Source organism: Amblyomma americanum, chromosome 8, assembly GCF_052857255.1.
Source record: "Amblyomma americanum isolate KBUSLIRL-KWMA chromosome 8, ASM5285725v1, whole genome shotgun sequence".
NCBI classification, from domain to species: domain Eukaryota; kingdom Metazoa; phylum Arthropoda; class Arachnida; order Ixodida; family Ixodidae; genus Amblyomma; species Amblyomma americanum.
The window spans coordinates 28,505,986-28,566,933 of NC_135504.1; the positions used below are offsets into that span (position 1 = coordinate 28,505,986).

Genomic DNA, 60,948 nt, shown 5'->3' on the forward strand with positions numbered 1-60,948 from the left:
GAGCGCCATAACCAGTGAGCAACTGCGTTGGGTCTATACGAGGAAACCAGCCACAAGAGATCATCATCATTCGGATGAACGTTGAATGCATCATGGCAATAAAGGGGCGGAACAACCATCATTGCAGACCTCGAACGTCGGGACCTAAGCTGCACAGTAAGGATTGGTAATACTCACACTTCATTTCAACAAGCTACGCAAGTGAGACCATTCTAACTTGGAAACGAAATGCCTCATAAATGTATGTATGCCCAGCTCAGAGACTGCTTCAAGAGGAGTACCTTAAAAAAACATCAAACTTTATCGTTTGCTGACCGAATTGCTTTGTCGCCCAACAGCAGTGCCTTGAACTTACGTTGCTATTCGAGACAGGGAGAAGTAATTATTGCATAAAAGAATGCTTACGGGCTTATTCCTATAGGTATTTGGCCTATAATACCTTTTTGCTGCTGATCACACCAGATGGTTGCAAGTGTCACTGCTGTCGCCACATTCGGAAGTACATCTCTGATGATGAAACAGCTCATACCGTAGAACGGGTAATGGAAAGAAGGCTTGTTTTATTGTAGCACTTGCTGGCGAGCCTGCCGTCGAAATATGAATGCAACCTTACTAGGGAGCTTTACTTCACATTTCACGTAAATTGGGTGTCCACGCAATCGGCGTAATTAGTAACATCACTTCTAAAGCCTTTAAGGCGGCAATGAGAACAACTCCATCCAATTATTGTCCTCAATAAACATTTATTTACCGGCTCTCTCGGGTTATGCTGGCATTTTTACTGCAGCCAAATACGCATTTGCAGGCGAGAAAATTGTAATTAAATATCCTCGCGCCAACCGAATCACATTTCCGACATCCTTACGGGTAAAGATGTCCTGGTAAGCTGACGACCATTGTGCTGCATTTCCCCAGGCCCAGGAAATATAGACAAGCGCTTCAAGTTTATATGGATGCCACCACGTGCAGCATGGCGCTGAGCTTAAAAAATTACATAATTTGGCATGTTTGGTGCACGCCATTGGTTTTCAACGGCCGTCAAAATTTTTCACTGAGAGGAAAGGACGCATTTTACGTCAGATTCAGCAGCGCTTAGGAAGCGTAGGCAATCAATATCAACATCTCTATACACCATTTCACGGTATGTATTAGTTGTTTTTTTTCAATGACATATGAAAATCTTCCCATTCACTTAAGCGATGTTCGCTATCAGCGGCCGTCAGGTGGCGCCAGTTGGCAATGTCCTGGCACGTCCTTGCAGTACGCGGCAGTTTCTAGAAGCGACGACTCGCGTACGGGTTATTCATTGCAAGCTTGGCTTGCCTTCATAACCGCAGTATGGCTATGACGGGGAAGTGTGCTAAGAATAACATTGGCGAAATCGGATCAACTTTTGTCCCATCAGCCGAGCGCAACACAGTAAGAGTGCACACGAATACATGCACTCGCACCTACAAAAAGCACAAGGGCACCTATGCATGTGCTCTTGTGCGTGTGTCCTCGGGTATGGGAACCTCGCTATGTGCGCACACCTGGTTTCATACCTTTCCTCCCTTCCCTCCCTCTGCTATTACTGTGCTCCACTTCTGATAAAAATGTAAACTGCCATTTTTTTTGCTATTTATTGCAGTCCGTCGAAATGAGTCTAAAACTTTCGAAACAGTATTGTCCTACCGACTCGCTGGTACCAGCGTAAACCACTAAAAATAAAACGGGAGACCTTAGAGCCGTTACTTCACATTGAGTTTGTGTTAAATAATCTCTCAACAAATCTACCAGCTGCCAGCTTCAGGAAACTATAGCGCAAATTCCGCTGAATTCTTTTGTTTCTCCCTAAGCACATGTACTCTCTAGAACTGAATACACCAACGTGTACAAACTAGACAAAAAGAAAAACAAATGTGGTCACACCTGTGATCAATGTTTGCCTTCAATCACGCGCCTTGACTAAAACGAAACTGATACACCAGAGAGACATGTGCGATCAAAACGCAGGGGTTGGCTTCTAATGGAAATAACACGACTCACCTACGGTTCCCAACAGTCTCCTGAGGCTGGTAGCGCACGTCAGCATACTTCTTTCGTGAGGCGTTTCTGGTCATCCTAGGTTCCATCAATTTTCAGGCAATGTGAACTCGAGCCACTCAGGGTTGCCAGGAACGACACGAGCGGCAGCAAACGCTGCGGCAAGCTTGGCGCTGAAACTCACGGCGGGCTCGGTGTCCTCGGCATGGCAAACAGCTGCTGCAAGCAAAAAGTAAAAGAAACGGGATGCGTCATTTCGCATGGAATGCGATAGGGCGCTCGATGATTTCGCGCATGAAAAAGCGCCATACAAAACACACCCTATAAGGAGAAGTAAAAGCGGCGAATGAAGTTTCAGCGGGGAAGCCATAGATGAATAATTCCATTGGGTTTAACGGGGGCGAGAAACGGGCTAAAAAATTATAAATTCAATCTATCGCCTGCAGCTATTCCACTCATTATGCAGCGTTTCGAATTTCTTACTAATGAGTTTTAAATAAGCCGCCTAATGACTTTTAAATAATTGTAGGCATCAATGTGCAAACAATGTAAAAGATATTTATCTCTTTGTGAGAGAACGAGAAATAAACAACTGCAGTGACGGCATAGCCGCGAAAGGAGAAACTATAAAACAAAGACAATGAAGGAGTAGACGAAACGCGCAACTCCGCTAAACAAGAAAAGCTTAATATTAGTAGGTAGGCTTCTTGAAACTTGAGACGAGGGAACCCTCCATTTTAGAAAGAAAATGCTCCTACAATACATACGGTGTTCCGATAAACCAAACCGGCTGAATACAACCATCCGAACCAATGCGATAGCGGCCCATGTAATTAGCAAACTGCTTTGTTCCGAAGTTCCTTCTTCCGTAAACCAACACTATACATAGTCAAGAGCAAACAATGCAAACTTTTGAAGAGATTATGCTTTGCGGAAAATTACTAGCAATAAATGTCGAACATGCTCATTCGATTTCAAGCAGGTAAAATAAGGCTACTAACTTGCTGAAATGTCAGTGCCCCTTTATACGTACAGTAAAGATACCTAGACGCACCGAAGTTCGTGCTACTTGCTGCGATACAAATGACACTTTGCAAGTTATCACTGAAAAGTTTTTTTAATCTTTTACTTTCTAACACGATTCCGCAGCATGTCTAAGGCCCAAACAGTAAAACTGAGAGAAACTTCAATGAACGCAGAGGCCTATCTTTCAGCATATATAGAGCCCTGATGGAAGGAAAAGAAAGGTTTGCAGCTGTATGCAACATACGTTTGAAGGATTTCAGTGAGCACTGTCATAAAGTCAGCACCAGTTCGCATGTAAATGCAACCGCATTTACTACGAGACCACTGAAGAAAGAAGCACGTGTACTGCAAAGGTTTTCCTACCTTGTGTCCCTTTTGTCCGCCCCGTGTTAATTTTCCAGCTTACAATGGCCCGTGTCTCAGGCACTCCACCAGATATCGTCTTTATCAGCTGTTGGCTTATCTAAAAGAGACGAAGCGAAGGAAAACGCATGCGTGTGGAGATAACCTCGTTGGAAGCGCTTTCTATGAATTCAGTGTAAGAAAGGCCGTAGCTGAAGCCCTACTCTAAGGTTGCACTTATTTGTTGCATGCACTTACGCCTCCATACACAGGGACCGCCATTTCGTTAATATCATCGAACAGCAGACCTGAATAATTAGTGCTATCTTCCATCTGTCTGACCTTCAAACTTCAAGTGCAATGTCATTCACAACAACAACAATAATAATAATAATAATAATAATAATAATAATAATAATAATAATAATAATAATAATAATAATAATAATAATAATAATAATAATAATAATAATAATAATAATAATAATAATAGTAATAATAATAATAATTGGTTTTGGGGGAAAGGAAATGGCTCAGTATTTGTCTCATATATCGCTGGACACCTGAACCGCGTAGTAAGGGAAGGGATAAAGGAGGAAGTGAAAGACGAAAGGAAGAAGAGGTGCCGTAGTGGAGGGCTCCGGAATAATTTAGACCACCTGGGGATCTTTAACGTGCACTGACATCGCACAGTACACGGGCGCCTTAGCGTTACCCGTGTGCTGTGCGATGTCAGTGCACGTTAAAGATCCCCAGGTGGTCGAAATTATTCCGGAGCCCTCCACTACGGCACCTCTTCTTCCTTTCGTCTTTCACTCCCTCCTTTATCCCTTCCCTTACGGCATGTTTTCTACTTCACGCATGTTTTAACATAAAACTTGGCATGCTCTTTAAATTTTGATGTTTTTCTTTTACTGGCCTGCACATGAGCAGTGTAAAATGAGGGTATGTGCAGCGGAACGGCAGTTTGCGACGCTCGGTTTATAATTTTTTCTGGCTTCTCAATGAAACTGTTTGTCACAGTGATATCCGTCTTCCCTAACTGAAAATGAATCGAACCTCATTACACATCGCATTGTTGCGCAAAAGTTCGAACAAAAAAAGATTATTGTCATAATTCCAAACATTCCCGAGTTTACTGCTTGCTTGCGGGGAGGAAAACGCAGTGAGGTGTCGTGTTTTATTTCAGATAAGCAGCTTGCTATGAGAAGGTCAGAGATAAAATACGAATAGTCCATGTAGCTGAATATACCTCTTATTCAGGTTCCATCTGATGAAGACCCACGGGCCTCCAAGTGTCTGAAAGGTGAAGACACGTTGCGTTGTGCATTGGTCTTCACGAGAGGGGTATCGATTTTGAGTTGTAAGTTCAACGCTGAGTGAGCGGGTCTTCCTCCCTTGTAGCCATTAAGTACAGATTCCTGCAATCGTCTTTTTACTGAAGCTTTTTTTATCGGATACGTCCACAGCAGGTGGCTAAAGTCCCCATCAGCAGCCGCCGCTCAATATTTTAAGCTTATTCTGGGTACTGCATTTTCTTCAGAGCTCTTTCGGCACTAGAGCGTTTTGGCGGGCTAGTTGGTCAAGCGTCCTGTATCGAACAGTGCGTACACACAACACAAGAGACGAGGAAACAGACGAACACAGCTCTGCGCTCGTCTGCTTCTTTGTTTCTTGTGCTTGTCTGTGTTCGCGCTGGTCGATACAGGACCTGTCGGCACGTCACCGACGTAGTAAGGGTTGCCTCAGCCCTAATACTTATAAGATCTCCAATTTCGTTAAGTTATGAGGGAGGAGAAAGAACACGACGGCTACGTTACGTTACGTAATCTGGTTACGTTTACTTCTTAAAGGGGACGACAGAGATGAAAAGGGAGCATGGCAGGGGAGGCATTCGTGTTTTTGGGGCGTGATGTAATACGTCGTCTGTTCCCCTGTGGTCAACGTTCTGCGCATAGTTTTGCGTATCTGAGTGCAGCACAATGTATAATGTCCACATTCTCTTAATGACACAGGCACACTGGGACCTTGGTGGATGGGCAATGAAAGAACGCGGAGCATTTCGGTCATAGTTTACTGTTACGCAATCGATATCGATATAAGGCAGTAGGGCCGTTTATCTTCAATGCTATTTTTTATTAAAAACTCTCACTGTACTTGGTGTTACCCTGAGGCGATAACAGAGCGCTCTTCGCTCTTTTAACAATTCTTTCAGATTCTCTAGACGTACGGAGCCACTCTGAAACCAATTCATTATTTTATCGCGCAAGTGAGCTAAGCCTTTGTTTTCTAGAAGCAGAAGTATAAAGTAGAGTGCAGTTCCATCCTGAGTCATAAGAGAACGCATTTACAGAGGTTTGCACTCAGTTACATGATGGTGGTGGTGGTCTATTTAAAATAGAAAAAAAAGCGAAGAAAAAGAATGGTGCCGGCCGCAGAAACTGCTGTCTAATATCTTAAGCACCCGAGCTGCAGTCGGCGGAGGTGAAAGGGAAAGGGAGACAAGCGGCTTTTTCTCACGCAGTAAAGGTTGTTCTAGAAGATAGAAGCGCATACAGGAGAAAAACCCTGCCGACACCATAACTTTCGCTAACCATACGTACAAGATAAGAACGTCTTGCTGGACAAGTTGGTAACAGTACATCTTTGGTCACAGCCGCGAAAACAGACACAGCGCAAAGTAGAAAGATGGGACGGATGACCAAAGATGTACAAGATAACATTCGGACTGTTGTCCAAGAAATGGACTTCAAGAGGTGGAGGCCACAGGGCCCGAATGGCAGATACCTCATATTCTTAGCTAGCCAAGGCGGTGGTGCCCCGTTCAGGGGACCCTGACCAAATACCCGCAAGGGCAGTTCCAACCTACAGAGATGTCGCACTGCTGGGACTGGACGTCAACAAAGCCGTAACCGCAGTCACCAGGAAGGCTTCAGAGGCGACTTACCCATAGAAGGGGGTCCTTGCATACCGGTAACGACGTGAACATAAAGACACCGTGCTCCAGGAGGCGATGTAAACGGTTTCATAGACTCGGAATAGTGCTAGCGTCTTCCGAGCCAAGCGGGTGTATCTTTCAGATTTTGCACGCTCGCCCCAGCGATGTCCAAAGCGTTTGTTCTTCAGTTCGTGAAACTAGGGCTGTCGATGAAATATAGTAGAATCGTGGTAGCTACCGAGACAAATTGTTCTAACAATAACAAACGCGTAGTAAATAGTGCTTCCGCTAGGACCCAATTCAACGTCAGCTGCATTGAGACGTTCCAGATGCTCGTTAGATATGTGACCAACATCTTTCAAGGTCGAATTGACGATGTCCGTCGCTAAACTTTCATTGTCTCCACCATGGGTACAAAGAACGGCCTCGCAATGCAGGGCGCCCAGACTCAGATGGCCCCGCCTGCCCCACTTACTGGAGTTTTCACGCCACATCTTCGAAATTCAAGCGTTCATGCCTGCAGGCAAAGGAGGACAAAAGAGACAATGCCAATTTCTCTAGCGAAAAGAACATAATTCGACAGGGTAGGAAGCCTCAGCTTCCTTCCCTGCTTCGATAAAAAGAACGATTAAGCTTTAATATACAATCAGATCAGGTGTGCACCTTGCAGGCAGCTCCAAGAAAATAAAATCCTGAGCCCGCGTTTGATTCTAAATCAGTTTGTGCGGTAGCTGTAAAGTACTGCTGCATGCGCTTGATATTTTATTTCAAATCCAAAATTAAAATCAGAAAGTACAAATGTTTGCATGCACGTAAAGTTTCCCACGTCCGTGAACAGTGTTGTTTATTAAAACTCTTCTGTTTCTGCCGGTCTTCTTTTTTTCTGGCCCCACACCTACGCCGTATCACATCAAAAAATCTTAGTAGATTTACAGCGGTGTGCATATGGGCCGGACTTGCGCACAGAATTGTACAACAGGGATCTTGTTTATGGTAGACAGCGTCGTTTTAGTTCATAACAGAAAAAAAAATCTCAAGTGCAGCTCCGTTTGAAGAAAATTTTGCCCCGGTGACCTTTAGTTATAAGAAACACACCCTCTGGACGGGGCGAATCTAGAATTAACCACTTACACACATATAGTCCGGGCGGACTTTTGCGGTTGTATAGGATTCGTGGGAGCGCTTTGTAGGACGCGGCAAATTCGTTGACATTGGCAGGGGCAAAAGGTGACACGCTGTAGCGTTTGGTGCTTGTTTCCAGTAACATGAAGCTACGGTTCTCATCAAAAAGTTGCAGTAAGTCTTCACCTCGCTTGTGCATAAAACCACAGTTGACTGTCTGCGTTTTACGTCCTGTTATAAAGTTGTCGCTTACAAACCCGTTCTGCCACCTGCCGTCGCGAACTCTAGCTATCGCGACCCCTCACTGCAAAATGAAATATTAAGAATCAGTTCGAGTCGCCGCGGTGGCTCAGTGGTTAGGGCGCTCGGCTACTGATCCGGAGTTCCCGGGTTCGAACCCGACCGCGGCGGCTGCGTTTTTATGGAGGAAAAACGCTAAGGCGCCCGTTTGCTGTGCGATGTCAGTGCACGTTAAAGATCCCCAGGTCGTCGTAATTATTCCGGAGCCCTACACTACGGCACCCCTTTCTTCCTTTCTTCTTTCAGTCCCTCCCTTATCCCTTCCCTTACGGCGCTGTTCAGGTGTCCAACGATATATGAGACAGATACTGCGCCATTTCCTTTCCCCCAAAACCAATTATTATTATTATTATTATTATTATTATTAATCAGTTCGTGTATGTCTCCTATTTCAGTAACAACAAAACCACATTGCATATAACTGATAGAATTAACGTCCTGAGGCACTTTATTGCGAAAGCACTCAAAAACACTAAACAAAGCACTAAAAGTTCGCAGCAGCGTCGCCTCAGCTATAGCCAATGGGACGAGGGTGTCGCGCCCTCTACGTCACGTAACCTTGTGACGTCATAAACTGCCCTGGCAGGTGGCAGTTAAATTAATGAGTGGTCGTGAGAGAAGGTTGCTCGGGAAGGACAACATGGGTCGCACAATCCAAACCGGTGGCCGTGATAGAAACAGCCACCTGCCAGTGCAGTGGCGCATCGCTTGAGCGCTGTGCTGGTAGTGGTATGAGGACTCTAAGCGATCAATCAATGCAAACATATTGATCAACTTATTGATTGCTTATTTCTCTCCTGAATTCCTGTAAGAACCGTTTTTATTTACCTATATATTGCCTTGTTAATTTCAATGCGTTTACTGTGTTTATTTGTGCTTGCATTTACATTTGTGTTCTACCTTTGTGACCCATTATTACCATTTGTCCCCCCCCCCTTATGTATGCCCCATTAGGGCCTTTAAGAGAAAATAAATGATAATGATGATGAAGTAGATAATGATCAATTCTGCATATACGGGCATTGATTCACTAAAGCAATCACGTCATACCATTAAGGCGGAGCTTGCGTTTCCGCCAATTGACGAATAACCCCTGCTTTCGCACGTCTACTAAACTGCGTCTACTACTGAGCTCAGCTCAAACGCAACCCCTGGAAGAGTGGCTGAAAAGACCTCACTTCATCTAGTGGTCTAAGTGCTGTCTCGCGCCAGCTTTTCGTTACGTGCATAACTGGCGAAAAGATAGTTTTAACCATCTGAGACACTTTATAAACAATTTAGTTCATCCCAACTTTTTATCATGAGCATTCACAGCAAGTGTGAATCATTCATGATGAATAATTACTGACGTGGAAGAGAAAGTGTATATCGGAATTTTTAACCCCTATTCATATCTGGTAACGTTAGCATTTACATAAGCTGTCATAGCTGATAACATAAGGTACGCAATGGAGCTTTGCCGCAGTCTCATTTACTCATTGTTTTACTTAGAGCCTGGAAGTTTTATTCAATGGGCGATGATAACGGAAATGCCTAAGGTTCTATACAAGACAATATGGCTGGTTCATTACACACCATAAACTGTGCAAGCTGGGAAGTACTGGAAACGGAAAAGCAAGATTCTTGCAAATCCTGGTTAACACAATGCCGAAAGCGCCAGTGGAAAATCTAGCACCTTGAAGGAGGATGGACATCTTTTATGTTATAAACCCTTGGTACTTAAAGCAAAAACTGTCACTAGTGGCCGCATGCAGAGAATCTGGTAAATTTAATTCTCCTATGCGCCATGCGAAACCAACGACAGCGATCTGTCTCTTGAAAGTAGTGCTTCCCAGGCTTTTTCTTCCTCAATTACTTACCTCTACTTTTACCTACGATCTGTACCCTTCATAAATATGATGTCCTGGGACAGGTGCCGACCACTCATTAAGCGGAAATTGTGAACAAACATTTTTAGGAGAATATCTTCACCCAAGAACAAAAGGTAAAATGCGGCTTCCTTTCCTAGTCCTGTGAACGCTCAAAGACCTGTGCGTTTTATACCGGCGCCCTTTACAACTACACAATGCACGCGATCTCAACATCACTCCGAAAATAATGTGCTTGAGCATAATTTCAAAGCATAGAGCAGCTACAGCAACACAGCAGCACAATAAATAAATATGTAACAATGCTGTATCCAATAGCGGCTGTGCGTGAGGTTGCACGGGAGCGGAACAGTTCCATTCAACCGACCTCTGAACGCGAACGTCCCAACCAGTCTCGAAAATCCGCTTGATGAGCAAAGCAAGCTCTACGAGCTTCGGGAAGTCCTTCCTGATCGGGAAACCTCCGACAAGGCTCCGTATGGGCTTGCTGCCTTCGACAATCAAGCGAGAAAACGGTGAGAACCTACAAGGCTCAATGTCCATGGACAGCATTACGTGTGTTCCCCGCGTGGTACGTTGGAGGCAGCGGTGGAAGCTTCCGATGTAATCACGTCTTCCGCGCGCCCATTGCTTCACAGCCAAAGCCATTGCAGCTACAATGTCGCTCCCGTTCCTGGTATCACGTGTGCTGGCAGAAGATAGCATGACATCAAAGAAGGAGTTCTTCACGGCGCAAGGGAGTAGACGACCGGCTTGAAGCTTGGGAAGCATCTGTTCAACATGGACGTCGGCTTCCCATGTCGGCTGGTCCATCAGACTGGCGGTGAGCAGACTTCGAGTGTACGCTGCCAAGGAAAAGCAAGCCAGCATCCAGGATGCCATGACGATTCGACCGCTGTTTTCGCTGGAGTGCACAGCTCGCAGTGGAGAGACGAAGGAGAGGGTGGCTGCTGTCAGCGCCAGTGCAACACTGCCCAGGCCATTCATCGCGTCGTTGTACCGACGTAAGTTGAGGAGGATAAAGGTGCTTGCGGAAACCAGCATCGAGACAACCAGCAGAAAGGTCCAGGGAAGCATGGTGAACACAAAGTGCGCGTGGTGACGCCACTTCTTCTGCACGTAAAAAGCAGCTCGTCCAAATTTGTTGACCACGAAGTCGAAGCGCTGGTAGCGATCTGCGGTGAGACCAACCGCTATCACGACTATGTCAACTTCTCTCGAGGAGAGGGCGTCGGCGAACTTTCCGCGTTTCACCGGGGAAATCTGAAAGCTGGCGTTTACTGCCAGAAGTGCGTGCGCTACTGTGTTCCGCTCTAAACAAAAGCAGTATTCGTGGTTTACCGCAAAATCCAGTACAACGCAGCCGACGGACAGTTTTTGGCCGGAAAGGCCCTTCCAAGTTCCTGACTTTGTAGTCACTCGCTGAAGTGATAGCGAAGTCGAGCTGTGTATTTGGTCGAGGTTTGCTGTGGAAAGGCCAGAAGTCGATGTGCAGTCAAATATTTTGTAAGTTTCTTGCTTATACGACATCTCATCAGTTGGTTCCTGTAGAATCACCCACGTGACCTGAGAACAAGCACCTTTCTTTCTATTTACTCTCTCAAGCAGAGTATTGTTCCATACCTTGAATGTAGTTACAGCCACAACATGTATGCTGTTACTGGATGTATTGTCCAGTATGGCAAAGTAGTTGTTCCAGTTTTCGCACCAGGAAATCACATGAGGAGAGTGACCCAAGTTCCACCGATGAATAACGTTTGCGGCAGCCTTTCCGGAACACAGGAAATGAACTTCTACGCGTTTATAAACGCTTGCCTCTATAACGTTCCCGGCAAACGCTATATTGCGCAGTTGAAACAAAAATAGCCCATATACTATTTCTACCAGAAACATACTCGCAGAAGAGACAGCTGCTGGTACATCAAAATACGTTCTCTGAATGCTTCTCCTTGTCGATAAATCTGTGCCGTCGAGCACGTCACATTTTCATGCGACGGCTCCATGGCGACGTTTCCAAAACCACCACTTCGAAAGTTCACTGTTAAAACGGGTCAAATAATATCCAGCATTCTACTGCAGCCTTCGTAAGTATTCCTTCTCAACTCGAACGCAATGCGTACGCCGTGCCTTTTACCAGATGATTCGATAAACGACAGATGCATGCAAAGCGAATGCATCTACCCCCACGCATTCTTAAATTCAGCTTTCAGTGTTGCCAACAAAAGGCTCAATCTGCTATGCAGTGCAACCATGAACACCTCATTGTACAGTTTCAGGGCTGGATCAATATTCTTGCCTGACACGTATAATTCACTCGGTTTTGGCCTCATTTTCTACTTTCGTTCCGTAATCTTTTTGTTTTTAATGAAAATGTATGACCAATTTTTTTTTTGTTACTCGCTGCGAAACAACTTTTTAAAAAAGTTTCCCGGTCGATGTCTGTTTCTTGCATTACTGAGAGCCTAGCCGTCAATGCGACTCAAATACGAGTTGCTATGCTACTAAAACGAGTAGGCGTGTCCCATTTTTTCCCAAGACTTCGACGAATCTGCGACGACGGCTGCTTTTGCAGAATATACCCCTGTTTCATTTCTACCTTTAAAGATCCATTGTTTGGTACATTGGTGAACGCACGAAGGTGCTCTTTTTCACTTCCCATTAGGTGCAACAATGCTCACCGCGTTATAAAAAGCACATACGTGTACAGATCCCCCGATATAATAGACAACCAAGTTTAATCAGTTTATTCATTTTTTTGATGATAATATGTGACAAGCACGATTCAATAAGTTAGCTAACTATTTTTTATCTTTTACGTGTAATATTCGAAAGCCAATTTCATCTTTATTGTGAACTGCTCTAAAAAATAAACCTATTTTTTTGCGCATTGGTTGTTCTCATTCGTATGGCTGACGAAACTCTTTTGCTGACATTTTCGAAGAGCCATGCAGAAGAAATGGAATTTCAAAACAGCAGACCTGCAACCACGGCCAAAACACCATGTATTGATTGCGCTGAGCGTTAAGTTGAAAGTTGTTCTCGCTCTGCAATGAAAGAATTAATATTTTAGTACTCTCATGGATAATACACTAAGAAGCCGGCTATAGCGATGAAGATGCCGATGTCATTGGCTACATTGGGACCTCCTGTATCCGCAATTCAAAGTAATTCAAGTAAGAGTCCCAAGCAATGTTAAAGTCATGGTCACATTTCTCACAACAAAAAAAAAATATTGGAAAATTTATGAGCCGAAAAGTACAGGTTAGCGATTAAGGAAAAAACGGATAGAGAAGAACACAATAGAGAAATCAAGAGCAATACTGAGAATGTTCTTCGCGCAAGAAAAGCGTCACTTGCTTTTTAAATTTACAGGCAGTTCTGAAGTATTTTCTATGTGCTAATTCACAAGTAATTCACAATGCCATACTAAACACGCTTTTTCCTCTTTTGTCCCCGACACTTCTGACAGTTGGAACCACCTTCCCAGACACATTGTCGATATTCCTAGCCCAAGTTCTTTTAAGACTGCCCTATTTAATCTTTATTTGTAGCTTTTGGTCAGTTTTAGTTTGCGTTCGTTTTCGTTGTCTTATTTCCGTCTGCCGCAAATGTTCTCTTTTTTGCGGGGAATTTTTCCTCCTTTGTCTTCTCTTGCCTTATTTTGTGTTATGTTTTGTTCTGTTTTCGCCGCGTTTTCATTTCCTCTATTTTGTTTTTCTGCTGCAGTGTATCTGACCCAATGTATGTCCTTCCCACTCCCCTCTTTAATGCCTTCGGGGCCTGAGGGTATTTGAATAAATAAATAAATAACTAAATAAATATAAAAAATGATGAAGAGAAAGTTATCTGTATAGCGCAGCTTGTGCTGAGTTCTGGGAAAACGCGGTAATTGTTAAAAGCAAACCTAGTACTAGTAGCATTTCATGAGCCAGATAGAAGCAGGCATGGTATTGAAGCTTAAGAAAGTTTTTTTTTTAAATAGAATGCGCACCTTATAATTCTAATCAAAAAGTTGATATTGTGGAAGAATTGCATTTTAATGCAATAGCAGTTTTTCGTTTTCATTAAGCTCAAAGCAATGTTTGCAAAGTTATTATTAGACGTTATTGTTTTTATTGGCGGCCTCAATCTCTACGCGTTCTACCTATCTTCTTCACCCTTTCAAGCAGGACAATCCATTCAATTACGCGCCACAGTGCTGCCCTCCGGTTTAGTCTCGTTCGTTTTCGGCAGATGGCGACGCTGTTCCGCACGGACAACACCCAGCGCGCCGGGGAAGGAACGGATGTTAGAAATGCCTTGGTCGGGACGTGTAATCTTAACTTGACGTAATCTACCTGAGAAGCTAGTCCAGAAGAGGATAATAGTGACGGTGTTCGTGTCCGCCTTCTTCGTATCGACAAGTCTGTATCGACTTTTCTGTGCTTCAGCAATGCAGGTAACCCACCAACAGCAAGTGTTGCGCGTACGGCGATGGCGAAACACTCTCAGATACCAATACACACACGCACACACAAACCCACACGCGCATGCGCACGAGTACACACACACACACACACACACACACACACACACACACACACACACACACACACACACACACACACACACACACACACACACACACACACACACACACACACACGCGCGCGCGCGCGCGCGCGCACGCACACACACCTCGCTATAGTTCATCAATAAAATTGCTTTCGAACGTTCGTGTGAGTTACAAAATCCGAAAGTTGGGCGAATTGGATAGCGTTCATGATGCAAAAAACAGCGCAAAAGAAACAAGAAGGACGGAAATGGAGGGCGCTATGTTGGCGTTTTCTGCGTCGTTCCCTTCCCGTCCCTTGTGTTCCTTTCGCGCTATTTTTTTCATCATGCGAGTTACGCGGCTTGCGCCAGCCGAGACCGGTGGACAGACGTCGGTGCGGGTAGGCTGTTTCTTCTTTACCTTGAAATTCTTATACAGCGCGAACATTGCTCGCCTTCAACATGAAGTAATATCTTCACCAAAGAAGAAGTAATCCACAAGGGCACGTATTCCATCTGCCTTTCTTCGCTTTCATAACAAGGCACTCACATACACACACACTGAACACCGATGGCTTCACTCGGAGTGAAATAAGCCCAATCCCTGATCGCTTCAACGCTTAATTTGAGGAAGTGTGCGCCGCAATTTACAAACAGGAGCAGCCTATAAAGAAGCACTCGATACTCATTCGTCGATGACAACAACTACAGTGGCGGCTGACAAACCATTTCAGCATACATAAGCACTGAAAAGAAAGCATACATGCCCGAAACGACACAGCGCGGCTCCATTTCCTCGGGCCACTAAGCTTTCGTCACCGGATCACTGTTCTTTGGCGTCAGTACTTTGGTGACAGCCGCTACGGTGCGTCAAGTTGCGCGGTCGTCACTGAAAGATACCCCACGTTCGATGAACCGCTATCGTCGCGGGTGTGTCACCGTCGCACCGACTGTTGAGTCAACGCAGCTGCCAAGCTCAGAGCGTTAAACCAGCTGGGACAGCGCGCACATCTGGAAACGTTACTTTGAGAGGGCCGCTCCGCCGCCCACGGGTCGCCGGAGTGTCGCGGTGCCCAGTGAATACCACCTGTTTTTTATACACATCAGTTACATTAGCCTACCAATTGTTGCTCAGGTCTATATGCAAAATATAGTAGAATCTCGATATAGTAGAATCTATATAGTAGAATCTATGGTAGAATCTCGATAAACGGAAGTCGGTTTAAAGGAACCAACGCTTAAATGGAACAAACGCCTCGCAGTTGGTTGGTTTTGTATAAAGGCAATGTAAAAAAAAAATCTCGTTAATCGGAACAAAAATTTTCCGACCACCGTATAAACGGAACCGAAAATAGGCTCGAAACCGCAACTTGACGTGAACGCGACGCCCCATCGCAGTACGCATCTCTGCCCCCTCCCCCCTCTTTCTGATTTCCGTCTTAGGACGTTTCCGGTTTTCCCGCAGCGAAGGGTGGTTGACGAGATTTAAAGATCGGAACGGCATAGTGTGCCGTGCCGTTTCAGGGGTGGCTGCAGCTGCAGACACGAGAGCGTGCGGGGACTGGCGAGCAAGACGGCTCCCCAAAATGCGGCAGAAGTGAGCAGCCTGTCTAGTATGGGTGGCGCCATCTAAAGAAAACGGTTGCGAGAGCTAAAACAAGCAAACATAAAGTCCTTTTTCACAAGCCAATAAATTGCAGATCCCGCTGATTTCCACGGAATCAGTGGACTATTGAATTTTTTTTTTCGAATTTCAGTAGTGCTTTAAAAAAAAGTTTATTGCTTACTGCTTTCGTGCAATAAAGTTTGTACCCATAGTGTACCGTTCTCTTTATCATCTAGATTTTGCATTTGAGATCTGCTTCCGCGGAGACTGCCAACTGCGCGCACACCTGCCTCGGCGGGACCAAGCAGCGCGGAACGGATTTCGAAATCCGGAACCTTCTCTCTCTGAACGAAACTCCTGATAAACGGAACATATTTTCCCGCCTCCTTGAGGTTCCGTTTAACGAGAGCCATTGTATATCGCAATTTCTCTCTTATCTTCAGCTCGATGCATGTGAGGAAGTACTTGATTGAACTGGTTTCTGCGCAAAGTCGTCCTCTCTGTTCTATTAACCGCCCCTATATACCTTACGACCGGAGTAAGCTGGACACTGAACTGCCGCCTCTTCCATACAACTCGCGAATGTGCTTCTGTGGAACCTGTCATGTTGAACTGAGAAATCCTCCGGTGTGCGACCGGAACACACCACAAACAGCGCTATACTCTAAACGTGCGTTTATACGAGGCTAAAGTCGGGCAAGTCAAACTGTTCTGCCATTTCCGTGCTAAATTTCTGATGGCCCACACTGTGTATCCCACACTGCCTGTCTATCCAGTGGTCGGCCAAGTATGGATTTAATTTCATTTGTCTCGAGCTAGGGCTGCTTCTTCCCTTACACACTTTTGTGAAAGCAGAACAGCACAAATTTAATAATAATTGGTTTTGGGGGAAAGGAAATGGCGCAGTATCTGTCTCATATATCGGCGGACACCTGAACGGCGCCATAAGGGAAGGGATAAAGGAGGGAGTGAAAGAACAAAGTAAGAAGAGGTGCCCGTAGTGGAGGGCTCCAGAATAATTTCGACCAACTGGGGATCTTTAACGTGCACTGACATCGCACAGCACACGGGCGCCTTAGCGTTTTGCCTCCATCGAAACGCAGCAGCCGCGGTCGGGTTCGAACCCGGGAACTCGGGATCAGTAGCTGAGGGCTCTAACCACTGAGCCACCGCGGCGGGTGAACAGCACAACTTTGGTTTAGTTTTTCTCGACAATTTCGCAGTGAACGAGGAAATTAACATAGTCGAGGATGTGGACCAGTAGGAGCGTGCGAATATTAACGCTATTAAAAAGGCGGCCAGGATCTTCGATTCTTGGATCGAATATTGAATCAAATAGGAAATGTTCCTTGCTTCTAAAAATGCTAGAAGAAAAATATTTTCCTTTTCCTTTCCCGGTGCGAACAAATGATAGTCATAGGTCTGCTGCACGATCACCCTCCTCCTTCAATTCTCTTAAATGCTCCAACTCTCTTCGTCCACACCAATCACACGGCCAGAGATGGAGATGGCCCCCTCTTAATAATAATAATTGGTTTTGGGGGAAAGGAAATGGCGCAGTATCTGTCTTGTATATCGTTGGACACCTGAACCGCGCCGTAAGGGAAGGGATAAAGGAGGGAGTGAAAGAAGAGGTGCCGTAGTGGAGGGCTCCGGAATCACTTCGACCACCTGGGGATCTTTAACGTACACTGACATCGCACAGCACACGGGCGCCTTAGCGTTTTGCCTCCATAAAAACGTAAAAACGCAGCCGCCGCGGTCGGGTTCGAAACCGGGAACTCCGGATCAGTAGCCGATCGCCATAACCACTGAGCCAACGCGGCGGGTCAAGTCCACTCTTAACAGCGCTCGCCTCGGCCCGTACTCTGTAGCGATTCATTTTGTTTTGATCTCATTTGATAGTGACGTCTACTCACCTTGAAGAAAGCATAAGTAGATAGTTAAGCAACCGACCAATCACAGGCAGGAGCGATCTGGACGGGACACCGCCTCTGGACACCCTACTGGCGCCACATCCAGTCCAGCCGAGTCACAGGGACCATGATCCGCTAATTCGTCGTACAATCCCCGCACAGTTTCTCTCCTCAGTATTAGCGCCGATAAAGCTCGTGAGACTTGTCCAACGCGTCGTCATGCTCCGATTGGTCGGCGTCGGGCGGCCAAGGTCTAGGACGTGCTCATGCAAGTAAGTTAAATCATGGACGTGTTTTTACCCTCCGCGGCCTACTTCATCAGAAGCTGAAACCAATGACGCAGGACCAAGTAGAAGAAATTCAAATTGAACGAAAAGTTACACGGTATATAATACAGTCCTAGTAAACAAGCTCTAGCCAACTAGCCAACTCTGGTCCAACTATCTCTAGTCCAGCTAGCCTGCTACAACACCCTCCTGGACTCTTTTGCCAGTGTCGGGCAGTTTATTGTTACAAGTGCGGAGCAATGGTAGGGTATGCTCTCCAGCGACTATGACCAGATCGGTCTGATACAGCGAGCTCAGCTGACGGCAGCATCCAGCGGAGCCCTGGAGTAGGGGCAACCGACCATTGCGGAGATGGACCCACCTGAACCGCATAAGAGCACTTGCGCTAGAGCTCAATAAAGTTATCCTATCCTATCCTATTGTTAGAACCCAGATGGTAACGCCGCTCGCACCACGAAATGTCTCTCACATCGCTACCACTGTAAAATGACACTGAGGGGTCAACTGTGTGTAAATATGGTTTATTCTTTAAAAATCAGTGATGTCACTAGTGAAACAAACTTGAGCGAGCTCACTACAAGTAACAAACCTTCAGATGAGCGTGAGTGAGTGCAAACTAGGAGACTGCGGTTTTAGTAGTCATAAACACAGTGCACTTCTAGACTCGTAGAGCAGAAGTAACTTTGGTTAGTCATACAACAGCAAATATGACTGCTAACGGCCTCTGGCAAGAAACTTGAGTCATTTGTAACTGTTTACTTTTTGATAAATAACTAACTAAAGAAAAGCAGTCGGTGAAAGCATAGAGTGTAGTGGAGAGATCGGAGCGGAAAATTGATTGGGCGGCTGCGGATAGCGCGGCACATGGCTAACAAGAAATCAATAGGAGAGTTTTTCTCTGCACTAAACGTTGCTGGGCTGATAGTGTCGGTGATTTTGACGTAATGCGTGCTCATTTAGCAATGTGCGTTTTGTAAGTCGGTCATGAAGGCACTCTTTTCTTATCCCCGAAATACAAGTGCGAATGCTCCCGCCCTTTTCGACACTGATGAAAGTGGCGCCGAGAAGACAAATAAGAGTGGGATTGCATCGATGTACCATCGCGTTTAAATGACAAAGAGGGTAGCAGTGCTGAAAACGAAGCTTTTATAACCAAAGAAGAACGAAGGAACGAAAAGCAGATCTATCGTAGTGAACAACCGTTATCACAAAATGCGGAGACGTCGAGAGAGTTTCTCTGCGCAGACCTTTGAGGCTTGTTTATACTATGATTCACTTCCAAACGGCGGTCACGAAGTATTTTTCGGTATTGACGCTAGTAGCTTGAATCGGGAGCTTCGGACCAACACTAACGTCGCCACCAAGACTCATACAAGGTATTTTTACTGAATCTAAAAATTGGGATGGAGTGTTCCTTTTCGTGTGAGAACACGTCTCAGGAACCTTAATCAGGAGCGTTTACGATGACCTCCCTGCCCTGATTTACAGCTGGCTTCCTCCGCACGTAGAGGGACATTACGGCGAAAACAAATATGCACATGGAAACAGCCGCAAGACACACGTAGAGGAAAACGTTGGGACAGCGGTCAAGGAACTGGCCGACCAGAATCGGCGGGGACATGGATCCGACACCTCCTGTGACGACAACTAGGGACATCATCTTGTTGGTAATGGTTATGTACCCGGCCGTCCAAGCCGTAACTGCCGCGTTCAAGGGTCCCTGGCCGAAGCCAGTTAGAGCACTCCCTACCCAGAGCGCGGTTGAGTTTGTCGAACCCCAGACAACGAGCATCACTGCCGTGGGAAGCAGGATGACGTGCGACAGTACCAGGACCCAGAACACGGGCACTTTGATCGTGACTAGGGCGGCGGTCAGGCGACTGGCAGCGAAACAAGAGAAGTAAACGGCTACCACACGGGAAGCAGTCGTCTTGGAGAAGTGGAGGTCACTTTTAACCGCGAACGGAGCGAACATCTCGGAGGAGGTGCACTCCAGGACAACGTACACGCATACGTAGGCGCAAAGCATCGCCAACGTGATGCGCGTGAACCGCCTATTATTCACGGACTCCTCTAGTAATGGGCCGGTTTCGTCCGTAGCAGTGGCGTCTGGCGGTTTGAAGTCCGATTTGTCTATGAAGTAAAGAACGATCATTGAAAGGACTAAAGCCGTATTTAGGGCACTGGCTATCGCGAACGCATAGTGAACCTGGCTTTTGTCCTCGGCTTCAGTGGTTAGCTCATTAATCGGCACCACATCTCCGAGAGCAAAGTCCCTGCTGTTGATTTCCACCAAGTAGGGATAGTGTGCTGTGCTGAGGGTTTGGTTGGGAATGCTCCCGTTGCCTCCAGGAACCGGCGATAGGAAAGGCTTAGCGATGAAGGGGGCGACGAGGCCGCCGACGCCAAAGGCAAAGTGGAAAGTTTGCAACGCGGGGCTGCTGTTCTCGGGCCACATCCTGATGATCCACACGTTCGCTCCTGCAGGAAGAATGGAAAATTCAGTCAGCCAGAACGGGTCGGGATGAGCTCAGTAGTTCATACGTCTGATTCGTTAAAACCAGCTTAGGAGAGGATTAGCTAGTCCTTCCTGTATGAGGTAGGATGATTAGAAAAATTCGTTGGAGGCATTTAGATATCTCTTAACTACAGAAAGGCGAAAGCCGTTTGCGACTCATTGCGCTGATTTGAATTTGAGCGGTGACGTCAAGCTGCGCACGCGCAGTTGTTGCTTGGCGGCGGATCACACCACCCGCCACAGTGGGCAGTTTGCTCGTCGTCCAGTTGGCAGGTTGTTATCACGTTACAGGGTCACTTGACCTAGGATGTAACGGACGGACACCGCAAGGTCACGTGACCGGACGGACGGACGGTCACCGCGAGTACGAGCCATTAAAGGCTTTCGCCTTAAAAGAAAGGTGAAGGTATACGGTTCCAAGACGGGACCTTCCTGGCATGAAGGTGAGATGTTCGCAATTTTTATCCTACATATCTAGTTTCTGTGTTCATCTGAATACAGAATTTTCCGATTAGGAGGCAAAGGTAAGACCCTAACCTTTATCATGAACGAGGACATGACTTCGTGCTCACCTGTGCCAAATGCACCAAGGCTGAGTCCCTCGAAGAAAACCATGATGTGCGCCAGCGGCACATTTCCGCTCAGTGGAATCATGAGCACTGTGACGCTGCTCAGCGACATCATGATGATCGATACCACCTGGGTGTTGTACGTGTCGTACAGCTTCCCGCCTGCGAACCCGTTTAAAAAAAGAGCACGGAAACAAATGTACAAAACATTGAGAGTATTACGTTTAGAAGCAGATATCCTTGCCAAAATAATATCTGTCAGGCACACAACTACATAGCAACAAACAACAAGCTCCAGTAGAAGGGACACTGAAGACGAATTGAAATCGGCCGTGTATCGATAGATTACCGCATTCTAAATAAAGATGCTACTTTCACTGAGAACGGAGATTTTGAAAGCTAGAAAAGGCAGAAAAAGTAAATAAAGGTTCCGCCATCACTGGCCGAGTTCTTCTCGGTGTGGTCGTCACGACTTTGAATCTCATGACGACAATGCTTTAAGTGCAATTTTCTGAGCATTAAATGCGCATTTTGAGGCCGGACAAAAAACGTAACACAAAAGAGCCGCTTACCCAGCAGAGAGCCCAGGAGGTTTCCAATGCCCCGCGTCGTGATGAGGTATGACATGCTGGAGAGTCTGGAACCGTAGATCTCCACCAGGTCCAGAAGGGCCACTCCAGTGAGAGCGACGATGAGACCCTTGTGCAGTACACGGCAGCGAACCAGCGCTTGCAAACACAAGCATGCACCACTCACGCAAGTCGAGATTAAAAACGAAACAAAAAAATTTTTCAGCCATTATCGGCAGAACGTGCTGCAATCGGATACAAGTCCTAGAAAGAATCAGCTTTTTCCCGTCGAAAGACCGCCTTCCAGCCAATGGCGTCGGTTGATTCTCACGAACTTGGTAACCTGAGAATGCAGGGAGTTGTGGGTGAAAGGGGATAGTCCCTTTTCTGCATTGTCACGCAACTCCGTGCTAGCAGGTTCGTGAGAATCTACCGACGCCATTAGCTGGAAAGGGGTCTTTTGAGGGGGAAAAGCCGCTTTTTTCTTGACTTGTATCCGGCTATAATGCCGACACTGCCGCTGAATTGAGCCGCTTGTAAGGTCTCATCGAGGAGAAGTGATACGCGAACGGGTCCATTTAAACGCAATCAACAGAACCAGATTTTAGTTGAGGGAGATGCAGCACTTGCATGGTTAGTTAATCCTCTTTAACTGTGGTCACCGCTAATCGGATCTATAATTCTCAAGACGCGTTTGAATGCTTCTTCGGTTATTAATGTGGCTCTTGTGCATGGTGCCGCTATTGGCACTTTCGCGTTTCACTTCTCCTCGGTAGCACACATCAAGAGTAACGAACATCGTACACTACACTATAGCATATTAGTTTCTGGCTGCAGTACTTAACAAATCAAAAGATAAATTTTCCCACTTGCTTTAGTGGGAGGCCAATTAATGCTGGCGTACAAGTTCAGCGCCCTGTAGCGCCTCATGCTTTAGCAATTGCCCCTCTCAATTCCTGCATTAAAAATGCAGTTACATGATGGTTGATGAATTCGCCAAGAGCTTTTGTTTACACAGCGCTAGCATAATAGAAAAACGCAACGTACTCAACACGTGGAAAAGAAAATAACGGGTGGCCGCGTAAAGCTATACCTGGTTCTATAACCACTTTCGCTGTTTTTGCAATTTTTAACGCAGGACACTCGCACTGAAATTCTAAAGGAGTATAGCATCGGTTTGCAAGACTACGGACCATGCATGTGTATGTGCCGCAAAGATGGCTTTTCGGGTCACTGTAAAACGCGCTTTACAAAGGCAAGTGGGATACTGACGCCGCTTAGCGACCTGCAAACATATATCTGCACAAGCCATCCGCTTATGTCGGCGCTGTGACTTTGCAAAGTGAGCTGTCTATTATAGCACAAGCGCTCTCATATACTGAAGCCAACGTCCTACGGGAAACATCCTTTTGACTGAGACACTTCACGTATGGGATGAAACAGGATATTCAAGGAGCCATACTTTAAATGGGGACATTGGGAAAATAAGTCGACATTAGGAACTACACGTAAAATTGCCCCTGCGTATACCATTCAATTGAAACTTGTGCAGGAAAGATCTTGCATAACAATCTACTTTTTTTGCTTCAAGTGCGCACACTCGTGCAATATCCTTGCATTCTAACATATCTACGCATCTTGGCTTTTCGAAACACTGTGCACCTGAAAACATTGCGGTGGTTTAATAGCCGGTAACATGCAGGTATTAAAGTAAACAGCATCACCGTACTAAGAGAAAAGTTAAAGGATCTGAAACTACCCCAGCCATTTTGTCTCCTGTTTCACAGGCGGGCTTTTTCCTGCTGGCAGGAAAGACAAAAAAAAAAACAACGAAAAATAGGCATTTACTGACTTACGACTGCCAGAGCGACAGATGGTGGGATAAGCGGTACGCTATGCATGCCTCGTCTGTTCTAATAAAAAAAGTGGGCCACGAATGTGGCGATGCGTCTTTCTAGCAGAGTACTAGTTATGAAAGTTTAATAAATGCCCCTATTCTTCACTCTGAAGCAGCCTCCTAGACTAAAGCTGAATTTTTTAATGTTGGAAATGTATTCTGGTTAAAAACCCTTTTAACCTGCGGTCTGGTGGGTTGAAACCCCACACCCCACCGCATAGTGGAACGCACGAACAAGAAGTATGTACCTAAAAATAAACTTGGGGTTAATTTACTTGCCCCGCCGCGGTGGCTCATCATGGTTAGGGCGCTCGATTACTGATCCGGAGTTCCCGGGTTCGAACCCGACCGCGGAGGCTGCGTTTTTATGGAGGAAAAACGCTAAGGTGCCCGTGTGCTGTGCGATGTCAGTGCACGTTAAAGATCCCCAGGTGGTCGAAATTATTCCGGAGCCCTCCACTACGGCACCTCTTCTTCCTTCTTTCACTCCCTCCTTTATCCCTTCCCTTACGGCGCGGTTCAGGTGTCCATCGATATATGAGACAGATACTGCGCCATTTCCTTTCCCCCCAAAAACCATTATTATTATTATTATTAATTTACTTCAAGAAAGTATGCTACGTGAACATTCCTATCGTTGTTCGAAAGCTATGCAAAAGTGTTTTGAAACTTTTTATTCACTGAGGTGCCAGGGTTATGTGAATCGGTTTCAGGATTATTATCCTAACACGCCCAGAGTTGAATAAACTACAAGCACTTTACGAGTTCAAATGTAATGAATTGGAACATATAGAAGGTATGCTGTGAGTGATGCATGAATATTTGTTCCAAAAGAGGTTTTAAAAATTTTTTCTTGATCCTCAACGCCTTAAATATATTTGTGAATCCATTCATGAATTTCCTCTCCACTTTCACAATTCATCAGACTTCAACGAACTCTTCAGGGTGATCATTCTGAATGTCATAGTTGTTTCCGTAATATGAATTGTACAAACTGAAGTAAACTTGATGCCCCGACGCCATCGTAACACGCTGTTTTATTCGTCTCCATAATACCATGCGAGAACATTTCTTACCTACTAAACGAATGAAACATGGATTATACCTCGCTCTTTTCCAAATGTTGCCGTTATTACCCCCTGCTTACTCGAAACACAGGGCCGATAGTTCTGTACAAAAGCTAGCTCGAGCCTTAACGTTATGCGACTTAAACTGTGCGACATAAAAAAAGCAAGTGTCGTAATTGCTTGGAACGTGAGAAATGATAAAAAAAGACAGCATATTTAAAGACTGCCAATCAAGGGAGGGAAAAGCACGCAAGCGCTCACCATTCCCATGTTGCCAAGGGCCAAGTTGAAGGTCCGGCCCAAGTTGAGCCAGAGCTGAGTACGCGAAGGCATTCCGGAGGAGTGACAACACACCGACGCGCGCAGTATGATCGCACTTACTGCACTGCCGTCGCAAGCAACGTCGTTTATCCTACCGCGGCTATCGTATGAACTTTGTTATCGTAAGCTCAATTCCAATAATAGCGAGATAAGCAAGCTTATCATAGCTTGGCCGCTCTAGTATTTAGTAAAACGGAAAGGCTCCAGCGATAGGCGGGCTTCCGATCCGGCGACTGCACACTCGCAGGTTGCGAATGGCACAAAGTTGCGGCAGTTTCGGACGAATAAAAGTAAAATAAAACAAAATAAATTACAAAAACATTAGCATTTAGACAAAATCATGTATATGGTTTCCTATAAACACTAGTATGTTGACTTAATAAAACATTTCGTTAGGCTGAAAGTTGGTCTAAGTGATCTCAGAAAAAAAGTACACGAAGAAAAAATGAACGAGCGGGAGGAGAGGCCTTGTTTTCACGCAAAAATGCCACGAGAGGCGGAGCCTACTCTTGCCATGTGACCTGTCAGACAGCGCGCTGGATTTGAATGGTGCAGAGTTAAAGGAAAACTTTGCGATGACTCGTAAAACTGTAAAACACTATACTATAAAGGCGCTGGAAGGCTTTTCAGGCTGTGTAGGCAAAAATAATGCTCGAGAGGTATCATTTAGAGCTTGGCTTTAGATCTAACAGCGTTTCCGCAATCTGTGTGGTGTGGTACGCGGGGTTCAATGCCCCTAAGAGACATATGGGCTATGAAGGACGCCGCAGGGAAGAGCTCCAGATTAATTTAGACCACCCGGGGTTTTTGATCGTGAGCTTACACATCGCACAGCACACGAGCGGTTTTGTATTTCGCCTCACATCACATCATATCAGTTTCTTACCTTTACCAGTTTAGGGGTATTACATAACGGTGTGTGGTGGTATACACTAACTTATGTACAAAAATATTATCAGCTAAATATGGCAGTTATACAGTCTATCGAAATGGGCCCACTGTGGTCGCACTTCGCGCAGCTGTGCATTTTCAAATGAACGACTATTTCAAGATCAGGCGTCGCTGTTTCGCTATTTAAGCAGAAACATCCGCACTGCTTCTTGAGCCTACTTACTAGCAGCGTTACTTGATGCATAAAAGGAAGTTATTGCAGCGTACCGGGGGGCGGGGATGGAGGGGGTCGGGTTCTTAGGACATGCACGAATGGAAGGTTAAAGATGACATGCCTGCAATTAAACGTTTGCTCTTTGATCCCAGGCGGTTTCCTGATTACAAAATGTGCTGCGCAAGACCAGACAACTCCACACCAATCCTGCGCCACCGCGCCAGAATCCAATCGTCGCATCAACGCTATTGACACGTGAACCTTGTAGTACCACAGCATCATTCAAATCATGCGCGCTGGCTACCAGGTCACGTGGGAAAAAAAGCTCCGCCCAAAGATCCGCCCTCCGTGGAATTTCCGCGTGAAATCTAACTTCAAAAGCGCCTTGTGAAAGGCGATGACTTGAGTGACGCTCAGCCGCTCAGCTGGCTGTTCCGCGGCGCCCGGCACTGCCAGCGCTGCTTCGCGTGCTTATACGTGTTGCAAAATCTAGTTATTGGTGAAAAACAAATAAATTTTTCGACTTGCTAACGGTACGACGTCTACGCACAAGCTATGTTACCCCGAGCGTGCGCGCCTCTCCGCCGCTTCGACGGCTCTGCGTTTTATGGACAACTAGCGCCGCCTAGGAAGGAAAGTGAAAACGAGGAGCAGACGATAAAGAGAGGATGCGAGGCGGTGATCAAGAGGCGGGACTTTCAAGAGGAGCCTCACGTTACGCTAGCGCCGGAAACGAATGCGGACCCTGCGTCGCGGATCGCAATGTCGAAACCATGTAATCCAGTTTCTTTTTTAAACTTCTTACATTTGTAACTATGTCTTTGTAGACGAGTTCCGACTGACATGTCGACGAGGATCATTTGAACGGACCATCAGGCGAACCGACAGCAGCCGACAATGTTACCGTAACCCGATCGCAACTGACGGGAAGGACGCTTCGAATCCGAGAAACTCCGCGCCGATACCGGACGAAGCTGGAAGTGGCACTGACGAGTTGCACACAACACGACCTCGGGGAACTTTCGGAAGGCAAAGCCCTTTTAGAGATCCATGCGGAATCGGGCTCTCGAGAACGCCGGACGCACCCCGCACAGAAACGAGAACTATGGAAACCGAATCCATTTGTGCAACGACGGAGCTCGCTGTGTACTCAACACCACGTTACAGATGATGGCTCGATTCCTAGAATGACAAATTGGAACATCATCAAACGCGCTAAACAACAGCATGACACTGCCAATAACGACCAGACAACGCCGGATTTGACAGGAACGTTACCGACTTACTCCGGAACTGAAAAGCGTTTTTGGGAACAATCTTTTTTTTTTGCGTTTAAAAGGCACAGCAAGTTCGTTCGTTAGGGACCTCTCGGATTGTATACTTGTCGGTGTTTCCGGGAGTTATTCTTGCAGTATGAGATAAATCCCATTTCGCAGCGTTTGTATCGCGTCTTCTTTGCTCTTTCAAACAGTCTAGTGTTCATGATGAAGGAAATATTGTTCTTGCATCTCTTATCAGCTGCATGCGAAAATACGGATTTTGAAGCAGCAACTAGTCGAAGCCTATACATCCATAATGTACGCTTCACAAGTTCGCAAAAGTCGTTTCTACTTCTGATTCTTTAAGATCATATATTTACGCCTTATGTGATAATCACCCGATTCTTGGAGGATTTATTGTCACTCAATTTCCTATTCCCATGTATTACGCATGTTGGGCTGTCAATTGCATTTAGTTAGGATCAAAAATTGGCGGTGAAGGAAGCGAAGCGCCCTGATCCCTTGATATATGTCATCAAAACTTATCTGCGGTGAACCTGGTTAAAGAGCGAAAGCTGTAGTGTATCAGACAAGTAGACGCGTCTTGGCGTCTGTAACGTTGAGTGCGTTCCGCACACTGGATAGGCAGCGCGCCCCCATCCTGCCACCCTGGCAGGTAGCAGTTGAATTAATGGTTTATCGCGAGAAATTGGTCCCCCAATGAACGCTGCAGCCTGTTCTACCGCCCTCTACCGGCGAATCGAAAGGTCAAAGGCACGACACCACGGTGAATCACATATGGTCAGGCATGTAGCCACACTTGACCTCTGGCTCACTTCAAGGTCAACCGGCAACACACGGAGAAATCGGCTTTACCTAGCGTAGTGAAGCTTTCACTTTAAAAAGAGATTAAGTTTGCTGAAGTACCGCGACACACAGTTTTGCTCCTTTTTAAAAAGTAATGAAACAATGCTACAGCAAAATAACGAAGCACGATTCACAAATCTTTCATGTGGCTTTTGCATTTATCTTGCGCGGCATACACTGAAATGGGACGGCTTCTGCTCTGCTGCAGCAGACCTTTGCATCACTCATTTTTTTATGACGGCACATGCATGACAGAAAGCTACCCATAACCGGCGTTCTGAAAGCAATGCCTAGGACACAGATGCAACCCCGGCAAATGGCCTCCCCGAAGCCAGAGAGCAAGTCTTTCGATGCATTTTTGTGACGTCACTCGACGTGGCAGTGGATGGCGGAATCGAGGCTCCTGGTGATAGGAGGCAGCTACGCCAGAAGAACACTGAGATAAGCTCCCTGCGCGGATAGCTTTGCCTCGCAGTCATATAACCACAAGGTTGGCGCATGAGCGGCCGTAATGTTTGCGCTCAGTGCCAGATGTGGAATCTTTTGTCTTCGTGTCTTTCAGCGAAGAGGAGGCTAAGGTAAGGAGTTGGGCTAGTTGCTGCGTATTCATGGTTTACGAGCGCAAAAAAAGACGAAGAGAAGAAGACTACAAACTTGCAACTGAACGTTTTTAGGGAAAAAAACAGCAACATGTACACAAAAAACTGGGAAAACGAAGTAAAAGACAGAGGTTCAAATGACGCCGCACCAGGAATCTTAATCAGAAACGGATTACACACGCATCAACAAGAGATCTAAAGCAATGCAGTGAACATTGGCACGAAAAAAGAAATACACGAGACAAAATCAAGTGTCGTCAAGTAAAGCTATTTCATGGATTGTTAGGGTGACTGAAGGGGTCCTAATGCACGTGTCGATAGAGCATTGCGATGTAATATGCTTCTTTTAGCTCGCGTGTTAGTTGAATATGATGTGTAAAAAGAACAGTAGTGTTATAATATTTTGGGGCACATCGCTTTTGTTTTCGATCCTAGCCGGGCACATTCCCGGCAGTGGTCAGACAAGTTAGAGGGGTCTTGCTTCAAGGAATTCTTATGCTCCATAAGGCGCATGTTTAAGCAGCGGCTGGTTTGGCCGATGTAAGCATGGCCGCGTGTCGTCGGAATTTTGTACACTACATTTTTACAGCACTGAACATATTTGTTGACGTGCTTGATGCCACATACTTTACTAACGGGACGGGGTGTTGCGTCCGCCCGTTTTAGGCGGCCGCGCGCAGACGGGAAAGCCTGGCAGGGGCGGAGAAAACGACGCCAACATCATAGTGTTCACCTACTTTTTTCAGCCAATGTGAAGTTCAGTGAATATACGGGATGACCGTATATGACCGGCCGCTGACCATGACCGGCCGCTGACCCGGAGGCCCATGATAGCGGTGTCTGGGGCGTTACATCCAATATTACATACCACAGCCTCAATTCTTCAGGCGTTTGATGTACCCCCTTTGCCAAAAGTAACCGAGCAGCAGGCTTTTGGTTCTCAACCGTATAACGGAGCCGTTACGGCACCTTTAAAGAGCGAAAGTTATGAAAACGCGAGGAAAAAGACTCACCTTAGTTCACGCAGATTCGTAGCTTAAAGTGCTTAGCTACGCGGCTAAGAAACAAACCACCTGTGCCCGGCTACTTTTTGCAAAGGCGGTATACCCACAAGCATTGCGATAGCACCACAGCATGATTCCGAACCAAACCTCGTAGCATGGGAACTTTCGTCAAGCGCTATGTTTGTTGGATTTATCATCAGAAAGGAAGCGATCAATGAGAAAAAACAGGACGGACGACGTTGCCTTTGGCAGTGCACATGCCTTGTGTACCTCCTTACGTTAGTGTTTATTTTGCGTGCTGTGAAGGACAATCCTGGCCAACTTAGTGAGGAGTAATGGTTGAAGTTCCTCAGAAACACTGTATAGCGCAGTACGCTCGTTTCTTGGCAGGTGGGTGTCAATAGTACCATGCAACAGAATGACTGAAGTTAGGACGATGCTGTTTCCATTATTAGAAATTCATCGGAACCAAAAACATTTTTTAATGCTAGGATGAATCGACCACAGTTTAATATCTCTTTGTGCGCACTTTTGTGTCCGTCCGACCATCCACATCACGAGAAAACTCCAGAAAATAAAACACAGGCGGAGAGCTAGAGGTAGGCTTGAGTGGGATTCGAACTCATGACTTGTAGGTGCTAGTGTTTTTAGTGACAACATGGCGGTCTGAGGTCGCTTGCGCCGACGCGAGCCGAAGACGTTGCTGCTGCTGTCACCTGTCAAGGAGGTCTTACAAAATTGTGCGTGACGCACTTGTTTAGTGATTGTTAGTTAGCTAAAAACTGCTGCTAGTTTTGTAGGTAGCGAAGCACAAAGAGAATAGAAAAGGTCTTAAATGGTACTTAGGAGTAATAAATTTTATCCTTTATTAATGCCGAATATTTTCCCGAGATGACCAACAAAGACACATAGAAAACGTTGCAGTAGAAGTAGTATCTTATTATAACAGAAAAAAACAAAAAAAACACAAGGAATAGATTGTGCTGGCGTGGCAATTGCTATCTAGTAAGATAAGCGCTTGAGCCAGGGCCAGTGAAAATAAAACGGACAGGGAGATGATAGGCAGGCGAAGCACAGATTGAAGCGATAGAGAGGAAGGAAAGGGTAGAGCTATACACACTATTTACACACAAATAATCACTTTTTATTATTTTGGAATGCCCATTGTCCTCATTCAATCGTGATGCGTTCCCTGCTGTGTCCGCGTACGTAGCCAAACTCACATATGCTATTGTCCGCCCTTGCATATGCTTGGAGTGCTCACATTTGTTCACTTCCTGAGTGAAAGTTTGTTTCTGGTTTTCTTGTCTTGTTGGCGTGATGTCGCGTGCATAAAAGGTCTAAATATACGTGGGCCAACGCTAGCTCCCTCGTTCATTTCATTCGCCAGACCGAGCTCACCAGGAAACGCGGGACACCATTGAAAAGTCAATGAAATCGAAAACAGTGCTCTCGCTGAGCTGCCGATAACAAGCGAAGATATAAGTAGAAATGTACACTCTACGTCATTGCTGCTGTCATGTGGGTGCTTAAAAGTGACGCAACAAAACGAGTGCATAAATCTTGCTTTACTGACAGCCTTCATTGAGTGTGCACTGAACAGCACGCGCGCATTCGAACTGTAGTGGGCAGTAAAACTATTTAGGCCGCAATATATTTAGATTTGCTGTCCCATGTAACAGGGTTACACGATTACATATAGGGGCGTACGGTTGCACATTTAAAGGGCCACAAAAAGGGGTGTTTGAGCTTGGCTTCAAAACAAAATGCTTGCACTATGTAAATAAAGTACAGGCCACCGAGTGTTCATGCCGCGAACGAGGCCTCAAGAGCGAGCGGGAAATTTACAACACATTTTTAAAACTTCCCGCTTTCGCACCTCGCGGTGTCGCGCGAAACCTGTCATACGACGTCACGTCCTGTAAGTGACGTCAGCAGCCGGTCATTGGTTCACCGCGCCGAATTCTTACAGACGTCGCGCAGCTACCATGGCCGCGGCCAATCAGCGCGCGCCGACAGACGGCGGAGGTAGGTGTTGGTGAGCCGAGTGGGTGGGGCCGGCGGAGGAGCGCCGATCATTTGGTGCGCAAAAATAGACGAGAGGAGAGAGAAAGGCGCCAAGATGTGGAAGTTCAAATTTTGACTGTATGCAACTAATTTTCCACAAAACGCATTAAAAAATTGTTCCTGGTGGATATTTCTGAAGCAGCGTCTTCTAACATCCCTGACATACCGCAACTTTACTGAGAGCCCCTGCCTGGGACCCTTTAAAGCGTATCAGCATTTCTTATTTCCTACTGCATGGGCTCCGTTTATGCCATGTGTTTGACTAGTGCATTTAAGAAACCACCCGTTAATTCCACTCATTGCTGAGGTTAGCAAGCGGGCACCGCAAATACATTCGTGGCACTTTAAATATAGGGAGGAGGCAAGGCGAGCTATCGTCCTTGTCCTCATTACTGAGAAGCGTTCAATAAAATAAGCACACTGACCAACCGCTTTACTAAAGAAAGCTTTAAACACGCATTGACGACTTCGCACCGAGCACGTCTCTTCCACTCTGGACTTTTTTTTTGTACCCAGGACTTGCGCATAAACACACCAACGTCCTGACTTAAAAACTGATTATAGTGAAATTTTATCGCGCAAGGGCATCTGCGGCCAAAGAGTGCCATGGCACAAGGTATTTTCGATTTCTCAAGGTGGGGTCAAAGACCCATTTCCCAAGGATTTCACACTGAATAAGCCGAGCACCAGGCCAGGGGAAGCTTGCACCCATTGTACCACCGGTGGGTACCCGGCGGCACTGGGGATCGAGCCCCGCACCTCCCGCATGCGAGGCGGATGCTCAGACAACTAGGCCACCACTGCGGGCACCTGACTTTAAATCTAAAAGTTCGGAGACTGAAAGATCAGCGTGGGTGTTGAATTTTGTATGTACCCAGGAAAAAAAATGAACAGGTAATCGTATACGGTGTGATGCAACAAATCTGCGTTAGGGGGTGTCGGCTAATAATAATAATTTGTTTTGGGGGAAAGGAAATGGCGCAGTATCTGTCTCATATATCGTTGGACACCTGAACCGCCCCGTAAGGGAAGGGATAAGGGAGGGAAAGACGAAAGGAAGAAAGTGGAGGGCTCCGGAATAATTTCGACCACCTGGGGATCTTTAACGTGCACTGACATCGCACAGCACACGGGCGCCTTAGCGTTTTTCCTCCATAAAAACGCAGCCGCCGCGGTCGGGTTCGAAACCGGGAACTGTCGGCTGCAGACTACGCTTTTAAAATAATCGACTTCCCATTGCTTTTTGGTTTTGATTCCCCTTGCTCTTTCGTTCTGTTGATTCGTGGGCTTCTGGAAGGTGGAGCTTCAAGAGGGTGACTAGTGGGGTTGAGGTTCGCAGGCGGGGCATGCATTTTTAGCGGTGGTGGAGGCTTCACACACACAGACACCCACAGACACGCACACAGCCTCACACTCAACACTGCTAACGCGGTAATTAAAACTTCACCCGCCGCGGTGGCTCAGTGGTTAGGGCGCTCGACTACTGATCCGGAGTTCCCGGGCTCGAACCCGACCGCGGCGGCTGCGTCTTTATGGAGGAAAAACGCTAAGAAGCCCGTGTGCTGTGCGATGTCAGTGCACGTTAAAGATCCCCAGATGGTCAAAATTATTCCGGAGCCCTCCACTACGGCACCTCTCTCTTCCTTTGTTCTTTCCCTCCCTCCTTTATCCCTTCCCTTACGGCGCGGTTCAGGTGTCCAACGATATATGAGACAGATACTGCGCCATTTCCTTTCCCCAAAAACCAATTATTATTATTATTAGTAATGAAAAATATTTTGCTCACACGTTTGGCGTGAAAGGTCGCCCGGATCCTGCTTGATTATGACTGCAGATAATATAATATTACCTTTTGAGAGAAGCTGAGCCCTTCGGCGTCACGCTCACACCCGCTTATCTGTTGATATCATTCATCACGAAGATCACGTTGAGCTTATCTCCCTGTTCGCCGAAATGGGTAGATAACTGCGCTGTTCGTTATCACTGCAGGAAGGCCGTCGGGGGCTGTTTCGACTCCGCTGCTGTGATCAGGTGACCACTGGACATATACTTTCTCCCGCAGCCACCACTTCGCTGCTACCGCGACGATGGCGTCCCGTGCGCAGCTGTGGTTGAACCTAGGACGAACGTGCAACTTGAGCCTCGGCAATTTAGGAATGGTACGAGCTGCGTTTATTACATTCCACTTATAGTCGGCGAAATTCCTAGCATAACCGCAAGTTTCCTGCTTCTAGGCTTAGTTATGTTCGTGTTTGACACCTTTCGTCTTTGTGTTTCGTTGCTTCTTGATGATGTTAATTCGCATTGAATGTGTACTAAATGGGGTGAAGCTCGCTTGTTATGTATCGGGAGGATAATACGCACAAAGTGTTTAACATAAACTTCCATCTCTTTGGACAAATAAATCAGCGCAGCAGGCATTTTTTTCCCGGACAAGAAATAAATAAATGCTGCAGGAACATGCGATTAATGTCAAAATGTGTGGGTGTACAAGAAAGCGATAGCATCAGCAGTAACTAATCAACAGTGCAACAAACATTACAAAAAACGAACGACCTATGAAAAGCTCATACAATAAAAAAACATAACACATCACCGCAACTATGTTTCATAAACTGCCGAAAAAAACATAATTTTCAGGTGATCAGGTTCTGTCAGTGCAGTTGGGATGTTCATGCTCAGTTTGGTCTCCTTAATTGCTATTAGGTTGCAAGGGAATTTAGGGAAGAAGAAAGAGGCTAAACAACTTGCGAAATTAGTTACGGTAACCGAGTGGTGTAATGGTAAAGCGACAAACGCTTTTGGTTAGAGCGTTCGGCTTCTGATCCGGAGTTCCCGGGTTCGAACCCGACCGCGGCGGCTGCGTTTTTCTGGAGGCAAAACGCTAAGGCACCCGTGTGCTGTGCGATGTCAGTGTACGTCAAAGACCACAGGTGGTCGAAATTTTTCCGGAGCCCTCCACTACGACACCTCTCTCTTCCTTTCTTCTTTCACTCCCTCCTTTACCCTTCCCTTACGGCGCGGTACAGGTGTCCAACGATATATGAGACACATACTGCGCCATTTCCTTTCCCCCAAAACCAATTATTATATATATTATGACGTGAAGTTGATTCTTGTAGCCTGAAAATTGTGTGTGTGCGAGAAGAAGAATTTAATGAAAGGAAAAGTGAGAAATTGTGTGGAATATAAGGGTTGAATAACACATCCGCAATATATCTACGACTAAAGCCCTGTCCATGTAATCTCCGGTTCTTCCAAGCGCAGCAAAGATAAAAACTACTATGCGTCAACTCCCCCCCCCCCCCCCCCTTGTTTGCGGGGGAAACTGGAGAGCAACAAGGTGAAGGTCCATTATCGAGTGCTTTATCCGCGCTATAAATGCCACGCTATAATTTTGGACAAACTGAATCAAATCTGCGCCTCGTGATTTTCGCGCTGCGCATTTTTGTAATTCCTGTGTTTAGAAACATTCAATGCGTGAAATCAGTGGAAGGTGATCCTGTTTACGAATGCCAACCAAAACGACCACACGCTCAGTTTTATAAAGGAAGCGAAGGGAGCGGGTCCAGAAATTGTTTCATTTGTCCCTTTGTTCGCATGTACAACCCAGGGTCTCGTCATCGCCATCACTGGAGCTGCTATGCTGGACTTGGTTCAGCTGTTCCGATCAAGCCTCGCCAGCATCTCGTACCTCATCCTAACACGTGGCATCGGAGCCCTGCTGGGCTGCTTCCTCGGTGCGTTTAAGCACCTACATCTCTTCCACGTTTTCTTTAGTACTAAACTTATTGCTCCATATGAGGTCAAAGCCGCCGCGTTGGCTCCGTGGTTATGGTGCTCGGCTGGTCACCCGAGAGACGCGGGCTCGATCCCGGCCGAGGTGGTCGCATTTCGATGGAGGCGAACTGCTAGATCCCCGTGAACTGTGCGATGTCAGCGCATGTGAAAGAACCCCAGGTGGCTGAAATTATCCACAACTCTCCACTGCGCCGTTCCTCATAGCCTGAGTCACTTTAGGACATTAAACCCCATTAAACCAAGCCGAACTATATGAGGTAAAGGCAATCGTTCCCAGAGAGCAGCTCGCCGAGCGCAGTTCACCGGTCGTGTGACGTGAGGTATTTCAGGATACTCAGGAAACAGTTAAGATTCGAATTACTTGATGAATTCAGGTTATGACTAATTTTACTCTTGAGTTCTTGTGGTAGAAATGAAGATGCACATGGATGATGTATAAACGCTATACAATGAGTCTACATCAGAAGACAAACGTAGCAGTCTCTGTGGGAGCGGGATATTTGTTTCTCGTCAACGACGAAAGTCGTAGGTTTTTTTTGTAAAGTTGCTGTTTTTTGAGTCCTCTCTCTTTACACCTGCCCTAGTCTGGACCAAATTTATTACTTACGGTGATATTTGGTCAACCCGCGCCCTTATAGATTAAAGTCAAATCATCACCATCGGAATAAAATGGTATATAGGCCAATTTGTACTTGTCAAGCGTGTTATTTATTTCATGTGTGCCATTCCATTTTCGCTAGTATTTTTTTTTTGGCTTGGGCAGCTTTATAATAATTGGATATCGCTTTTTTATGTTTGGATAGGAAAGCTCCGAGTGAAATCGGTGACATTATCCTTAAATTTGTGTCAACGCTTTACTGTTCTATTAAGCGGTAATTGCACGAAGCGTGTTCATGTCGGTTCTGTTGATGCCTGTCCGCATCACAAATTCAAAAATTGGTGGGTGCCCCATACGGGCCAGTGGGGAATAAAACTATGCGTCGAAAGTTTAGATTATATTGGAATGCTCACTCTAGCCTGAGATCAGTATGTTTGTGTGTTTGTGACAGCGTTATCTAGCAAATGTATTGTAGGGCCTCAGCCATGTAGGGCCACAGCGCACTGTTCGTTAAGCGGGCGAAAGTGCGCCGATGAAATCCAATACGAAAGCTTTCCAATGAGTACCACTTAGATCTTTCTGACGATCCCTTCGTCTAGTGAAGTGTGCTAGCCAGCTCGAGACCAGCTAAGAAACTGCATGAATTGGAATGTGCCATTTGTACACTTCGGACTGGTACCACCTGTGGCCAACGGTAGCTGCATATCCGATGTTAGGCGATATCACTGATTCTTCCCGCATTATCACTGGTATTCCAGCCCTTCGCCTCGTTATGCAAGTTGAGCCTGCGGTTTTTATTCTTTGTGCGCATAATATCTCTGTGGTCGATGCGCCTTTCATTGCTTTAAGAGAGGAATAGACGTATTTAATGTCCCATTAAGCTGCAGAAGTAGTCATCTAGCTTTTACGTGACTGCTTTACGGCGAAAAGATTTTGGCACATGTGTGAAATAGGAAATAAATTGGCTGTGGCCACGACGATTGGTCAGCATGTACGCGCTGTTGTGTAGGTTCTGACACCCTGCACCAACTGTTCCACATAGCCGCCTTACTTTTCACACATCTTGCGATTGAGCCGCCGCGGTGGCTCAGTGGTTATGACGCTCGGCTGCTGACCCGAATGACGCGGGTTCGATCCCAGGTGCGGCGGTCGAAATTCGATAAAGGCGAAATCCTAGAGGCCCGTGTGCTGTGCGATGTCAGTGCACGTTAAAGAACCCCAGGTGGTCGAAGTTTCCGGAGCCCTTCACTAAGGCATCCCTCTTAACCCGAGCCGCTTTAGGACTTCAAACACCCATAAACCTTTACCCAAAACATTTTGGGATTTACGATTTATTTTCGCATAGTTTTCTATAAAAAAGAAATAAATCATCTTTCATGCTTTCAGTGTGCTAATCAGCCAATCATAAATACAACAAAATACAGTGAGTGTAATGCGTCATCTTACTAGATGCGTTGTTCCGCGGTTTTCGTCAGGTTTCAATGGTAATTCTCGCAAATTCTGCCACATCTTTCAATGCGGCTGAAGTAGTCAATCTATGCGCGGACGAAACATACACCTCACCTAGGCATCCCAGCTCTTTCGGTTTAATGATTTGTTAGGTGATTTTTTGGAGCTGTTTAAACGGAGCTTATAGGACTATATTAGTTGCATGAAGATGAAAACTTCTCTTGCGAATATAAGCGCGTAAAAAAAACTATATATAGTTTCCCTAGATTGATTCAGTAGTCTTGTGAGAACAATTTTAATGCTATGCGACATGAAGGCTTCAAAGACTAATTATACCCTATACATTCTAGGATAACAAAATGCGGCTTTTTGGTTTATGTTACTGAAGCTGTACAAGCTTCGTTTAAACAAGCCGCTTTAAACCATGTGATAGAAACAGAGCACAATGCGCTCCTCGCATGATCACCTTGGCTAGGATTCGCTTTAGAAAAACTGGTCGTAGTATTCACCGCAGCTCACCTCAATAAATGTTTCACACAAAGAGGAAGAAAATGTGATGGGAGAGACTTCTGCACTTGGCAGCAGACACAGCAAATAACGGCTAAGCATCTATGCAAACATCGTAGAACGTTATGTGGAGGGAGGCGAATCTGCGAATCTGTCATCCAATGCAGTATGAAACGCTACGTGAGATTTAATGGCCTATGCGTTTCTGTATGCCGTATACGGTGAAATGTCTAAAGAATATATGGGGGGCTGGCGCTCTCCGCGCAGAACAAAAAAGGATAATTGATTCCTGTTATACTTTACACTCATTTTGTTGCGTAACCTTTAATTGTTTAGTAGGCCCTCAACTACTTTGACAGTTACGGCCGATTGTACTGATTGTTAAGCGATTTTATATCTCTAATGAAATCCAAGGCCAGGATTTTAACCTTATGTTTATGATTCACTTTTTTTACTCGGCATTGTTCAGCCGCTGTTGGAATTCCAAAGCTCGGACTAACGTTGTTTGCTATCTCTTCTGACGTCGCAAAAACGCAGAGGAAATAGTTCAGAAATATGGCTGCGTACAATTATTTGCCTAGTAGATTTATTTCGCTCAATATCTTTGCAGGAGGCAAGCTGCACGACACCTACAACACGCAGGTGGTATCAATCGGGGCAACGACCCTAATATGCGTGACGGTGATCGCGATACCACTCAGTGGATACCTGCCGGTGGCACACGTCATGGTCTTTCTGGTGGGACTAAGCGCAGCTGCATTCGAAATTGGTGAGCATCACATAGTTTGTCCGAAACCATAGCGGTCAGTCGGCGAAACATGACTTGATCGTATGCTCTTTTGTTACCGGGTTGTGGTGAGAATTTACAAACGCTTCGTTATCCCTATGTGGTGTAAAAAGAAATAAGCTTTCTTAAACATTTATCTCTTAGGGGCTGAAAAGCTTTTTAACAAGAATTACAAACTATACTGGCATTCTAGTTTGGCATTCCATTTTAGGCGAGACATTTGTGTCAGTATAAAATGTACATGCTCCACGACACTCAAAAACGATAATTCAGGAATCTTCCACCAGCAATTATGGCCAGGTGCAGGTGCCTAATCATTCCCTTATCGACATTACCACCACTTAGTGCAAATAGTTTTTTTTTAATGGCCCAATGTATAATTTTTGCTCTCCAAACGTGTCATTGGTCTCTTGCTACTGAATTAAATGCACATGAATGATATGACGACTAAGTGAAACCGCATTCACATTTCTACCAAGAATAACCACAGGACGATATCGTCGTCTTGGAGCTCTTTAGTTACACAAAAGCCGCCGTCTTTATTTCACAGTTTGTTTCCCCTGTAATAAGCACGACGCGAACAATGCCTATTTTCTATTGCATGGTATTGCGCAAATACGTATTTATGAAGCCGCACGATACCAATTTTTATATCTATGTACAGGGGCAAACGTGTGGATCATCAGGATGTGGACTGACAACACCACCCCGGCACTAGAAGCTTTCCAACTGGCTTACGGGGTTGGCGGCCTCCTGGGTCCGTTCATCGCCAGGCCTTTCCTATCCACAGTTGTCACGGGTAACACGACCGAAGTGAACACAGCCGGATTTTACCTGGGATTAGAGGAGAACCACATCGATTCTCCTGGACTGCTCAGTGTGCCCAACGATACGGCAGCCACGAATACCACAGGCGAAACCCACATCGTCTACGCGTATGGAATTGTCGGCGCCTTTTATTTCATTCTCACCTTATCGATGATTGCTCTTTATTTGGTGGACAGAGCGGACTTCAAGCCAGAAGCAGAGAAAACCCCAGATGGAAGCCCTGCAACTGTGGAGAAACGCGCGAGCGACGTCTGTTTCACTAGGACTGTCCTGGCCGCCATGTGCACTTTCATTGGTTTTTACGTAGCGCTGGAGTGCACCACTTCGCAAATGGTGGCTTCATTTGCAGTGAAGAGCAATCTTCATTTCTCGAAGGCCACTGCTTCTCGCGTAGAAGCAATATTTTTCCTGTGCTTGTCAGCAAGTCGCCTGACCGCAGCTCTCGTCACAGTCAAACTGCCCCCCTTCTGGATGCTGGTGATATCGCATACCATTCTTCTCCCTACAGCCATTGCACTTGTAATCTGGGGTTCTAGTATCGACACGGTGCTCTGGGTGTGCATTGCACTCGCTGGCATTGGTCAGGGCCCGGTCTACGCGGCCGTCATGTCCTGGACAGCAGGACACATTGAATTCAGCAACAAAATGATGGCTTTTGCTATTGTCACAGAATCAATAGGATCAATGGCAGCACCTACTCTCGTAGGCGAGTTCATGGACCAAATCCCCAATATATTTCTTTACGTCTGCCTTGGAGCCGTTGGGATGTGCACAGTTATTTTCTTCTGTATGTATCTTTACCTGAAATTAACGCTTCACATAAGCAAGGACAAGGAGCTGCTTATCAACGACACCGATGATAAGCCTCACGAAAGAGTTTCGTGTTAATAATTACTCAAGTGCGAGCAGTGGTAGGTTGTCCCGCCAGTGACGGTAGTTAATCCGTGCCACTTTTTGTATTTGGCAGGTCAAGTTTTAAGGACATCAATTCATGTGTCGAGTCAGCCAGCACCAATGTCAGAAAGAGTGTAGCAAGCAATTTATTAGCCAGTATGCACTTTAGGGTTGTGTAGTTGCAACGCCGGGACCCTTTCAGTAGGCGGTGTGGGCTACACATTGAGGCAATATGTAGCGCGCAGCCTGCCGCAATCCTAGGGGTGTGCACTGGTGCTTACGTTCCCCAGTCTGACCATGTATAGAAAGCATGGAGGCTACTTCACAAATAAATGACGACCTCGTGAATAATGACCGCCACAAACTTGTATCAGTTCGTGCGCATATTTTTCACAGCTTTGTTGTTTACATACGTGTTTTTCAGAATAAATACCGCCATAAGTTGAGGAGTTCAGTGAGGCTGAAATCTATTTTCATAATTTTGTGTTGGGAAAATGATAGGGAAATTAATGTTTTTGCTGAATAGGCGTATGTCTCGGACAGGATGGGCAAAGCACCGCGACCCGCATCAAGAGCAGAACCGAACTACCGTGCCGTAGCGTCATGTGCAGCATCCCGGCGCCCTCTGTGTTCTCATTTTTATGTACGACCCGCGCTTTGGCCTTGCATTTTGCACAACTTAACGAGGGTGCTAAAAGTAAAAGAGCTATCTGGCATTGCTAAAGCCTTCAGACGAATAAGATTAGGTGAAAATCTTGCTCACAAGTCTTAGCTTTCGATGCACAATATCTCGAACTATAGAAGAGAAACAATGAACACTCTATGAACACACACGCGTGTTTCACAATTTAAGGCTTTCATTACCAACCAGGCTGCATGATTTGCTTTTTTAATTTTATAGTGGTGTACTTATTCCGCCATTCAACTTTAAATAAGGTAAGGAGAACCCTTGTCCTCGCTTTTGATACCTTTGATCTTCAAGGGTGCCTTAAGGACTGCCCTAAATGAGCGAGAATCAAATCATTAAGCCTGTTTGCCTTTGGCAAAGACGATACGTGTGGCCTTTTTTTATCCTGAATCGTATGCGTTGTAATTTTATTGACAACCCCTATTTTTCTTCGTACTTCATCTTGTTGCGGTGTTTAATTATGCCTTTTAATTTATTGTCTGTTTATGTTTTTCGTATATACACAATTTCTGTTATATTGCATTATATTGTATATCTGAAAATTTAACAGTTTGGAATCGTCAGTGTCGCCGGGAACCCACCAATTTCTGGTGGATAGAAGGTTTCTCCGGACGTAAAGCTCGGCTTATTTGTGGTGAAATTGCTAGAACAAATCGGTATTTCATCTAATATCGAGCAGAAAAACACTTTCTGGCATGGCACTACTTCGCCAAGCAGGCCCTGCTCCGTGTAAATGTAGGATCATCTTGAATTCATTATTCTGGTCCTTAACAGTACCACGCAAAAACGTTGTCTTTGCTTTTGGGAGCAGAAATAAACAGTTCGGACTATCACTTGCGTTGTTTCTACACCACAAAAAGACACGAATAAATTGAATATTTCACAGGACTGTGTGTCACATATAATAAGGAGTCTAAGATAAAATTATGAAGGAAAGAGGTGTGAAGAAGACGACGTGGATTAACCGAATAATAAAGAAGATGAAGAAGAAGCATTCGGAGAGGTGGAGAGAGATGATTGGTGGAGAAGAGAAGAAGGAGAAGACGACGACAAGGCTTACGTGGACTAACGCCGAGGCTATGAAAGGGCGAGGGAGAGCGCTGCACTGGGGGAAGAACAGAGAAGCGGAGGCTCCGGTGGGTCAGGGACACATCGGCTGGAAGAGAGCGACGCCGGCTACTGCTCCGGTGAGCTCGCGTTCTACGACATCGCATCGTGGACAACCTGCCGTGCCTGAGCCCGTTCCGGGGAGTCAACGAAGGACGCTACCACCTGCTAAGGTCAGAGGTGTCTCCAGCGCTGTTGCCACCCATGCGGGTGGTGCCCCCAACGGCAACAACACCGGCATCACCTCCACGGGCGCTTGGACCGGGAGCTTATACGACGCATCCAGCGACGCCGCCAGCGGCGCCAGCCCAAGCACGTCGAACGCCGCCTCGACGCCGGCTACTGGATACATACAACGCCGCAGCCGCACCGAACCAACCGTGAGCCCGAACGCCGACCACTAACAGTAGAACGCTAGTAGTAGACGCTGGTAGCAGTGTGCCCGGGTCGTGTGTATTTATAGCCTTTGTGTGTTGTGTTAGTTTTGTGTGCTAGTGTGCGTGTCACGTAGGGTGTATTAAACGTGCGTCTGTGTGTGTACACCTGTCGCCTAGTCCATTCTTTCGGTCCGAGTGTTCTCCGAGGAGATCTGTGACATTGTGACATACCTTACAAAAATTTCTTTTGAAAGTCTATAGACTCTCTATAGACGAACCCTAGAGAACAGTCCATAGGCAATACAAATCCTCTATAGGAAATACAAACACAAAGTAAAAGCACAGAGCACAGTACTGATGGCCGACATCAAAGCCAAGGTAGGCAAGAAGCAGACTGCAGATTATGCAGTGCGCGACAATGTCATATACTTTGGTAATATTAAGGGGCAGTTATTAGTGGAGTTCACAGAGAGAAATAGTTTTTGGTTCATGAATACCTTGTTCTGCAAACCGGAGAACAGGATATGATCGTGGAAGAGCCCCTATGGCGAGACTAAAAATGAAATAATTCGTTGGAGGCACTTAGATATCTCTTAACAGCAATGAATGCGGAAGCCAGTGGGCGGTTTGCTCACAGTCTAGGACACGTGACCGTGACCTTGTCACGGGACATAGGTGACCTAGATGAAACGGACGGACAAGGACACGTGACCTAGGATGTAATGGACGGACACCGCGAGGTCACGTGACCGGACGGACGGTCACCGCTAGTACGAGCCATTAAAGGCTTTCGCCTTAATAGACTTCATACTGTGCCCTCACCTTGACATCCTGCAAGATGAGTATGTACTCAGAAAAGTGCGATGTAGCAATGTACGGGTGGTATGGTCTTGATTTAGCCTAGACTTGAAGAGGTAGCGGAGCTAGTTAACCACAAGCCCTTTAACGGATTGGTTCTAAAAGCGAAAGCAGGGGAATTCAGGTCCTTGCCCCGGAACAGATATTAGGATTTAACCGAGGACGGCTACCTTAATGTTCTAGCATTGACCATAATCTAGCAGCTATCATTACGGAGTGTGCAGTAGAAGTAGGCAGTTGGTTGGTTCTACATGACACCAGCAAGCTATCTCAGGAGACGAAAGACCTGATTAAGAAAGGCCAAAGCGTCTAACCCTGCCGACAAAATGGAACTGGCAGAGCTGTCAAACGTAACTAATGAGCGGAAGGTAATCGACATTAGGAAGTATAATAAGGAGAGAATCTAGCATGTTCTAAAGATCGGAGGTAGCCTAAAAACGCGTACTTTTACATCTTAGGGGAGAAAGTCACCCCTGAAATTAACATTTATGGCGCTGAATTGAATATTGCTTTCAGAGGTTACTGTCTGACCTTACATGTAAAAGTAGGCCACCTTCGGCATGCAGTGAAACCGTTTATTCCGAAACCACTGCAATCCCACAAATGCGTGAGACCAAACCACGTGGGAGCTGTCTGCGGCAAAGCGACAGTGGGCTCAAAGTGTGCTGAGCCTGATAGCACCGCAACCTGAAATGGATGAGTGCTCAGATGTTCCAACTCCCTTAGATCTCATGATTACTCGTTTAAAAAGCCCCCCCCCCCCCCCTACCCCACACACACACACACGCACACACAAAAAATATAGGGTGAGCTCTCATTTCGCCGCAGACAGTTGTCAAGGAAACCCCTTTTTAACGCTGCATACTGCTAAGGCTACATACTGCAAGGCTCGAACTCGCATCGTCGAGCTGAAGCTCTGTCACGGCAAAACGGAAATTTTGGCTAATAAGTATTGGCCATTATCTTTGACAGCGGGAAATGAGAAGGGTAGAGAAATAAAGGCGCCACCAGCTGCTACGCATCGACTTTCAGAGCAAGACCTACAATCTCTTGCTATGCTGAGGACTACGGTGGACGCGATTCGCGTGCTCCAATCTCTACCCACTGTCTAGACTCTCGAGTCTCCACTTGCTCGAGGCGGACTCAAGGTGCTGGACGTGCTCTGTCAAGGGGTTTCAGAACTTTGTTAAAGCCATGGCTCTGTAGTTTGTCCACATTCTCCCTTACACTTTAAGAGGCTGCCGGTCATCATGGAGAGGACCTTGGCACCATGGATCACCAGCGGCGACTCCAACGCTCATCGCTTACTGTGGGAAAGTTTTGGTGTAAATGCCGGTGGAAGAAATCTAGCGATCTTTGATTCGTGCCTTAGAGGCAGTGCTCCGCCACTTAGATGTGTGTCCTTCTGATGGTGTCCAAGATTCTGGTACCTTCGCTCCAACTTTCGTCTGCTAGGAAAGTCATCAAGGCGCTTGTCACTCACGTTTGAGCATCAGTCTACATACTTCCTGCGGGCGTCCTGTGATGTTCCAGACTAAAGGGCAATGCGGTCGGGCTCCATGCTGCGATCTCAACTGGCTTTTCATTCCTCGTCACTTTCTCTTTCGCATGCGTGACCTTTCCCGCCCTCACGGTAACCTCTCGATCTTTCCCTTCTTACGCTTTTCCCACTTTTAACAATCCGTCCGTCCGTCCGTCCCATCGTCCGTCCGTCCGTCCGTCCGTCCGTCCGTCCGTCCCTCCGTCCGTCCGTCCGTCCGTCCGTCCGTCCGTCCATCCATCCATCCATCCATCCATCCATCCATCCATCCATCCATCCATCCATCCATCCATCCATCCATCCATCCATCCATCCATCCATCCATCCATCCATCCATCCATCCATCCATCCATCCATCCATCCATCCATCCATCCATCCATCCATCCATAAAAGAAATAAAAGGGCTAAACAAATGGTGAAATAGTTTCCTCCTTTTTCCTACCTTTTTCGTCTGGAAAAGTGCCGTTTTTTTTCATTCGTAAGCATCCGAACCCTCAAGTTGAAGTGTCAGTCCTTCCGTCCGTCGGAAGCCTCGGCTCGCAGGTGGCTAAGTGGAGAAAGGAAAATCTCCCTCTGCACTTTGAGAGGAGAGGAAGGCTAGGGAGGGTGGGAGAGGAAGTACGAAGACAGAGTAGGAGGTAATGGCTGGCAGGTGGTGGAAACTGGAGACGGGGCACGGTTCGTCACACTGTTATCGCTCTATTGGATCAGGAAAGTAAAGTATGGGTACAACGTGTGACAAGGTGACTGACGGACTGGATAACAACGCCCTCTCCAAGGAGATCTGTAATGTTAACGCAAAATCTTCCGCACCAATTACACCAATCGTCCATATTTATTGTTCTCACAGAAATATTTGATTGTCATTGCCCTTTTGATATTCTTACTACCTGAAGCCTCTACCAGAAGATGCATTGATTTCCACTTCTTTTTTTTGTAACTTTGGCCAATAAAACTTATTAATTTTAGGTGGAATTCAATAGAAATATTTCGAAAACATTTGCGGCAATGGTTGCAATGTGAACTAGTAATGCACTCGTGGGTTGGTGAGGTCACTTGCTTTGATAGCTGAGATCGAAGGTCGGCGAAAGTCCTTGGAGCTGAGTGGAAGCTTCCTAACTGGGCATAATTTTACTGGTACCTGAGAATAAGTATGACGTGAAAGGTTAGTGATAAACTAACTTTATTTTTTTCTGAGAACTTGTTCAGTATCTCAGATGCCTAATGCGTATGCAAGTTTTTGTTTCACATTATTACTATTGACCATAATTATCTCGCACACGCTCATGTCGCTTCTTGCATGGAGAGAGAGGCAATGATGAGTGAGCACGTGCTTTGTCCATCTGGTTCATTCGTCTTACCTTTTATCCTCCTGATAACCGGAATGTATATTATATCAGCGAATTTTTCTAAGCCCTTAGGATATCATACTGTAGTATCAAGACATGCCGGAAACCTATTTTTCTTTGTTTCAAGCTATTCGCTGCGCGCTGGATAGTGTCCAATATAGAGAAGAGTATGGCGATTCCGAAGCATAGTGGAAAACTGCACCTCGGTCTTCACTCAAATGTGTTTTAAAGTGAGTTGTTCTTAATGTGGTGAGTGCTAATAACGGCTTTGAAATGCACTACCACCTGTTGGAATGCATACGATTCCGAGTGCTTTTTTTTTCACCGGCACACAGATGCGTGTTCAAATGCCCGATACCTTCTTGGGCACTTCTAGAGGACGAATCGATACCATTTTGACCATACTCACTAGATAGCAACCCAGGTTCTAAAATGAACTGAGAAAGAGGTTCTTACGGCCGTGAATCTTGTTGCATAAGGTCTGCGCCTGTGATTTTGTTTTCCGGTATATTGAACAACAAGCCCTTAGCCTTGTTTGAGGAGGTTATTTTTTGTGCACGTTTTCCTTAGGACTAGAATTTGTTCTGCTCTTTTTTTGGAACTGTCGTTTGCAGAATGATCAAATGTTTGTTCTTTTTTTTCTGTATGGTGACGGTGCGATGTGCTGTGATGTGTTTGTACTGACCGAAGGTTCGATTCCAGGCTGCGGTGGCTGCGTTCCAGTTGAGATGGCCGCGAAATGCGAAGACGCTCCTGTTGGCATCCTTTTGTGCACTTTACATTGTCCCCGGTGATTAACCGGCAGCTCTCAATACATGCCACATGTTCACCCTCTGACTTGTCATGTCACAATCCTGTTAAATATTCGTATTTTATTTATCTTTTTATAGTGAAGAAACAGCACAATTAAGTGATAGCTATCACTGTTTATTAAAGCCCCCAAAACGACGCCAAAGTTTTTCTGGGGTATTGTTAAGGACTGGAATAGTGAGCTGAAGATTTTACATTTTCATGAAGCAGCGGCAGCTTGGCGACACAGAGCCAAGGCACAGGGCATTCTTCGTCGCAATCTGGGATTGGTCAGCCATTTCACCACAAAGAAGCCCAGGACGAGACCAATGGAAAGCTTCTACCGCCGGTAATCCGTTCGATTCCCGGCGTTATCGAGGATTCGAAACTTTTACGCCATGAGGGCTAAATTATAATGCAGTATGATAGAAATTTGCATCTATAGGTCAAAGATAAACCGGGACTAAATTCAAAGGAATTAGAAATCGCCGCAGCGAGATAAAAGATTAAGAAAAAAAGAACCTTAATAAAACTGCACGGAACACTATAAGAAAGAACATAAGTACCATGTGTGCCAAAAGTAACCACGCTGAATGGTTTGATTTCTTTCTTTCTTTATTATTCTTCAAAGGTCCCTTGCAGGGCATTACATGAGGGATGGGGATAACGTTGCAAAAATAACATTATGCATTATTTAAAATGATGCACAATAGTTTACAATGGTGAATGACCTTCCGCAATGGCGGATTTGAATAGTCGATGGTTCACGATGGCACCCACTTCAGTCGGGACGTCATTCCAGTCAGTCTTAAAAAAACGATTACTGGAATGTTGTGATATGAGCATGTTCGAGTATACAGCATTGGGGTGGTTATGGCGGGAAGTGTGATGCGAGGGTGAGATGATTTGATTGGATGCTGGGATATTGTGAAAGAATTTAGGAAATACACATAGACGTGCTGCATTACGACGGATGACTAGTGTGCGTAACTGTAATCGTAATTTTGATCTTGAGGTGCTCGTATGAAGTGAGTAGTCGCTCGTATAGTGGGGTGGTACAGCGCCCTTAAAAGCCAAAAGGCCTTGAAAAGTACGAACTAAGGTTCTGTTTATCTTACACAGATTTAAGGTTGCGGTGTGGAATTAGTGGTGCAGTATAAGGCTAAAAAGCAAACCATGAAGCCTGTTAACTTACTAATGAAAGCACTTAACAGGAAACATGTTTGTGTTAAAGGAATGCTCATTGTTTCTTTTCTATATTTTTTAATTGGGCGTTGGTCACTAAAAGCTATGAGGAAAGGGAAATCCTTTCTGACAAATTTTAGCTTCTCGAAGGCTTCAGCATGGTAAAACAGCTTCACATAAAGGATAGAATCAGGAAATACATTTCCAAAAGAAAAATATCTGAAAACCAGATTTCAGTCGCCTTGAACTCATAAGCTTATGACTGTATTAATTCTGAACAGTTGATTTAAAATAGAAGCATTATGGAACCGATGCATAAGGACTGATGCAACTTTGTTGTGATCATTCTCTATGTGGTCACAGTTCATTTATGATCTAGTCTCCATGCCCAGTATCCGTACTCCGGCTAGTGAACTTGAGCACTAGTATACATCCTTAGGCTGCGCCGTACATATTGTCTCAATATGTAGCCCACACCGCAGAGTTTACGGATTATAACGCTGCAACTGCAAAATCCTGAAGTAAATATGTGTTGACGAAATTGCTTGCTGTACTCTGGCTCTGGGGTTGACTGAGTCGACATATGAGTTGACGTTCTTAAAAGGACCTTGAAATGATTTCGATGGGCATATTCTAGTGCAATAGATCGGTAGAGGTGTTATTTTTGGATATTCGAGTCAGATTTGAAAGCTCTACGTGAGAACTATAATTTAAAAACAATTTTTCAAAAACCGCGATTTTGAAAGCTGGCCCTTCTGCCAACTGACGTCATCGGAGTTGGGGATGCGGGGTGAGGTGTGTCGCCATAATCGGTTGCGAGCTACTGTCAGCAGCGATTTTTAAATATTATTTATAAATTATAGGGTCCGCGCACAGCTTTCAAATTTGACTCCAAAACCCACAAAGACCACCTCTACAGATATGCTGCACTAGAATATGCCCATCAAAATCATTTCAGGGTCCCTTTAAAGCTTGACCTGCAAGTTACCAAAGCGACACGGATACACCCCCATCTGTGTCTACAGCCTGCTATTGCTCGCGCATGAGTAAATATTAACACGAAACTCCTTCGTGAGGCTTATCATCAGTGTCGTTGATAAGGCAAACCTTGTCGTTGCTTAGATTAGGCGCTATCCTCAGGTAAAGATACATACAAAAGAAAATAATAGCGCAAAACGCAACGGCCCCAAGACAGACGTACATAAACACATTAGGGATTTTGTCCATGAACTGACCTACAAGGGTAGGTGCTGTCAATCCTCCTATAGATTCTGTGACAACAGCTAAAGACATCATTTTGTTGCTGAATTGAATGTGTCCTGCTGTCCAGGACATGACGGCCGCGTAGACCGGGCCCTGACCAATGCCAGCGAGTGCAATGCACACCCAGAGCACCGTGTCGATACTAGAACCCCAGATTACAAGTGCAATGGCTGTAGGGAGAAGAATGGTATGCGATATCACCAGCATCCAGAAGGGGGGCAGTTTGACTGTGACCAGAGCTGCGGCCAAGCGACTTGCGGAAAAGCACAGGAAAAACATTGCTTCTACGCGAGAAGCAGATGCCTTCGAGAAATGAAGATTGCTCTTCACTGCAAATGAAGCCACCATTTGCGAAGTGGTGCACTCCAGCGCTACGTAAAAACCAATGAAAGTGCACATGGCGGCCAGGACAGTCCTAGTGAAACAGACGTCTCTAGCTCGTTCCTCCACTGTTGCAGGGCTTCCATCTGGAGTCTTCTCCGCTTTTGGCTTGAAGTCCGCTCTGTCCACCAAATAAAGAGCAATCATCGATAAGGTGAGGATGAAATAAAAGGCGCCGACAATTCCATACGCGTAGGCGACGTGGGTTTCGCCTGTGGTATTCGTGGCTGCCGTATCGTTGGGCACACTCAGTAGTCCAGGGGAGTCGAATTGCTTCTCCTCTGATCCAAAATAAAATCCGGCTGTGCTCAATTCGGTCGTGTTGCCCGTGACAACTGTGGACAGGAACGGCCTGGCAATGAACGGACCCAAGAGGCCGCCAACTCCAAAGGCCAGGTGGAACGCTTCTAGTGCGGGGGTGGTGTTCTCCGGCCACATCCTGATGATCCACACGTTTGCACCTGTACATAGATGCAATATTGGGCATACTACAGCTTTACAAAAACATATGGGCGCAATAGCTGGCCCTAGAAGACGAAAGACAGATGGCCATTCCAATACAGAGAGAGAGATTGCGGAGAAAAGAAGGCAGAGTGGATGACTAGAAAGTACTGGCTTTGCTACGTTCCGCTGGCCAAAATTCAGTGCATATTTTTAACTTTGACGACCCAGACGGGGCGCCTCAGTTTATCCAGTATGACGCGATAAGCTCGCGATTTTTTGTCAATGGTGGCGAGCTCGTGCCAATTAGTCTTTCCTCGCTCGACTGTGTAAAAGAACTAACCGAAAGACATGAAGTCTCTTCCTGGCGTGTCATTACGGAGGACATGCATGCGGAGCGGTGAACAGTTTACGTGCGCTTTGTATGGAAATAAATATCAATAACATAGAGGTAGCAGGCTCGCAGAACGGGTGAATGACCGTACGAGAAGCGCTTTTTTTTTTCATTTCGCTCAAAGGGTAAGCAATATTCAGCGACTGTCATGCGGCTTGCACGGAAATCAAGCTCGAAACGTTCTCACTGACCGAATTTGCGCTTTATTTTAGCACATCAGTTTGATGACCGTGTGCCACTCTAGATACCAATACAGATTTTTAATCGCGTGTGCAGGTGGAAAGCGAGAAAAATGTGATGTATCCTTCCCCGCGGACTATTTTCTTGGAGCAACTGAGCATTGCGGTCCCTGTTCACGGGACCGCCGCAACGTGGCGTTGATTCCGTGAAAATCGCGAAAAAAACTGGGAGGAGGAAACTTAGTTCGCTGAAAAATGAAAAGTGTGAAATAAGAAAATTAGGACATCGCCTATGGCTTGGTCGTGGCTTATCGCACAAGACACGAGGCCCGGATTAAACGACACAGTGCCTGGCCGGACTTAAACTGGGTGATCGCGGCGGTCACTGACCAGCCGCGGTGGCTCGGTGGTTAGGGCTCTCGGATACTGATCCGGAGTACCCGGGTTCGAACCCGACCACGGCGGCCTCGTTTCGATGGAGGCGAAACGCATAGGCGGCCGTTTGCTGTGCGACGTCAGTGCACGTTAAAGATCCCCAGGTGGTCGACATTATTCCGGAGCCCTGCAGTACGGCACCTCTTTCTTCCTTTCTTCTTTCACTCCCTCCTTTATCCCTTCCCTTACGGCGCGGTTAAGGTGTCCGCCGATATTTTAGACAGATACTGCGCCATTTCCTTTCTCCAAAAACCCGTTTTCAATTTTTAGTTTTTTTTCCGTGGCCACTGTCAGCAAATTGTTATCTCCATCCGCGCTTAAACATCGGGTTGGTCGAATGCACAGCTTTGTGAATTTCTGTCGGCATTATATACTCATAGCAGGCAAAAGGTAAGTATTCAACAACACCGAGAGGGTTGAATTGAAACCTTGAGCAGGGCCAGGCAATATCGCTAATAATAATAATTGGTTTTTGGGGAAAGGAATTGGCGCAGTACCTGTCGCATATATCGTTGGACACCTGAACCACGCTGTAAGGGAAGGGATAAAAGTGGGAGTGAAAGAAGAAAGGAAGAAAGAGGTGTCGTAGTGGAAGGCTCCGGTATAATTTCGACCACCTGTGGATCTTTAACGTGCACTGGAATCGCACAGCACACGGGCGCCTTAGCGTTTTGCCTCCATAAAAACGCAGCCGCCGCGGTCGGGTTCGAACCCGGGAATTCCGGATCAGTAGCAGAGCGCGCTAACCACTGAGCCACCGTTTCGATCAACTCAGTATTGCGTTTTCGACATATTTCTTTTGTCGCTGAACACACTGAATTTCAATGCACTGAACCCGGTCGCTTGTACTATGTCGCCCTAATAGATTTTCACCGAGAAATGGGAGAGTCATCACGGAGAAAGCGAGGGGGAAATGAAGTACGCCGCACAATAGTTGGGTTTCAATCCTGGAGTTGCAATGATGCGCAACTGGCTGGCAATTTTGTTATCATATGTAGGCTACCCCAGTTCCCGAATACACGAGGGCGAATCACTCATGAAACCCTTGTTTCCCTTGAAAGCCTTGTTACAGCCTCCAGCATTGCGAATCCGGCCATTAGTTCCCTTACTTCAGCTTTGTAGATTTCATTTTCATGCCAGCAAGTTACAAGACAGGGCGTAGTGGATCTGCCTTCTCAAGTAGTGGGACAAATAGACGAAAACAGGAGGCCGCGGATCGAGCGGAATAATTAAAGCAATCCTAGCGGCAGCAGGGAATGTACTAAGGAAAAGAAACTACATAGTAGGAAATACACATATGATAATTATTGTGAAGAACAGATGACGTGATGGCTGTGAACACAGGAGTGGTTGCGATATAATGAAAGAAGTTGGATGCTAAAACGGGTGCGTAAATTTTTCCTGCTTCCGAGTTAACCTCAACAAAACCTGCTCTTTTGCTGTACGGAGGGTTACTAATGCAGAGTCGGCAGTAGGGCGTGTATTGGAGGTTGGTTTCCGCCACGGGTTTATGTTGTAGCTACTGCCCGGTTCGGGAAAGTGTTTGGGAGATTTTATCCTGTGGCACTTAGTGAGATTTTACTGCGCTCGCTGTATTTGTTCTGGGAAGCACGCAAACAGTACAATGTAGCACTTCAATTTCGGGCGCGATCAAAAAAGAACACTCTGCTTTAAGCTCTTTGTAATTTCTAAAACTAACCCCCGTGCCTCCATGCAAGGGGCAAACAATCGATAAATCAGTGCCATCTGAGCTGTAAACAGGAGTAGTGACACAGTCAGTGAAACCATGCTAGTACTTGAGCAGAGGTTTTTTGGCTGACGGGGTAATCTAAACAAATTGTGTACACTGGCTTCATCGGGAGGTCAGCAAGAAAGAGCGTTTTCAGACTTTGCTAGGCTGCACATAACTATCGTGTCGACGGCAGCTTAGAAACGCTTGTAATTAAACTCGAGAAAATATTATATTAATAAAAATATGAATAATTAACGCTCAGTATAAGGGACATAAACTGTGGCTTTTGTGCCACTAAGGTGCTCCATAATGAGATTGTCTGCTTATTGCCACGCTTTGTAGAAAAGTGAATGCGGTTTCACTTCGTCGTTGAATCATTAATATACATTTAATTTTGTAGCAAGAGAGCAATGAATACTTGTGGAGAACAAAAACTATACATTGGGTTATTTGAAAGAAAATCCTTATAACTACCAGTGCTAATGTCCATGCAGGGAGGATTAGGCACCTGCATTTGGACACAGTCAATGGTAGAAGTGTCCATAATTATCAATATTGAGTGTCTTGGAGCGCGTCCTTTTCATATTGCCGCAAAATCTCTCGCCTAAAATGAAATAAGGCATTATCAACATAAAATGCCAAATTAGTTTCTTTTTTTCTTGTTGTAAAGCCTTCCAACCTCCAAGAGATAAATGTTTACGAGCGCTTATATCCTTCTGCACCCCAAAAGGATAACGAAAGGTTTGCAAATGCTCACCATAATACCATAACCAAAAAAGCACACATGACATGTTCAACTCAACTTTTAGAGAAATACTACTGTGGTTAATGACCCAGATTAATGACACGATGCTCACCAGTCACGAATGCAGCTGCGCTCAGCCCCACCAGAAATACCATGACGTGCGCCACCGGCAGATATCCGCTGAGGGGTGTCATAACTACTGTGATGCAAGTTAGGGCCGTTGCCACGATTGATACCACCTGCATGTTGTAAGTGTCGTGCAGCTTTCCTCCTGGGAAGAAAATACACGAAATAAATCGACTAGGACAGGATTGATGGAGGGACAAGGGATAGGCATTTGCCCTGCAGTGGGCATAGTCATGCTGGCGATGGTTATGAGGCAAAATGATAGCACTCGGATATATGTTGGAACTAGTCTCCTAGATGGCAGTGATATCGAGGAAGAATTGTTATTGGGCTTCCACGTAAACTCCGACGACTTTCGTCATTGACGAGAGACAATTTTCCTGCCCCCACAAAGAGTGCTAAGTTTGTCTGTTGATGTAGGCCAAGGTATCATGTTTGTACCATATCCATGTGCTGCACGGAAAACCGCATCCTATTTCACTAGAACTTAAAAATATTAATTGCTTCTAAACTAAATTTAGCAAGCAATTCGAAGGTTACTGTATCTGCATATCTTAAAGTACCTTATGTCATGCAACCGGTGCACAACCCTCAATGGGCTGTTCTCCCCAAACTTGCCCTGACGTCATATGGAGCTGTAGCTTTAGCCACAAAGAAGAACTAACGTGGAAGAGACGTCGTTGCTCTCACGCACCAAGGAAAGAACCAAGCAGGGATCCGATGCCACGTGTTAAGATGAGGTACGAGATGCTGGCGAGGCTGGATCCAAACAGCTGGGCCAAGTCCAGCATAGCAGCACCAGTGATGGCAACGACGAGACCCTTAGTTGTACATGCGAACAAAGGGACAAATGAAACACTATCTTGACCCGTTCCTTTCGCTTCCTTTTTGAAAATTTGAGAGATCGGTTATTTTGATTGGCGTTCCACTGATGTAAAGCATCGGAGGTTTTGAAACAGGAAGATTAAAAATTATGTGGCAGGAAAATAACAGGGCTCAGATTTCTTTTATTTTGTGTAAATCTACAAGGGTGCGAGTAGATCGGTCGAGTCAGCATAAAGTATGTGATGATCGGCCGTCACCTGGTTCCTACCCAGTTTTCCTGGTCAACAAAGGAAACCTTGTTGATTCATGAAGAGACTGCTAGTAGTAGCTGCTTCGCTTATATTCTAATCAACTCTTTTTCATACGATTCTCAGGCTATAAGGTCACATCACAAGGAACAACTTCACGTCAAGAAAGCGATTGCGACTTTACATTTGTCACACTCATCCCTCGTAACTGATTTCGCAACTTGAGATTGGCGTTCTTGTTATTCACTAATTCACCAGTAGCTTAGTAGAAATCAAGGTGGCTAAACAGAACATGCGCAACTCAACGGCACTGAGAAGACCTTATAATCCAGCAATGAAGTTTTACGACAGGTTGCGTGCTTAGCTACATTAATGTACGGTGCATTTAGTTTTATGAGCTTTCATAGTCCGGTGGGCTGATTTTTGCAGTATCTTTTTTGCACCACAATACTGTTCATTGGTTGCTGTTCATGCTTCTGCCATCTTCTGCACCCGCACATCATGACATAAGTGCATGCCCCTGCAGCCTATTTTCTCTTTCCCTGCGGCAAAAATTCAGTCCTTTATTTTCTTCATAGAAATATGTGAACCAGCCGTAACGGGCATGATTTCTTTCATCTGTACGATTGTTTTGGTGATTTGCTTGTATACAGGAATCAACGTTTTATCTTGAGTGATTTTACCTACCATCATCGCGATAAAGTAAAACAGGCTAGCTTCACCCCTTCGGTACGTATTCAATGTGAACTGACCTCATGAAGAAACACAGGAACACTAATATGAAAGGTATCAAACACAGACAGAAACGGGCTGCATACACCTTGGGTGTTGGTGTGGCAGCTGTTTTACATGCAAACCTGCCGACTATAAGTGGAATGTAATAAACGCAGCTCGTACCATTCCTAGATTGCCGAGGCTCAAGTTGCACGTTCGTCCTAGGTTCAACCACAGCTGCGCACGGGACGCCATCGTCGCGGTAGCAGCGAAGTGGTGACTGCGGGAGAGGTATATGCCCAGTGGTCACCTGATCAAAGCGGCTGAGTCGAAACAGCCTCCGACAGCCTTGTCGCTGTGATAAAAGAAGTACAGCTATCTTATCCCGTTTTGAAGAATGGAGAGATAAGCACAACGCGGCCCTCATGATGAAAGGAATCACGAGGAAAAAGACGTGAGGTTTTGATAGAAGCAAAAAGCCTAGGTTCTTTCGAAAGGTAATATCTTATCGGCGGTCATAATTAAGCAGGGTCCGGGGAATAGTACAAGTCAAACATGTGCGTAAAATAGTTGGTTACTGTGTGCGCGTGTGAATTTGTGTGAAGCATCTACCCTTCGGTTGGTGCACATGCGGGCACCCACCAGTAAAAATTCATCTCCCACTCACAAGCCTACGTCAATCACTCTATCCATCCACCGAGACGCTTCAAAATCGCCACCTTCCACCACACACCTACTTCACGTTCCAGAACCACAAGAAGGAGAACGAAAGGGGGAACGAAATAAAATTAAAGAAAAAACGAAATGGGAAGCAAATCGTAGTAAAAGCCAAATGTGCAGCCAACACCAGCTAAGGCATAATTGTAACACAACATCATACAATCGCTTGTCATTTTTTTTATTTTCGCGATGCATAAAAATTTACCACCAAAGGTGACGCTTAAATTTCGAACTTTTTGCGAACTCTTCGGAACAAGGTAATCCTGAGTAGAAAGCTAGGAGGGGGGCTTCCGATGCGTACAGCTTTACTGAATAAAGTGATTCGTCAGTGTGTCTATTTTTAAAAGCAATTCGCTAATGGGAAGAGGGACGGCCGATCCTTTTGCACCCTCCCTCCCGGTAGTGCCATGCACACCGAAAGTACTTGTGGTACCCGTTTGCTTTCAAAAATTGGTGAAAACAGTAGAAGCATTCCTAAATGCACTTGTTCGAGACATGTCGCAGGCATCTGCCACACAGGAGAAAATAAGAAAGTGGGATATGCTCTAAATACAGCATGCACACACCTCAATTTGTCCTCATCAAACCGTGTTGCCTGGGATGACAAATGAACTGCGTTCTAATGCATCCATAATATTAAAGCAGCGCTAAGCAACAAGGACGAAGAAAGAAGGGAACACAAACACAGGCGCATACACAGGGGAACACACACACAGGGTCTAATGCATGCTGCGCCTAGAATACCTCACTACGCGAATGCATGTTTGCGGTTTAGTTTTAATCAACAGAATACACAACGAATGTTTTCACTAACAAAGCTTTTATTCATTATTTTTTGTACGCCACTTGTAAGCACCCACTTCGCAGCAGCGATGACGTGGCATGTGCATGTCTACCTTGAATCCTCTCCTGTTAATAGCGCCTTGGACCAAGTATTGTTTTTTTTTACTTACAATGCTGCCACATGTCCCAGGTGAGATTGGTCTTGCAAATGCAAGGTACGAGGAGGTAGCATTGGAAGGATCGTATTTACAGACATTTTATGCACGCGACAAGCCAATCAAGCACACAAAAGCAATTACACACGAAGAAACGTAACGCGAAAACTGCAAGCAATTACGAAGGCGGCCAATATAACGAGTGCGAGGGAAGGTGCGAACGCGCGCTCGAACGTAACGGGGAACGCGTCATAAAGAAAGACACTGGACTTTCAAAAATGATAAATGTAATTATTTGTGCGTAAATAGTGTGTATGGCTCTACCCGGGTTTTTTCTCCATTTATTTTATCGTTACTGCCCCTTCCCGTGATCTCCCTATCCCCTGTTTTTTCTTTTTCCCGTGGACGCAGCTCACCTGCTTACCTTAGTATATAGCAATTGCCATGGCCAGCGTCCTCTATTCCTTTTGTTTTTCTTTTCAATAAACCGCTACTTTTACTGCTAATGACAATACTACTACTATTACTACTACCACCACTGCTCATACTCCTACTCCTATTACTACTCCCGCTGCTGCTTGCTGCCTACTGCTACCACTTGTTGCAGCTTGCTGTTGCTGATTGCTTTTGCTGCTGCTTGTTGCTGTTGCTACTACTACTACTACTACTACTACTACTACTACTACTACTACTACTACTACTACTACTACTACTACTACTACTACTACTACTACTACTACTACTACCACTACTGCTACTGCTGCTACTACGGCTGCTGCTACCACTACTACTACTACCAATGCTACTAGCGCTACTACTGCATCTTTTTCTGTAAGTCTAAGACGCGGGTTAGATTCCGGCCTCAGCGGTCGCATTTTGATGGAGGCGAAATGCTCGAGGCCCGTGTACTGTGCAATGTCAATGCAGTTTAAAGAACTCCAGGTGGTCGAAATTTCCGGAGCCCTTCACTACGGCATCCTTCGTAGCCAGAGTCATTTTGGGACGTTGAACCCAATAAACCAATAAACCAAACCTTGCATGTAACGGCGGACCATGCCCTCCGTGGCCCAGCGCCGCCATAATCTCGCTTTGGGACGTTAAACCACCATGAAACATAAACTGTTTTCTGTAAGTCCGTCCTTGGTCATCTCGTGAGTATAAGTGATGAAACGTATCTCTCTTACAATGCTTTTACAAATATTCGTTTTCATCCCTGTGCTTTCTCTCGTTACAATATAAGCAATGAGTTTTAGCAATGCTGTTGTTCGTTTTGTCACACTAATTGCAAGCTATTACACGAACAAGTGGAAGCCCACGACAGGAGGAGCAGCACCTTCGGCTTGCGCCAGCTCAAACGGCCTCAGCGTGCCACGTTGCCGTTACACATGCTGGCACCTGTGAGACGTGAGTTCGAATCCCTCTCAAGCCTATACCTTTCCGCGGGTTTTATTTGCTCCTCATGGTGTTCACGGACTGATGGACAAAGAAAGGAAAAAGTAGCCGAAACTCCGCAAAAAGATGTGATGGCCCGGAGGCAGCGACAATTGTCAAGGAACTGGACGTGATGTCGTAGACTGCGTTCGCTTCCATAGCAGATACCATCAAAAAACGTTGACTGATAGTCAAGGAAGACCTCTCAAGTAAACACTCCTATATGTATGAAGCCGAGCCTCTCGCTTTGGAGTGAACTCTAATGTTACTGCTGTTTTGTCATGCCAGTTGGCCATAAACTACGAACAGGTCTTTCTCTTCGTCGTATCTTATCTGTAAGACACGATCTCGCCAATGCTGTTCACCGCATGTTTACAGGAGGTATTTCGAGGCCTGAATTGGGAACAGTTGGGAATAAGAATAAATGAAGAATACCTAAATAATCTGCGATTTGCTGATGACATTGCCTTGCTGAGTCACTCAGCAGGTGAACTGCAAATCATGATCAATGAGTTAGACAGGCAGAGCAGATCGATGGGTCTAAATATTAACATGCAGAAAACCAAGGTAATGTTCAACAGCCTAGCAAGGGAACAACAGTTCACAATTGGCAGCGAGAGCCTAGAAATTGTGACGGAATACGTCTACTTAGGGCAGGTAGTGACAGCTGATCCGGATCATGAGAGGGAGATAACTAGAAGGATAAGAATGGGGTGGAGCGCATACGGAAAACTCTCTCAGACCATGAGTGGCAGTTTACCAATTTCCCTAAAGAGGAAAGTGTACAACAGCTGCATCTTACCGGTACTCACCTACGGGGCAGAAACGTGGAGGCTAACGAAAAGAGTTGAGCTTAAGTTAAGGACAACGCAGCGAGCCATGGAAGGATAAATGATAGGTGTAACGTTAAGAGATCGGAAGCGGGCAGAGTGGGTGAGGGAACAAACACGGGTTAATGACATCCTAGTAGAAATCAAGAGAAATTGGCTTGGGCAGGGCATGTAATGCGAAGGCAAGATAACCGCTGGTCCTTAAGGGTAACGGAGTGGATTCCAAGAGAAAGTAAGAGGAGCAGGGGGCGGCAGAAGGTTAGGTGGGCGGATGAGATTAAGAAGTTTGCAGGCAAAAGGTGGATGCAGCTGGCAAAGGATAGGATTAATTGGAGAGACATGGGAGAGGCCTTTGCCCTGCAGTGGGTGTAGTAAGGCTGATGATGATTTCAAATTTCAAATATTTATTCCAACATTACACCATACAGATATAATGTCGAGGATGGCAGGCAAAAAGCCTCCTGGAGGCTTGACCGGTCCTGATGATCTGTAACAAATTGAACGGAAGATAAATTTGGTAGGCTGTTTACTTTATTAGACGATTCGAAGCTCCTTATGAAATTTATAGTCGTGACATCCTACCACCGCTCACTGTCACAGCCGAACTGACGTCTGGTTTTGGTGCTTAGACCAATCTGGTATCGCTGAGAACAAGTGAGTCTTTGCTTAGTAATGTAGACAGCACCGTCAGAAATTTAATCATACTTTTGCACGGTAGTATTAAAATTCGACTGCTAAGAAACCAGCTCACTGCATTAGAAAGTGTGGGGTTTTAAAATTGCAGCGAAGAAATGTATATTCTCCGCTCGTCTGCGCCAGACAGTCAGGCCACCACCCCACCCTGTGTTCACTATAAGGCCGCAGCGCGCAAGCTGAGCTCGGCGGGCAGTGCCCTTAACAACAAAAGAATACGACAATGTACTGACACAAGTGGCACTTATTGCCACAGAAACAATGAACACCGGATAGCGCCAATCAAGGAG

At 45.8% G+C, this 60,948-nt stretch overlaps 4 protein-coding genes across 9 annotated transcripts in view; 1 reads left to right on the forward strand and 3 right to left on the reverse strand.

The window, feature by feature from the left end:
• Positions 1-3,513, reverse strand: part of LOC144101220 (sodium-dependent glucose transporter 1A-like) — a 14,695-nt gene extending 11,182 nt beyond the window's left edge. The window contains exons 1-2 of one of the 4 annotated variants that reach the window (XM_077634295.1): positions 3,415-3,513; positions 2,029-2,241 (exon numbers count right to left, since the gene is read on the reverse strand). In XM_077634295.1, coding sequence (XP_077490421.1) covers positions 2,029-2,114 — 86 coding nt within the window. In that variant the 5' untranslated portion in view covers positions 2,115-2,241; positions 3,415-3,513. The other 3 variants (XM_077634292.1, XM_077634294.1, XM_077634293.1) reach the window with 3 other exon arrangements.
• A 14,150-nt stretch (positions 3,514-17,663) lies between these two features.
• LOC144101221 (sodium-dependent glucose transporter 1A-like) lies at positions 17,664-25,162 on the reverse strand. 2 transcript variants are annotated; one of them, XM_077634296.1, is made up of 4 exons: positions 24,845-25,162; positions 21,623-21,749; positions 21,054-21,212; positions 17,664-20,444 (listed from the first exon to the last, which is right to left on the reverse strand). In XM_077634296.1, exons 1-4 carry the CDS (start codon positions 24,914-24,916, stop codon positions 19,408-19,410), a joined length of 1,395 nt encoding a protein of 464 aa, XP_077490422.1. In that variant the 5' UTR covers positions 24,917-25,162; the 3' UTR covers positions 17,664-19,407. The 2 variants fall into 2 exon arrangements, with proteins under 2 accessions (XP_077490422.1, XP_077490423.1); XM_077634297.1 differs by having other exon boundaries at positions 21,623-21,778.
• Positions 25,163-33,863: 8,701 nt separating this feature from the next.
• On the forward strand, positions 33,864-41,417 carry LOC144101223 (sodium-dependent glucose transporter 1A-like). Its single transcript, XM_077634298.1, has 4 exons — positions 33,864-33,964; positions 35,419-35,545; positions 38,771-38,929; positions 39,612-41,417. Exons 1-4 carry the CDS (start codon positions 33,893-33,895, stop codon positions 40,661-40,663), a joined length of 1,410 nt encoding a protein of 469 aa, XP_077490424.1. The 5' UTR covers positions 33,864-33,892; the 3' UTR covers positions 40,664-41,417.
• Positions 41,418-47,971: 6,554 nt separating this feature from the next.
• Positions 47,972-56,400, reverse strand: LOC144101224 (sodium-dependent glucose transporter 1A-like). Of its 2 annotated transcripts, XM_077634299.1 has the most exons (4): positions 56,230-56,400; positions 54,954-55,080; positions 54,246-54,404; positions 47,972-50,668 (listed from the first exon to the last, which is right to left on the reverse strand). In XM_077634299.1, the coding sequence occupies exons 1-4, from the start codon at positions 56,299-56,301 to the stop codon at positions 49,617-49,619; spliced, it is 1,410 nt and encodes a 469-aa protein (XP_077490425.1). In that variant the 5' UTR covers positions 56,302-56,400; the 3' UTR covers positions 47,972-49,616. The 2 variants fall into 2 exon arrangements, with proteins under 2 accessions (XP_077490425.1, XP_077490426.1); XM_077634300.1 differs by lacking the exon at positions 56,230-56,400 and having other exon boundaries at positions 54,925-55,054.
• Positions 56,401-60,948: the final 4,548 nt, after the last annotated feature.

Bases quoted from the DNA above. Each gene is read 5' to 3' on its own strand.
- LOC144101221 (XM_077634296.1), bottom strand. From the start codon at position 24,916: ATGCCTTCGCGTACTCAGCTCTGGCTCAACTTGGGCCGGACCTTCAAC. The intron at 21,750-24,844 runs GTGAGCGCTTGC...GTACTGCACAAG, and splicing joins CCCTTGGCAACATGGGAATG to GGTCTCATCGTCGCTCTCAC. The intron at 20,445-21,053 runs GTGAGCACGAAG...TTCTTCCTGCAG, and splicing joins CCTTGGTGCATTTGGCACAG to GAGCGAACGTGTGGATCATC.
- LOC144101223 (XM_077634298.1), top strand. From the start codon at position 33,893: ATGGCGTCCCGTGCGCAGCTGTGGTTGAACCTAGGACGAACGTGCAAC. The intron at 35,546-38,770 runs GTGCGTTTAAGC...ATATCTTTGCAG, and splicing joins CCTGCTGGGCTGCTTCCTCG to GAGGCAAGCTGCACGACACC. The intron at 38,930-39,611 runs GTGAGCATCACA...ATCTATGTACAG, and splicing joins CGCAGCTGCATTCGAAATTG to GGGCAAACGTGTGGATCATC.
- LOC144101224 (XM_077634299.1), bottom strand. From the start codon at position 56,301: ATGGCGTCCCGTGCGCAGCTGTGGTTGAACCTAGGACGAACGTGCAAC. The intron at 54,405-54,953 runs GTGCGTGAGAGC...TTTTCTTCCCAG, and splicing joins CCTGCTTGGTTCTTTCCTTG to GAGGAAAGCTGCACGACACT. The intron at 50,669-54,245 runs GTGAGCATCGTG...ATCTATGTACAG, and splicing joins CGCAGCTGCATTCGTGACTG to GTGCAAACGTGTGGATCATC.